The following is a 72,089-nucleotide window of genomic DNA, read 5'->3' on the forward strand; positions in this document are numbered from 1 at the left end:
TTTTTTTCTGCTCCAGGTCATGTTACGGTAAGATTCCTGAATGGGATCAAGTGAGCTGCGGTGCTCATTTGTGTTTTCAGTTTGTGCTTCTTCTCTCAGCTTTTGCTGAATTTCATCTTCTCATCTGTCTTAGATGATGACAGAATCCTGTATAATTGGAGACTTTTTTTGTTCTTTCTTGGAATGTTGGCGTCTTTGGCTAAACCAGATTGGAAAGTTACTAACTGATGCCAAGCAATAACCATCCAACAAGAAACAATTCAACCATATGCCCTTGACTTCAAGGCATTGCCATAATTGAATATGCCACTATCAACATCCTGAGAATTACTATTGACTAGAAAGCTAGACCACCCTTACAAATATGCTGGCCCTAAGATCCAGAAACTGGGTATTGTGCAGTAAGTAACTTACCTCAAGACTATGCAAAGCATGTCCAATATCTACAAAGCACTAGCCAGGTGTGTGATGAAATATTCTCACTTGCTTGGATGAGTATATCTCCAACAAAATGTGAAGCTCAACACCATCAACATCAAAGCAGCCTGTTTGATTGGAATGTCTCCACTACCTTGAATATTTACTTCCTGTACTACTTGTGCACACTGACAACAGTGTATTCCTTATAAAAGATAAAATTTTGCAACTCACCAAGGGTCCTTTAAAAATATCCATAAATCCATTACTTCTGTGGAAAATGAGTACATTGTACACAATCACCCAAATTCACTCTTGAACCTGCACACATCCCACAACTTCAACTTCCTTAGGAGAGAGAACAATCAGTCCAGAAAAAAATATTGTGAACCAACCAGTTAAGGGACAACCAGTAGAAGATTTCATTGAGGTTACTAGACTCTTATTGGAACCCAAAGAAAGGACAGCAGCTGGTGATAACTTAAAGGTAAATGACATGAGCAGAAACAAAACAAGGCTCAAAGCAATTCGACAAAAACAGAAGAATAGCCAGGACTGTGCTACCAAACACTAGCATTTGTTAATGGTTGGCCAGACCATAAAATCCAACAAGTTGGCCAAGAACATAAACTTTGGGCACCCTCATAATTTCACAGGCATGAACAAACTTAATAATGCATGAGAAAACATTTCAGTTTGATTTCAGGAAGATGTACTGGAAGGGATACACCTCTAACACTTAGGCATTGTCAGGTGTGCATCCAGGCTCAGTGTGCAGTTTGGGGCTAGGTATCTCAAAAGAAATTAAGGATCTCTTATTTCATGGGGCCCATAAGTTGCAAGTAATATTCACAATGGCTACACAATTGCCAGGCAATGCCATCTCTTACAAGAACGAATTTAACAAGCACCCTTAGGATTCATATGTATTACCATCACTTAATCCCCACTGTCAAAATCCAAGAGGTTACAATTGACCAGAAACTTAACTAGATATAGCTTATTAACATAGTAGCCAAAAGAACAATGTCTAAGAGACAGGCACTAAGAATTCTGTGCAAAGAAACTCACCTCCAGTCTCCCCAATGTTTGTAAACTATATACAAGGCACAAGTCAGGAATGTGATGGAACACTCTCCACTCCCCACTTTCCTGGATGAGTACAATTGCAAAAACATTTCAGTAGATTGACACCAGCCAGGATAAATCTGCCCTATGTATCACCTTTGACATTCAACATTCACTTTTTTCATCAATAACACAAAATGGCAGCAGAGTGTGTGATCTATAAGATCTAATGCAGTAGTTCACTGAAGCTCCTTCAACTCCTATCACCAAGAAGGCAAAGACAACATCACTTTAGAGTCATAGAGTCAAACACAGAAAAGGCCCTTTGACTGAACGAATTTATGCCAATCTATCTTCACTAATCCCACTTGCTAGTACTTGGCCCATAGCCTTGAATGCTATTTCAAGTATTTATCCCAGTACTTTTTAAAGGTTGACAGTTTTAAAGGTTTCCAACTTCTACTGACTGCCATGTATGGTATTTCAGAGCCCCATCAACTTCTGGGTGAAAACATTTTTCCTCAAATCCCTTCCAAGCCTCCTTTCTTTTACTTGAGCTTATCCAATCTCTCTTCCTAGCTAAAATGCTCCAACCGAGGCACCACCCTGGTTAATCTTGTCCGCACCATCTCCAGTGCAAACACATCCTTCTGAAAATGCAGTGACTGGAACTGCACACAATAAGCCAGCCATGGACTAACTAGAGTTTTGTACAGCTCCATCATAACCTCCCTGCTCTTAGAATCTATGCCACTACTGATCGCACAATCATAAGGCACAGAAGAGTTCCTTTGGTCCATTGTGATTGCACTGATGAAAAGTTACCCTAAATCTACACTTGGCCCACTTTCCAGTACATGACCCTAAGCATGAATATTATGAAATTTCAAGTGCTCTTGCAAGTACATATTAAAGGTTGTAGTTTCCTGCCTCAACTACCCTCCCAGAAGCGCATTCCAGACTCTTCCACTCTCTTGGTGAAAAGATGTTTCCTCAAATCGCATCTAATCTTCCTGTCTTTCATCTTAAAAATATGCTCCCTTGTTATTGACCCTTTAATCGTGGGAAATAGCTACTTTGCATCCACACTGTCAATGTCCCTCAACTAAGTCCACTCTCAGCCTTCTTCACTGCAAAGAAAACAACCCGATCTTTTTCAGCCTTGCTTCTTGTTAAACACAAATGTTCCATATGCTATCTTAACCACTTTGTTAACCTGTCCCACTGCCTCCAAGCACTGACAATCACTACAAGTTCCTTCTATTCCTCTGAGCTTCCTAGTGTCCTGCTAATTATTGAGCACTCCCATGTTTTGTTACTTCTTCCGAAGCACGTTACCTCACAATTACACTTAAACTTAACTGTTCTAATGAATTCCTGGCTAGAATCTCATCTTTCATAATCCAAGAACTCTACCTTCTATATCTTAATTTAAACCCATTCCAACTTACTTATTACACTTGTTCAAGACAACCAAAAGCTGAGCAATAGCTTAATTTTAAAATTTTCATTGTTTTTTCTAATCCTTTCCTGGTCTGACTCCTCCCTATTTTTGCACTCTCTTCCATCCCTACAACATTCAAACGTCATTCAAACTTTTCCAGTTCTAGTCTCTTGATTTTAATTGCTCCGAAAATGGCAGCTTTGCTATCAAACTGTATTTCTTTGTTCCCTCCTTAACCTGCTCTGCCTTTCTGCATTATTTTCCTCCTTTGACTTGCTATAAACTAGGTCTTTGACCAAAGTTTTGATTGTCTGGTCCAATTGTTGCAGAAATGTTCCAAAATCAGACTCTGTTAATGCTCTTGTAAAATGCATTGAGACTTTTTCACAACATCAAAGGTAGCGCTGAAACTTAAGTTGTTCGCAAGACAAATACAAACATCAGAAAATATTGCTTAAACCAGAGTCACATGATAAAACACTGTGTGATTGAATGTTCTAAATAAATATATAACTAATGCTCCAGGAATAAGACCAAACTTGACTACTCTAAGTTAACTCCAAATCCTATCCAGAATATTTGGGTCACAGTCACATGATATGATACATTTATTGGTTATTTCTAAAATGAAGAAGACAAGTTGGCCTCAGTATAAACTTATCGATACTTTTGAATTATCTTTGGGGTTGGTTAGTTCAGTTGTCTGAGTGGCTGGCTTGTAGTGTGGCGTTAATACTAACAGCATGGGTTTAATTTTCACACTGGCTGAGATTACCATGAAGGACTGTCCTTCTCAACATCTCTCCTTGCCTGAGGTGTGGTGTCCCTCAGGTTAAACCACCACCAGTTGTTTCTCTCTAATGAGACAGTGTCCTGATGGTGACTTTAATTTTTGAGATACCTAGAGCAAAGCCTTAACTTGTTGCCAGTCCTTGTGGTTATCACCAGTTGTTTCCAATTGAAAGTAAATTTTTTTGTAAAGATCTCATCAGTAAAAATCATTCAAGGTCTGAACTAGATGTTAGGACATACTGTAGAAAATGTTACAATAATGTATTGTTCTAGAAAATTAAAAGCATAATTACTCCAGTGCTTGGTCCAATTTACTGAGTTTAGGGACTACTGTTACAATTATAAGTGAGTTTTTGTTACTCCATTCTTTGCCATTTATGTTGCAGCTTACTACAATTGTCTTCATGTAGACATTTTGTTGGCAAGTACTCTTGCCAGAACTGCAAGATCTTAGAATGTAATGATCAAAGATTTGATTGATTTCCCATGGGACCACACAAAACAATCATAGCAACTTCTCAGTGTACAAGTACTAAATTATATCATCCACCATCAATTAAACTTTGCAATAATAGTTGTCCAAAATGTTTAGCCTGAAGGATATGGTGATCTTGCCAGGAGATTATTTGTTTTTGTGCGGTTGAGGTTTTATAGTAGGTAATTTCTGACAATGATGCAGTTTTGACTTGAAAATAGAGAAGAAATTATGTCTCATTGATCTTTAAGCGGGCAATGAGTATCAAATTTTCCAAGGAGACAGGTGTACTTTACAGAAATTGACTTATGATGATGGTTGGCACCATTGGTGAGATCTTAAAATGGTAGCTATAGAAAATGAACTTACAATGCAATTATGACTTTTAGGCATAGAATTTAACTTGAAACTGGTGGATCATGGGAAAGGAATGCAATTCTCTTATCTTTCACAATGTGCACCAGCCAGGAAATGAAACAATACACAAGCATTTTAGTCACTGGGTTTTATTAAACCATATCCATTGTGAGTTTAAATGTTCCCACTTCTCTTTAAGAGGCAGAAAGTTTGTAATAGGACTGTTGATATTTATATTATTTGCTTTAAATGAGTCTAGAATTAAAAAATAAAGATTTGTCAATGTCTCCCACCTCGTGTTTTCTTTAGAAATCCAGTAATGTTTCACAAATACAATTTATTTTACTTGTCATTTAACAATAGGAATTGTACAGTGTTCTCCTTAAATGTAAACTTGAGGTCATCCAAAACTCTGGTGTTTATGTTTTTACTCACACAAAGTCTTATTCCTTTTGTTCTCACTGACCTCCACCAACTCATGATTAAGCAGCAACTTAATATGATTTTAAACTCATATCCGTTTTTAAAATTCCTTTCACGTCCTTGTCTCTCCTTATCACTGTAACCTCCTTCAGTGCTCTGAGGTACTAGAATTCATCTAACTCTGGCTCTTGAGTGTCACTGATTTTAATTGCAGTGAGTGTGCTTTCAGACACTTGGGCCCTAAAGTTTTGATTCCCTCCCTAGAACTCTCTATATGACTGATTGTCCAAGGTTATTTTATATTTTTCCAATGAAACAGCTTGAGATATTTAATTATGTTGAAGGAGCTATATAAACACAAGCTATTATTGATATAGAGAGAATTGGAATGTGTATATTCCAAAACAAAAATCACCTAATTAGGAAGGGTGACTTTTAAATTCTCACTCTACAAGGGATCCCAAGAAAATCAAAAATGTTGATAGAAAGGTTCCATATACAATTTTTTTGTAGTTTTAATTAAAATGTTGTTGAAAACACAATGGAATCATAAAGGTTTACATCACAAGAGGAAGCCATTTGTTGTGTTGTATGTGTGTTGGCTCACGGGAGCACAGGATGATAGAATCAGGGATGGCACGGTGGCTCAGTGATTAGTACTGCTACCTCACAACAGCAGGGACTCAGGTTCGATTCCAGCCTCAGGCAACTGTCTGTGTGGAGTTTGCACATTCTCCCTGTGCCTGTGTGGGTTTCCTTTGGGTGCTCCAGTTTCCTCCCACAATCCAAAAGATGTGCAGGTCAGGTGAATTAGCCATGCTAAATTGCATATAGTGTTCAGGGATGTGTTGGTTAGGTGTATTAGTCAGGGCTGAAAATGTGTTGCTGGAAAAGCGCAGCACTTTCTCTTAGAATATTTTAACCTACTGCGAATCCTCTTACAAGGATGCCTTCCTTGAAGAAGCTCTCCCTCACTTTCTCCTGTATTAGTCAGGGGTAAATATAAGATAGTAGGGAATGGGTCTGGGAAGATTACTCTTTGGAAGGTCGATGTGGACTTGTTGGGCCAAAGAACCTGTTTCCACACTGTAGGGATTCTATGATTCTGACTATTAACTCAAACACTAATGAAATACAACCCACTTCTGAACCTCTTGGTACACTGACTTCTCTTTTTGTGCCTCTTTTGAACTTGGCTCCACTTGGCATGATATTTGGCTCCAAGGGAAACCTTATTGGTCTTATGCAGTAGGGCTAAAGTCAAAATTACAGTCAGGTCTCCATCATGCAGCATTGATGGGTAATACATCATCCATCTTGACTATATCTACCTTATTTTGCTCTGTTGCTCCTAGAATGAGAGGGGTCCCGGTATTACAGAAGATGAAAGTGAGTGGGATAGCTGTTATTGTTGGTGCAAGTGGGGAGGTGTCCCATGTAAATGAGTAGGCAACACAGAGGGCATGCAGGGTTATGGTGTGCAGATTGAATAGGGAAGATGTTGTCGGTATTTGTGAGAGTGATAGGGCATGAGCCTTGGGGGGAATCTCCAGCAACAGAGATAGAATGAGTGTGAGGTATCAGAGAGGAGATGGTGGCACTTACACTGACTAAGTGAAGAAGGACATTGACCTTCTTCTTACAGTGCTGTTGCATTCGGCCAGACAGCTGAAACCTCTCTAACCTGGATGGCAACAGACCCAGCTGTTGAGGCATCCATTGTTACTGACTGTACTATCCGACCTAGCAGGAGCTCCAGGACCCTGCCTACAAAGTAGGATACCATTATCTTCCTGCCTGTCATGTCTGGGGAAAAGGTCAGACAGTGCAAGGCAGCTCCAGGCTGACAGTGCTTGTCTGGGTGCATCACAGCATTTTAAATATAGTGTCATGCTGGGAATGCCGATCAATTCTGCTGAGTGGAGAATTGCATTGGGAAGAGAACATAATAAAATGGGATGGAAATCAGGTGTGATATCCAGCATAAGGGCTGAAACACCAATTAATACAGTGAGTTTGGTAAGATAGAAGAAGAAAATTCAATGAAACTCGCACTTAGCCAAAAAAAGTCACAATTTAGCCACGAGTTTATATGAGCAGATATATGGGATGACACGGTGGCTCAGTGGTTAGCACTGCTGCCTCACAGCACCAGGGACCCAGGTTCAGTTTCAGCCTTGGATGACTGTCTGTGTGGAGTTTGCACATTCTCCCTGTGTCTGCACGGGTTTCCTCTGGATGATCCAGTTTCCTCCCACAGTCCAAGGATGCGCAGGTTAGGTGAATTGGCCATGCTAAATTGCCTATAGTGTTAGGTGCATTAGTCAGAGGGAAGTGGATCTGGGTGGGTTGTTCTTTGGAGGATTGGTGTGGATTTGTTGGGAAGAAGGGCCTGTTTCCACACTGTAGAGAATCTAATCTAATCATAAAGTAGCACAATATGAAACAGCAATTCTAGGAATGAATGTAAATGAAGAATCACTCTTCAATATTGTTCATAATAAGTCAATTATATGGAAGTTCCAATGATTACAACTTCATAGTTTCACAAGATGACGGCCTATCCTTTTAACTATCTCTGTGTCTTGATATTTACATTCATTGTTAAGTTTGGTCACAATGCTAAATTAAGATTTAAACAAGAGACACAAGATATTTACTAAATTTTAAATAAAATCCTGCATACTTTTGTTTTGTTGAGAAAACGTTTGGACACTATCGCTGCTTTGTAGTTTGAAGGGGTTCAAACATATAATGAAAGCATTACGTTTGAAAAAGACCAGGGAGTTAGCATTCATTTCCTCTGCTTGAACAACAATATTTAGTTCACCTGAACAGTTCATTGGAGTAGTTCATTGGATAGGACATAAATGCTACCATCTACTGATTGATTGGAGATGTGTTCCATCAGTTCCATCTGTCATGAACACCATCATCAACCAAACTGAAATTTGAGGGATGACGAGGAACCACAAGGTATGGACTTCTGACGTATTAAGGAGCAACAATTGCAGCCTTCCTGTCAAAGACACAATGTTTGAGAGATAGTTAAAGGTTCCTCCAGAAAGGGTAAGAGAACTTCTCCAGTAGTTTCTTGTTTTTGAAAGAATTTTCTCATTTTCTGTTTCAGAAAAAAATACAACCATCTCTGCCTCTTTAGAATTCCAGGGCCAGACCTTATCCTGTACCCAGAATTGCGTCATATCTCTGCCATAGACTTTGTGTCACCAGGTATTGTGCGAGTCTTTACTCCAGTGAGTTATTGGTCAGACCCCAAACTCAGAAATTTAACCTTAAATGACAAGAAAATTTGAATCAACTGAGCTTAAAGTGAGAACCTGGTGGGACAACAGGAAAATCTGGCCTCTTTCTCCATCTCTGAATCAAAGACGTACAGGTATAGAGGTGGTGAGTTACAAAGTGCAAATTGCTGTGGGTGAAGGTGCCCACTTGCCTTACAACTAACACTTGGAACCTCCAAGTCATCCTTGTTTTGAAGGTAGTATCTTCTTGCTACACAATCAGTGAGATTTCGAAAACACTTTTGTGGTGTTGTTCAAAGCAATGCAATGTTCTGTTCCAATGCATTGTTTCTTCCAGGCAACAATTAGTGAACTTGGAATGTGAATATATTTGTTGCCATTAGAAGTGTCAATGCAGTCACTCAATGCATTATTAAAGAGGGCCAATAGTTCCATGTCTTTGAAAGTTGACCAGTAGAAGTAACATGTAGGGGAAACACAGTGTTATAACTTGTGGTCCGCAAATGTTCAAAATAATCACATTTTTATACACAAAATGCCACAGATTTCTTTTTTTAACTTATTGTTGCATATTGATGCATTATTGCTCTACATTGGACTACTGTTCAGCAATATATGTGTTATATATATATAATTCTTTTATGGGTTGGGAGCACTGCAGGTTAGGCCAGTTTTTGTTTCTCATCCCGAGTTGCCCTTGAGATGATAGTGGTGAACTGCCACCTTGAACGAATACAGGCCACATGGTGTATATGTACCAAAGTGATGTTAGATGGCAGGTTGCAGTATTTTGACCAAGTGACAGTGATTTGTTTCTCAATTAGGATGTTAGGTGGCTTGAAGAGCAGTTGGTGGTGTTCCATCTACTCATGTCCTTATAGATGGTTGTGCTTGTGCGTTCAAGAGATACTGTTGAAAGAGATTTGGTGAGTTTTTGCAGTGCAATTTATTGATTATATGTATTACCATTGCCCTGAATTGGTGTTGCCATTCATGGTGCGTTTGAGTTGGTGGATGTACTGCCAATCAAGTGGAATGCTTGTCCTTTGAATGTTGTTGGAGCTGCACCCATCCAGGCAAGTAGGGAACATTCCATAATAAATCTCACTTATCCCTTGTAGGTGGGAGCCAGGAGATGAGTTACTTGCTGTAGCATTTCTAGTCTCTAACCTGCTCTTGTAGCCACTGTATAGATGTGACTAGTCCAGTTGAGTTCCTGGTCAGTTGTAACCCTCACCATATTGATAGTGGGGGATTCAGTGATGGTAACGTCCTTGAATATCAAGTGGTGACAGTTATATTGCCTCTTATTGAAGGTGGTGTTGCTACCTTGTATGACATGAATGTTACTTGCCACTTATTAGCCCAAGTCTGGATGTTGCCAAGACCCTGTGACCTATGGACAAGGGCTACTTCAATAGGTAATGAGGTATGAATGCCACTCACCAGTGAACCTCTCAAGTTCTGACCTTATGCTGGAGAGACAGTCATTGATGAAACAACTGACCATCTCTGGACCTAGGAGACTTTCCTCAGGAACTCCTGCAGTTATACAATGGGATGATATTTTGCATAACAATATTCCCTAACACTTACTGAACAATGTGATACAGAAGTACAATTCTTCCACATTTCTCACAGTCAAAGGATTATCACTTGAACCTACGTTTGCATTTAGGTCCCTGCATTTATTCTTTAAGAATTGCAAGCACTGTCAATCCAGCAGCACAGACTCACATATTGTGTTTAATTCTCAGTTAACAGTTATAATAGATCATTTGAAGGCAGTTATTTGTGCCTACCTATTTGTACAAGAAATGTATATCACAAGAGTAATATCTACAACATAAAGGATGACATTGTTATGACAGTTATGATTACAAAGCTCACAAAGACAAAATATAGATCATTATCAATAGTCATTTAGCAGTACAGAACTTGAGCACTGTTGCAAAAAAGTCACATTTGTCAAAGCTTTTTGTCTTGAACTCATCAGGACAATTCACAACAAATAAAGTAAAGGGAGTATTCTGTTTGAGAAGAAAATGCTGATTGGTTGATAAGTGGTCTGTGATTGATAAAGGTGCTGTTATTGGAGAATTCCAGCATCTGCAGTGTTTTTGTCCCTTCCCAAGTTTATACCATTGCGAAGTCTCTTCAAAGGATGCCCACTTTGAAGCAGTTCGCTACCTCCGACCGGTAATGACGGACAGTGATTGCCCAGCTTTGTTTGAATTGGAAATCGAGCAGGTTGATTAAATCAGCCAAGACATTGCTCTAAGAACTGAACCAGAGTCCAAAGAATGGCTGTCACCAATTTTGTTGAGTTGGACAGGTGCAATGTATGCACATGTTCTTATTGTTTGCAAAACAATGCAGATGACGTGCATCAATATATGTAGTCTCCAGCACTCAAGCGCACCACACAGCAAGTTTAGCTGTCAGTATAATTCAGGATCATTTAGCAAATGTTGTCCAATCACAGAATCACATCTAATGTTGGACACTGTCATGAGCTTTGCAAGCATGGGCTGGTTGATCATGGTCACTACCTTGCTTGTAGAATCACCAGAGACATACTACGCACAAAATACTCATCTGATGAAGAATCACTGGACTTGAAACATTGACTCTGTTTTCTCCCCACAGATGCTGCCAGACTGCTGACTTTCTCCAGGAATTTCTGTTTTTGTGGAAAAGAGATACTGTTTGATACAACCTGTCTGTTTGGGATGTACTACACACATACCTAACAACATACTTGCACTGTAATTAACATTCCACTTGGCTTCTTTGTACAATGTGCAAACTGTATTTCTGTTTGCTTGCAGCATCCTGTTAGTTGCAAACACCACTTGTGACGTTACTGAATGTACAGTGTTAAACATCTGGATTCCATTGCTGTTCAAACATTCCCTTAGAGTTATGGAGTCAAAGAGCATAAAAGAGGCCTTTTGGTCTGCATTTGATCTTGCTACACTTATCACACTTACCAGTACTTGGCCCATTGCTTTTGAATGTTATGACATTTCAAGTGTTCACTGGAATACTTTTTAAGAATTGTAATATTTCCCGCCTCTACTAAAATGCCAGGAAATGCATTTTGGGCTCCCACCACCTGCTGAGTGAAAGAAATCCCCACTAAACCTCACACTTTTCATCTAAATATTATGCCCCCTTATGATTGAGCCTTCAACTGAGTAGACAGCTGCTTTCTATCTACCTTCTCTATGCTGTGCTTAATTGGATGGCACAATGGCGGAGTGGTTAGCATTGCAATTTCACAGTGCCAGGGACCTAAGATCAATTCCAGACTCGGGTGACTGTATGTGTGGAGTTCTACGCTTACCCCTGTCTATGCCGGTTTCTTCTGGATGCTCTGGTTTCCTCCCACAGTCCTAAGGTGTGGAGGTTAGGTTGATTGGCCACGTTAAATTGCTTCAGTGATGTGTGGATTAGCCATGGGAAATGCAGAGTTATTGTGACAGAGTAGGTAAGAGTGAATCTGTGTGTGATGCTATTTGGAGAGTTGGTGTGGACTTGTTGGGCTGAATGGCCTGTTTCTACACTGTAGGGATTCTGTGAATATACATCTCTACCAATCAGCACTCTCCTCTCATACAGTATAAATGTTGTTTTTTTTAACCTTGGAATTTAATACAAATTACAAGATGAAAATGTGCCTCTTAACAATGATACTCAAGATTGTCATCAAGCATATAAATGTTGTAAGGCATAATTTTGGGGTCTGTAAGGACATGCTATAGAACACTTCCTCCCGAAAATCACAAAAGTTATTACTCTCTGCTGCATACTCCTCAGCTCCTTAAGTAAGAGTCTGAAAATGGAACGGATGAGGAAAACTAAGGCCAACAACAGACAGAGCAAGAACATAAAATAACTCAATGTCCTGAATTGCCAATTTTCAAAATCAGGACTTTCAACTCTGTGCCTTACCTGTCCAGTGTGTAACAGCACCGTACAGCTGCACTAAATCCAGTGATATCATAATTATTTTTCAATACTGTCTTCTGCTCTGACAACTACCGTTGTCCTCATCCTCTGATGTGCTCAAACTAGCACCATTAGAACAAACATCGGTGGCCACAGATGAAACAGTGCAACCAACATGAAATCATTGGGTGCACTTTGTGTTGTTTATGCTGATATTTTCACATAGAATCATGAATTTAGCCCATCGAGTCCACATTAACCCTTTGAAGAGCATCCCATCCAGAACCACCCCTCTACCTTATCCCTATAACCATGTGGTTTAATTGGTTCCAACCCCAACGGACAAGAGTTAAACCGGTGAACAAGGGAGGCACTGCATTAGTATGGTGTACTGCCCTCTACATCGCTGAGGACAGATGCCATCTTGCTGATACCTCCTTCGACCACGACCCCACCTCCCATCACAAAACATCATCTGCAAGACGATCCACAACCTCATCATCTTGGGAGATCTCCCATCCACAGCTTCCAATCTTACAGTTCCCAACCCTTGCACTGCCTGTTTCTATCTCCTACCCAAAATCCATTAACCTGACTGCCCAATCGTCCTATTGTCTCCGCCTGCTCTTGCCCCACTGAACTCATTTTCTCATATTTCAACTCCATCCTTTCCCCCTTTGTCCAGGAACTCATCTCCTACGTTCGGGGCACTACCCATGCCCTCTGCCTTCTCCAGGGCTCTCAATTCCCTGGCCCCCAACACCTTGTCTTCACCATGGACATCCTAACTCTGTACACAAATACACCCCATGAGGAGGGCCTTAAAGCCTTCAGTTTGTTCCTCTCCCACTGACTCAACCAGCTCCCCCTCCACCGACATGCTTGGTCCAACTCATCCTCACCCTTAACAATCCCACTTGCCTTTGAATTCTCCCTCGTCCTACAAAGTAGAGGGGTGACTATGGGTACACACATGGTTCCGAGCTATGCCTGCCTCTTTATAGGAAACATGAGCTCAAACAGTTCATCAACTTCACCCACACCTTCACCCTGACCTCAAATTCACCTGAACCACCTCTGACACTTCCCTCCTCTTCCTGGACCTCTCCGTCTCTATCCCCAACAATCAACATTTATTTCAAACCCACTGCTACCTCAACTACACCTCCTTCCAAACCCCCTCCTGCAAAAATGCATTCTCATACTCCCAATTCTTCTGTTTCCACCACATCTGCACCCAGGATGAGCAATTCCATTGCAGGACAGCCCAGGAGTATAATTTCCCTTTCCCCATGATCAACGATGCCCTCATCCATATCTCCTCCATTTCCCACATCCTTGCCCTGAAACCCCAAGCCCCAACCACAACAAGAACAGAGTTCCCCGATCCTCACATTCCAACCTACTAATTTCCAAATCCAACACATCATCCTCCACCAATTTCACCACCTGCAGTCTGATCCCACCACCAAAAAGATATTTCCTTCCCCATTCCTGCCCACTTTCCACAGGGACAGTTCCCTCCGTAACTCCCTCATAAGTCCACACTCCCCACCAACCTCTCCTCCACACCTGGCACCTTTCCCTGTAGCCACAGGATGTGTAACACATGCCGCCACACCTTCTCTCTTACATCCATTCAAGGTCTCAAAGACCACTCCAAGTCCAGCAGAGATTCACCTGCATTTCCTCTAACCTGAATTATTGCATCCGTTGCTCCTGATGTTGTCTCCGTTACATTGCAGCGCAAACCCTCCAAGCAACCCCACCTCCTGGCTGCCCACTATGTCAACTCTCCCTCCCGCTCCCCCAATGACATGTCCATCCTGGGCCTCCTTGACTATCAAAATAAGACCACAAGCAAACTGGAGGAAGAACACCTCATCTTCCATCTGAGGAGCTTACAACATAGAGTCCACCAGCTTCCAAACCTCCCTTCCCACCTAATCCTCGTTCCAACCCTCCCTCTCTGCCCCACCCCTTGGCCTGACCTAACCTGTCCATCTTTATTCCTACCTATCTGCTCCACCCTTCCCACTGACCAATCACAATCACCTTGCACCTGCATCCACTTATCGCCATCCCACCTACCTTTCCACCAGCCCCATCCCCTCCCTCTGTTTATTTTTCAGTCCCCTTCCCTCTCCCCAGTCCTGATGAAGAATCCTTCCCCTGAAACATCAACTGTCCTGCTCTTCTGATGTTGCTTGACCTGCTGTGCTTTTTCTAGCTCCACACTGTATCAACTTTGACTTTCCAGCATCTACAGTCCTCACTATCCCTAATGACTAATCCAACTCACCTGCACATCCCTGGACATTATAGATGATATTGATATGTCCAATCACCAATCTAATGCTCCTTCCATGTATTACATGGTTAAAGGAAGTAAAGTAGTCATTTATTGGGTTTAATGTGAATCTCAGAAGAATGGGGCTTCAATACACCCATGAGCCAGGTTATGTGATGATTAGCAACCAGTAAATTCAATAGCACTTTCACAGTGCTTGAATGGTTCAGCCTACATTGTAACTCATCTTCATTTGAACAGGAGCACCAGGGTTTATTTGAATTTGTTTGTGAGATGTTGTATTGTTGGCAGGCAGGTATTAATTCCCAGTTCAGAGTGTGGTGCTGGAAAAGCACAGCAGATCAGGCAGCATCCGAGGAGCAGGAGAGTCAACATTTCAAGCATAAGCGCTTCCTCAACAGGAGTGTTGGAAGACAGACCCAAGGGGCTGAGAGATAAATGGGAGGAGGTGGGGCCGGGGGAAAGTTACTGAGAATGTGACAGGTAGATGAAGGTGGGGTTGATGGTGATAAGTCGGAGAGGACAGTGGAGTGGAGAAGATGGACAGCTAAGACAGTTCAAGAGGGTGGCGACAAGCTGGAGGGTTGGACCTGGGAATAAGGTGTGGGGAGGAAAGATGAGGAAATCAGTGAAATCCATATTGATTCCATGTGGTTAGAGGGTCCCAAGGCAGAAAATGAAGTATTCTACCTCTATGCATTGGGTGGCTAGAATTTGGCACTGGAGGAGGCCCAGGACTTGCATGTCCTTAGCAGAGTGGAAGGAGGAGTTGAAGTGATCAGCCACAGGGTGGTGGGGTTGTTTAGTGCATCTGTCCTAGAGATGTTCTCTGAAACGTTCCACAAGCTGTTATCCTGTATCCCCAATGTAGAGGAGACCACATGGTGAGCAACGGACACAGTAGATGAGGTGTTTGGAGGTGCTGGAAGTGGAAGGATCCTTTGGGGCCTTGGATGCAGGTGAGGCAGGAGGTGTAGGTGCAGGTTTTACACCTCTTGCGGTGGGAAGGCACCAGAAGTGGAGGGTAAATTGGTGGGGGATGTGAACCTAACAAGGGAGTCATGGAGCAAATGGTCTCTGCAGAATGCTGAAAGGGGTGGGGAGGGACATATACCTCTGGTGGTGGGGTATTACTGTAGGTGGCAGAAATGGCGGAAGATGATCTGTTGTATCTGGAGTTTGTGGGGTGGAGGGTGAGGACCAGGTGGGTTCTATCCCTGTTGCGTCTGGAGGGGTGGAGATCAAGGACGGAGGTGTGGGAAGTGGAGGAGATGCGTTGGAGGCATTGTTTACCATATGGGAGCGGAGATTGTGATCCTTGAAGTAGGAGGCCACCTGGGATGTTCTGGAGTAGAATTGGTCCTCCTGGGAGCAGATTTGGCAGACGCAAAGACATTGGGAGTAAGGAATAGCATTTATACAGGAGTGGGGGGAGGTGGGAGGAAGTGTAGTCCAGGAAACTGTGGGAGTCGGTGGGCTTAATCCAGAACCTCAAGCGATGTACTGGTTTCATAGATTCAAATCTGATGCTGAAATTTGGATTCAATAAAAAAAAGTCTGCAATGAAAAGCTGTATCCTGGCGGTGACTAGATAACCACTGCTAAGTGTTGTGAACCTTATGTTGACTCATGTCTTTTAGCGAAAGGCATTTTTACCTGGTCTGGCCTACATGTAACTCCAAACATACAGCAAGGTCGTTGACTCTTAACTACCCTCTGAGCAACTAGAGATGGGCAATAAATGCTGGCTTAACCAGCAACACTCACATCTTGAGAGCAAATAATAAAAGAAACATTCAGAGAAAATTAAGAGCCAACCATGTTGATGTGGGAATGTGATTATGTATCAAATAAATCAGATAAGGCTTCCATCCTTAAAGACATCAGTGAATGAGCTAGTTTTTTTTTTAAACAATCTAACAGTTTCATTTACTGGATCTGCATTTACTGCCCATCCTTAAATATCTTAGAAAAGGTGGTGATGAGCTGTCTTCCTGAACTACTGCAGTCCATTTGGTGTAGGTACAGCCACAATGTAATTAGGGAGAGAGAAGTAATGTTCAGATGTTGGAAGAAAACACAACGCACTGCTGGTGTATTCTATTCACTTGTATTTGTGGGAGGCTTGCCTGGTGGACTCACCTTCACAGCTGCAATTATGACAGTCCTGGTTTAAAACTGTAGTTGGAAAGTGTCACCTATTGCTGTTGAGGTCATGAAGGTGCATCTGTCCTTTGCTGAGATATAACAGAGGGAGAAGGCTGTAGAATTTGTAGATGAATTATTTCAGTGCCAGAAAATCACTCACTGCAGGAGATTGATGGGATCATAGCCCATTCTCAATTATCTTTTAACTACTTTATCAATTCACTTCCATACGACATAACATTCAGAAATGGGGATATCTGCTGATGATTACCACATTCAGTTCACTCTCAATTCCAAACACAGTGAAGCAGTCCATTCCCTCATATAATGAGATCTGGTTATATTAAAGCTCAGTCTGACAAGTGTTAATTAATATTTATTAGGAGAAAGTGAGGACTGCAGATGCTAGAGATCAGAGTCGAGAGTGTGATGCTGGAAAAGCACAGCAAGTCAGGCAGCATCCAAAGACGAGGAGAATTGACATTTTGGGCATACACCCTTCATTGATGAAGGGCTTATGCCCAAAAAGTTAATTCTTGTGCTCCTCGGATACTGCCTGATCTGCTGTGCTTTTCCAGCACCACACTCACGACTAATTAATATTTATGTCACATAAATAGACAATGACCAAGGAATGACTACATCCAACAAGAGAATCTAACCATCTCCCATTGACATTCAATGGTATTAGCACTGCTGAACCTTCCCACTGTCTATATTTTGGGGAAACCATGATCAAAAATTTAACTGGACCAGTTATATCAATACTGTGGGTATAGGAGAAGAGGTTGGGAATTCTGTAGTGTAAGTCTTAGCCTGACTCCATAAAGCTGCTCCATTACTTTCAAGAAATATGATAGAAAACTCTCCACTAATCTGAATGAATGCAGCTTCCTCAACATTGAATTACGACAATATTACCCAAAACAAAGCAAATCAGCAGTTGATCAACTTAAACATTCAGCATTCACACCATCTGTAATGGATGAACTATGTGTACCATTTTTGGAATGCAGCAACTTTTACATAGAAAGTAGAACATAGAACATAGAAAATAGAACATAGGGCAGTAAAATTTCATCAAAAGCACTTTTCAAACTTCTATAATTTTGAAAATTAAGGGCTGCAGGAACATGCAAACACCACCATCTGCAAGTTTCTCTCCAAGTCACACAATCCTGACTCGCACACAAGTCACCATTCCTTCGATATCCCTGAGTCAAAATCTTTGATGATTGCAGGCCAGTAGTTTAACCACATCACCCTCAGTTGTTCAATAAGAATTACAATCAATCTTTCAAGGATGACTAGTGCTAGAGAGACAATGCTGGCGTTGTCGATGACATTTATATCCTAAGAATGGATTTGAGAAAATGGGAACCAATGTAAGTAAAAGGATTTTTTTTTCTTAAGATGAGAAGTTGAGTAGGGTTGGATGTGCAGTCATTGGAGTTTAGAAGAATGAGAAGAGACCTGATTAAAGCAAACAAGATCCTGAGGGGAATCAACAGTCCAGAGTTTTAGAGGTTGTTTTCCCTTGTGGGAGAGTCTAGGACCAGAGTTGGGGATGGGGGATGAATAAGATCTCAGAATGAGGGGTTACCTATTTATGATAGAGATGTGGAGGAATGTTTTCACTCAGATGGTAGTCAGTCTGTGGAATGCTTTACTGCACTGGGCCATCAAAACTGGTTATTAAATATACTTAAGGCTCAGATAGACAGATTTCTAATCAGTAATGTTATGTATTATGGACAAAAGGTAGGAAAGGGTGGACGCTAGGAAATTGTTTCCATTAGGCGAGGAGACTAGGACCCGTGGACACAGCCTTAGAATTAGAGGGGGTAAATTCAGAACAGAAATGCGGAGACATTTCTTCAGCCAGAGAGTGGTGGACCTGTGGAATTCATTGTCACAGAGTGCAGTGGAGGCTGGGACGCTAAATGTCTTCAAGGCAGAAATTGATAAATTCTTGATGTCACAAGGAATTAAGGGCTACGGGGAGAATGCGGATAAGTGGAGTTGAAATGCCCATCAGCCATGATTGAATGGTGGAGTGGACTCGATGGGCCGAATGGCCTTACTTCCGCTCCTATGTCTTATGGTCTTATGGTCTTATGGAAAGTGGAATTGAGGATTATAAATTTTGCCATGATCTCATTGCATAGCAGTGCAGACTTGTGGGCCGAATGCCTTACTTCTGCTCCTATGTAATATTGTCCAAAAATAACAAGCCACTCAGATTTCAGATTATCTAAATCAAGTAGTGTACTTTCAGCATTCACCTGTATTATCCTAATTTATTTCAATTATTTTCTAATTGCAATCAATTAAAATTTCATAGCCAACCAAAATAGTTGCTCAATTCTATACCAAGTTGAACTTAGTATTTTTCCTGTTTGATCTCGACAGTTCTGGTACTCATTAGTTACTTTACTTTCTTCTAGTTTACCTTTAAAACAATTTACTTTTAAAACAATTCTGTTTAATTTTAGTTTCAAAAGGAATAAAAAATATCATATTTCTACTGACTGATACTGGAATAGTGTTTAAACTGGTCATGGTAAAATTCATGGCATAATTTGTCCAGTCCTCACAACTCTAAGGTAAGACTAGGAAGAACTAACCACAACCATAGAATAGCTCAGTGACTTAATGACAAATGCATTCTTTTAAACTGTGAAATCATTTAAAATTGCAAGTGAAAAAAGTGTAATGTTTCACTCTCTATGGTCCTATGTGGTTGTTGCTGTTGCAGAGGTGAAAGTACAATAGATCATGTAGGTGAAGCACTGGAAATGGTTGATTGAATGTCTAAAATCATATTATGTGTTCTGGTATAATGGCACATGAAGACTGCTCAGCAGTGTTTTGTATTCAGATATTGATCTGAAGGATTGCACATTTGATGAGGAACTCTATTTACTTTATAACTAAATAATGAAAGAAATAATAAGGAATTGAATCACACACAACATTACAGGTGGAGCAAAGCACTAATAGATATGTTTGTTTTCTTAGGAAATAGAAGTTACAACTCCTCAGATTCAATATTTATCATTGCAATGTTGATTGACTTTAAACAACACAAAAGCTTTCTTCCATCAGCCAATCTTTAGTGGGTGTTGATTTATGTAATCAATAATTTATCAGCTTGCTCTATGCCTTTCTACTGTCAGCCAGATGCTGTTGCCTTCGCACTGCCAGCAAACGTCAGCTGGAAACTGTAATGGCCCTTTCAGATTCTGAAATAAGGCATAAATATTTTAAAAATCATGCTGCAGGAAGTACAGGGTCTCCACCAGTTTGCTGTGACTGTGTCACAGCTTTGCTACAATATATTTACAGGACAGCTTTATCGAAAGAGGAGACAGACATAGCTCCTGCTCAATGATTGTTATCTCCAAACAAGTATGACAGGCTCAGGTTTTTTCAAAGAAAATTGTTGAAGACATCTGCTGGTGCTTTCTGAGAATGGGTTTGCGGCAGCGGGATCCTCTGGCTCTTGTTGACATGGCAACTGGCAGAGGGCCATTCAACATCAATGAGAATTGAAAGAGTTCAGGTCTAGTTTAAAATCTATTTGGGTTTCTACTACAGCATTTTTCATTTAGAACAAAATGTTCTGTATCTAATTTTTGCAGGATCTAACACTTCTCCATCTCTGCAATTCTAACCCCTGTAATCATGATTATTTTTATCCAAGAGTGGCTCTATTTCTTGAGAATTGGCCAACTTGCAACTGTAAGGTTGACGTGCTGCTCTATGTTTATATTTATCACAGTGCAACTGCTAGGATTTTAGTCAGTTACACTACACGGAATCTTCATAAAATGACTATTACACTCACTCCTGTCGCGTCAAACTAATTTCCACATTTAAGTTATGCACTTAGTTATGCGTATATATATGTATATTGCTCAGTTAGCTTAGCTGACTGGATTGCAATACAGAGTAACCACCAATAGTATGGGTATAATCCCTATACCAGCTGAGGTTACCATGCAGACACAAACCTCTGAACCTCATCTCTTGCCTGAGGCATGGCGACCCTCATGTTAAACCACATCTATTGTGATTATAATAGGATTATAATGACTATAGTGATTATATTATGAATCCTGATTTTATAGATCAGAATCTATAAATTCTTCAAAAGAAGCATTTCATAATAACCTGGAATAGTGACTTGTTAAAGGGATGGGGAGCAAATAGAAGAGAAGGTTAGCGTTAGGTCACATATCAATAAACAAGGTCATAGACTTGAAGAATCAAACTGCTGTTTGTATAGTACAACTTTTGCGGATTCTATTCATTTTTAAATAACAGAAATGCAATGCCTTATGAAATCTTAGTGAATTTAGAAATATGATGATTGATTTGTATTTTCTTTACTTGTCAGTCTGTAGCATGCTGTAAAATTGTTATGAATAATGAACATACCAATATTCACAAATGCAAGAATATGAAATTCTGGAAAATGTGAAAATAGATAAGCCCCCTGGGCTGGATGGGATTTATCCGAGGATATTCTGGGAGGCTAGGAAGGAGATTGCAGAGTCTTTGGCTGTGATCTTTATGTCTTCATAAAGAGTAGTACCAGGGGTAGTAGCAGAGGACTAGAAGATAGCCAATGTTGTTCCCTTGTTCAAGAAGGGGAGTAGAAACAATCCTGGTAATTATAGACCAGTGAGCCTTACTTTGGTTTGCTGGAAAAGGTTATAAGAGATAGAATTTGTAATCATCTATAAAGGAATAAGTTGATTAGGGATAGTCAACACAGTTTCGTGAAGAATAGGTTATGCCTCACAAACCTTATTGAGTTCTTTGAGAAGGTGACCAAACAGGTGGATGAGGATAAAGCTGTTGATGTGGTGTATATGGATTTCAGTAAGGAGTTTGATAAGGTTCCCCCTGGTAGGCTACTGCACAAAATATGGAAGCAGGGATTGAGGGTGATTTAACAGTTTGGATCAGAAATTGGCTAGCTGAAAGAAAACAGAAAGTAGTGGTTGATGGGAAATATTCATCCTGGAGTTCAGTTACTAGTGGTGTACCGCAAGGATCTGTTTTAGGTCCACTGCTGTTTGTCATTTTTATAAATGAGCTGGATGAGGTCATAGAATGATGGGATAGTAAATTTGCAGATGACACTAAGGTCGGTGGAGTTATGGATAGTACCGAAGGATGTTGCAGGTTACAGAGGGACATAGATAAGATGTAAAGCTGGGCTGAGAGGTGGCAAATGGAATTTAATGCAGAAAGGTGTGAGGGATTCACTTTGGAAAGAGTAATAGGAATGCAGAGTCCTGGGCAAATGGTAAGATTCTTCATAGTAGGATGAACAGAGAGATCTCAGTGTCCATGTACGTAGATCCCTCAAAGTTGCCACCCAGGCTGATAGGACTGTTAAGAAAGTATATGGTGTGTTTACTTTTATTTGTAGAGGGATCAAGTTTCAGAACCATGAGGTCATGTTGCAGCTGTACAAAACTCTGGTGCGGCTGCACTTGGAGTATTGTATGCAGTTCTGGTCACCGCATTATATGAAGGATATGGAAGCTTTGGAAAGGGTTCAGAGGAGGTTTGTCTGGTATGGAGGGTAGTTCTTATGAGGAAAGGTTGATAGACTTGAGGCTGTTGTCATTAGAGAGAAGAGGTTTGAGAGGTGACTTAACTGAGACATATTAGATAATCAGAGGGTTAGATAGGGTGGACAGTGAGAGCCTTTTTCCGAGGATGGTGATGGATAGCATGAGGGGGCATAGATTCAAACTGAGGGGAAATTGATTTCGGATAGATATCAGAGGTAGTTTCTTTACTCAGAGAGTAGTAAAGTGTGGAATGCCCTGCCTGCAACAGTTTTAGACTTCCCAACTTTACAGGCAATTAAATGGTCATTGGATAGGCATATGGACGAGAATGGAATAGTGTAGGTTGGGCTTCAGATTGGTTTCACAGGGCGGCACAACATTGAGGCCTGAAGGGCCCGTACTGCACTGTAATGTTCTATGAACTAAATAATATGCTGCATGAAGATCAAATTGAGATATTCATGATAAAAGGTGTGGATAAAAAAAGACATGGAGCGGATGCTTCCTCTTGTGGGGCATCCTAGAATGAGAGGTCATAGTCTTAGGATAAGAGGTAGCAAATTTAAAACAGAGTTAAGGAGAAACTACTTCTCCCAAAGTGCGGTGGATGCTGGGACTGTGAGTAAATTTAAGGAGGAGATAGACAGATTATTAATTGGTAATGGGTTGAAGGGGTATGGGAAAAAGGCAGAAAAGTGGGGGTGAGGAACATATCAGCCATGATCAAATGGTGGAGCAGACTCAATGGGCCTAATGGCCTAATTCTGCTCCTATACCTTGTGAAATACGTAAAATATATTTCAGTAAAAAAATTGCAATTATTATTTGAACAATGGAATAAGATTTCAGAGCAATTATTATCTGGGGAAAAAAGTATCCTATAAATTTCCTGGCTACGTATCCACAGTAATTGAAGAAACAATTGCACTAACTGAACTGTTTTATCATTGCAGGAAATGTATAATCAATGACTGACAAGATATAATATTTTTGTGGTGTGATCATCAAACCTGAGCTTATCATTCTAAGTGTATTCCCACCAAACTTATTGGGAAACCTTAGCATAACATGTTTAGACATGAGTTCCAGTGCTCTGGCTATGTATCCATGCATCTAGTTAGTATTTTTTAAATTGTTATTATAAAGTCTGAACATTGAAACTAATTCAGTTTCAATAGATCAAACTCCATTTTTGTGAGGAATTTTACAATAGCAAAATTCTGACAATGGGACCTTGTTTTTCAGTCCTGAGATCTTAAATACTGCTGCCAATTTAGCACCAGCAATTACATTCAAAAGTGGAACTCGTGCCTTAATATGCCCAGTACTTAAATAAGGACTAATGTTACTCAAGGGCCCTTAATGGAACTTTACTGTTTACATCAACTGTTGAAATTTATCAGGTGCCACCTTCCTGTCTTTTAAACATAAGCAGGCACTTAAAATGTTGGTGTTGGACATTTGTGAGGGACATCTTGGAGTAGGTGTGAACTACTGCTATACATTCAAACGCAAATATATTTTTAACTTAATTGATATCATCATACTTTCAGTTCTTGTAACAGCTTACGAAGATATAGCTACACACATGTTCTTACAAATCATAGCATTGAGGGCTTCACACCTAGAATAAATTATTTGTTTTATGGGGTGTGAATATAATGTTTCTGAGGTATTAGGGTTTCCATTACTTAAATGCAAATGAAATGTACCAAAGCCAATAATGATTCATTGAATGACCACCAGAGTTAGTCAATACAATATGATACCCTTTTATTGTGATGTGAAGGAGTACAGTGAAAAACTTTTCCAATGTTGCCTTCTTATGGCAACATCTTAGGTACAAATTCCTAGGTATAGTTCTTGGAAACACAGAAGAATAAAAGTAGTTGCATTACTTACAGAGTTGAAAAACAATTAAAAATAGAACAACATTAAAGAGTTAACATTACAGTAACGTAGGAAATTTCAAATAGACATTACGGTGGAGCAGCTCATCGCAGGGCCTCCACACATGGTCTGACTGCCCGTACCAGTCCCCGCTCTGCTCCAAGTCCCAGCCCTCTCCATACCGGCACTCAGCTACTCCAAGGTTAGTGTCAGGACTGCCTCCCCCACGCCAGTTAACACCCGGGACTCGCTGCCTGCACAATTCCCATCACATCTCTGCCAGTCAAAAACAACCTCTTTATTGCCAGCACTTGGCCCTTAGTCTTGTATACCTTGCTTTGTAAGTGCACATCTAATTACTTCTTAAATGTTGTGAGGATTTTTGCATCTACCATCCTTACAGACAGTGAGTTCCAGATTCCTACCCCTCTCTAGGAAAAAAAGGTTTTCCTTACTGACCCTTCTACCCATTGTGTTCAATCTCTGCATGTTGGTCAGTAATCTCTCCATCAAGAGGAAAGGCTTTCTCCTGTCTACTCTATTCCTGCCTCTCATAATCTTATACATCTCAATCACGGTTCCCTCGCAATGCGCTCTGCTCTCAGGAAAACAACCCAGTTTGTCCAATCTCTCTTCATAATTAAAACTCTCCACATCAGGCAGTATGTTCATAAGTCTCCTCTGCACCTCTTCAGTACAATCATATCCCTCTATAATGTGGATTTCAGAACTGCACGCAATAGTCTCGTTGTGGCCTAACCAATGTTTTATACAGTTCCAGGAGAAAGTGAGGTCTGCAGATGCTGGAGATCAAAGTTGAAACTTTATTGCTGGAACAGCACAGCAGGTCAGGCAGCATCCAGGGAACAGGAGATTCGACGTTTCGGGCACAGGCCGAAGAAGAAGGGCCTGTGCCCGAAACGTCGAATCTCCTGTTCCCTGGATGCTGCCTGACCTGCTGTGCTGTTCCAGCAATAAAGTTTCAACTTTATACAGTTCCAGCATAACCTCCATGTTCTGCACTCTACTTGCCTCGATTAATAAAGGGAAGTATGCCATATGGCTTCTTAACCACTTTATCCACCTGTCCTGATACTTTAAGAGACCAATATACATGCATCTCTGATCCTTGGTCCATCCTAGGGTCTATTGAATGGCTACTCATCATATATTCCTTTGTATTTACTATACAAAAAGATTTTATGTAATTTTTTATCCTGGTAAGCAAGCATCTTACTAAGAATCTCCAAGAAAGAAACATAAATGGAATCTTTGGAGATCTGGCTCATACTTGCACTTTATGTATGTGTAACAATGCTCTCACTTTAAAAGGTTATTTTGTCCTGGTATGTTTTTTGAAGAGAGGTTGTGAGGCAGAGGTACAAAACTGTTTACTGAAGATGACTTGAGTCAATAGGTTTTGAGGCCTTGCGTCTTTTTTAAGTTGGAGCAATGGAAGCAGCCTGGGTGTGGCCAGCTCTCACAGAGTAGGCTTCCTAGTTTTTTTTAAGATTTAAGCAACAGAAGCAGTTTGGGGTCTCAAAAGATTTGGTGGTCTCTGTAAATAATTCTTAGTTGCTATTCTCTCTGAACTTTCTCTTGACGTTTCTTCCTCCAGGGTTGGAGAACTGCCTGTAAGAATCTGTGACCGAATTTGTCTTGTTCTGTTATTATAAATTCCTCTTGCTTTTGTTTGTATTTTAACTGTAGTGTTTAAATAAACTGTTTTGCTTAACGTTGTGTAGTTTGACCAGTTGCATTGCATCTGGAACACAGCACTTCACATCTACCTTTAATATAAGAAAAAGTTAAGGTCGAGGCTACCTTCTTAAAATATTTCGAAGGGCAGTGGTCCATAACATATGCAACATCATATATTGCTACTCCAAGACCTCCTGCAATGTGATGATATACAGGATTGGCTATTGCACAAACTGTTTTCAAGTGCACCTGTATTCCAGGTTGCATGTGTAACAGTTGATTGAGTAGTTTCATATATGTAAAGCTTGAGATTTTCAGTCGTTATGTCACTTCTAATCACTTCTGTTATTAAATATGCACAAATGTGCCAGAAGCGCTGCACTTCCAATTTCAATGTCGCATTAGTCGATAACTTATAACTGATGTCTCGATGAGAGGCAGTAAGCTGCTCCTGAGCTGCTGTGTAAGTATTAGGTGCAAAGTCAAGTTGCAATGCTCCAATGAGACTTAGCACAAGCTGCAAGAATAGCATTGCATTGTCTGCTTAGGTTCACTGCAGCCCTCAGGACTCACTATCAAGTTCAATGATCTCAGAGTCTGAAAATCTCCTTCCATCCTTTACCCACTCCATCACCACAGGCCCAATCATAACAGCATAGCCAACCCATTTTCACCTATTCGTGGTCCCTGTTATCAGCTTTTAGAAGAATACAGCGCAGTACAGGCCCTTCGGCCCTCGATGAAAGAGAGGTTGTGAGGCAGAGGTACAAAACTGTTTACTGAAGATGACTTTTCTCCTCCCTCAGCTTACTATCAATGATTCCTTTGTCTACCTAATTTTCTTTCTCTCCCGCTGACTCTGTCTCCATCTATCTGTCATTTTCCACCATACTCCCACACCTGCCCCCAAACCCCTGTCATCAGCACATATACTAACTATCAGTTCCTCCCAGATGCTATCAGTTCTGAAGAAGGATCACTAGACCCAAAAACTTAACTCTGCATTCTCTCCACAGATGGTGCTAGACCTGCTGAGTTTCTCCAGGAATTTCTGCATTGGTTTTATGTTGGTTCTGGTGAAATGTCATAGACTAAAAGTTTTTTTTTCACTGCAAAAGCTGACAAATTGTTCAGTAATTCCATCATTTTTTGTTTTAATTTCAGAGGTCCTGCATCCGTAGTATTTTAACTTCTACATTTCATGTTGCATTATGTTCTGAATCTCTGACAAATGGCTGACTGAAAATTGTCTCCAAATTCACTACACTTTGCTAATGTGGCACTGTGGATTCGTTTCCTAATTATTAAGGAGCAAGAAATAGGGTAAAGAAATGTATTGTATTATGGGACAACTGTGCAGTCAACGTATCACTCATATTGTTTATAGCTGAACACATCAGTGTGGCATATGCAGTTCATGATTCGATAACGCTGATTTGATTTCAGTATTCAGTGCACAGTGCACAGACTGAAATTATTACTTTTCCCATTTCTATTCATACGATACCATGTTTTTGCAAATAAGATCCCCTAAGGTTCAAATCCTAAGATGTCTCTGTTCTGACAGTCACTATATTGTGTTCTCCACAATGAAACATGGCTTTTCCACAGATTCTGGCACTTATTATTCATCAACCATATATGACATGTTACTTTATCACCCTACTTCATGATGATCTTCTGCTGCCTCGAGTTATCAATCTCTGCATTTTGCTGCACGGTATTTTGCTGCACGGTATAGTCCCATCCCACAACTGGAAAATTTATATCGCTATCCTTGGTTAACTACACATCTTTGTTAAAAAAAACTGTATAGCATCAGTGAAGGAGAAAGAGAATGACAAAGTAATTACATTGATGTGACATCAGAGCTTTTTAAGTACTTATTAGCTGATTAAATGTAATGAAACAAACTGCAAGGAATACTCTGCAGGTCTGGTAGCATCCATAGTGGAGAGGGATATACACTTAATAATTTGAGACAAATATGAATCTTCTTCAGAGGAGCAGGTATGTTAAGGGCTCTTCAACAGGCAAGAAATGACACTGGTGAAGACATCAATTTATTTGAATAGAGTTGGGGTAGGGGAGCTTGAGTAGTATTAGAACATACTGCACAAAGAAATGAACATAGCTAGGGTCGATATGTGCACCTATTGCAAGATATTCAATTTGAATGAAGTGAGAAACATTGACAGAGAAATTCTCATAGTGTTATAGAGCATGAGTATTGCTGTAAAAGAGATGCATGTTGTTGAAGCTTTTCATCTTTCCGTCTTCAGGACAATTGCAAGAATACCAAATTTCAGGAGGAATAAATATTGTATAAGTAGAGGGAGCAGATTCTTTAGCAAGTGGACTCTGATTGGTTTAAGGCATTACCGTAGAGAATGCACCAATGAGTTGTTGCACTAGGAAAACGTAAGGACTACAGATGCTGGAGATCAGAGTCAAGAGTGGGGTGCTGGAAAAGCACAGCAGGTCAGGCAGCATTGGAGCAGAAGGAAAATCGATGCTTCGGGCCTAAGCCCTTCATCGATGAAGGACTTTTCCCAAAACATCGATTCTCCTGCTCCATCCGATATTGCCTGACCTGCTGTGCTTTTGAGGAAGGGCATGTGCCCGAAACGTCGAATCTCCTTTTCCCTAGATGCTGTCTGACCTGCTGAGCTGTTCCAGCAATAAAGTTTCAGCTTTGATCTCCAGCGTCTGCAGACCTCACTTTCTCCTCGTGCTTTTCCAGCACCCCATTCTCAACAATGAGCTGTTGTACCCCAAGTGTTTAGTTGATTAAAAAAAGTGAATGAGCAAAAATGTTCTTTTTTTTTGCAAAGGACAGATTCCAGCACATGAACATACAGATAATCTAGCAAGCCAGGCCGATCTTCTCAAATTGATTGTTAGTGCAGTTCTTACCACAACTGGTGTCATTTCATGTTGTATAATCATGAACTCACATCTGCAGATGGATATTGTGTTCGAGGTTTTGCAAGCACTGACTGATTGAGTACAGTGTAAGCTCTGCTGTTGTGTATTGCTGAAGAAGACAAGCTGTTTAATCCACCATTCAGTAGGACATGTGGCTTACATACCTGGCATTACACTGGCACTGTATTTTCTGTACCATTGAATTTGGGTGTCAGGCAAAATTTGTTGTTTTTGCTTGATGATAGTACCTTGTTACTGAAGAATACACTTGTGTTGTTGCTGCATACTGTGAAATGGCTAGCTTCTCCTATTGCTCAATTTTTTTCAGAGACCCGACACCTAGACATAAACTGATTCTGACCCAGCAACCTTGTGTCACATTTTCTAGGCTGGATTAAACGCTCTCCAAACTGGATAATTTTGTGATATGCAATAATAAAAATCCAGCCAGAGACGTGGCTGGCCAAACACATATTACTTAGAGTTATTATTTATTAAAATATTATTCTTTAGTTTATTATTTATTATTTAGTTATTATTTAGAGTTCAGTACTAGTGAAAGCAGGAATGGAAGGATACAACAGATGAATGCGTGGCTGAGGAGCTGATGCAGGGGACAGGGATTCAGATCCTTAGATCATTGGGATCTCTTCTGGGGAAGAAGTTATCTATACAAGAGGGATGGGTTGTACCTGAACTGGAGGGGGACCAATATCCTAGTGGAGAGATTTACTACAGCTACTCGGGAGGGTTTCAATTAGTCTGGCGTTGGCTGGGATTCTAAGCAGCAGTGAGACAAGAGAGAAGATGAAGGCTGGTACAGAACCTTAACAGAGCAAGTTAAATAGAGAAGACAGGTAAGAGCATGGCAGAGAATGAGGGAAGTCTAATGAATTAAACTGATGAATAAATACAAGAGGCCTGACAGGTAAAGCAGATGAGCATTGGGCATGGATGGGAATATGGGACTGGGATATCATAGCTATTACAGCTTTTACTTTTTTACATTTTTAAAATTTTTTTCTTCTTTCACTATTTTCTTTCCTTACTTAATCTGCTTTACTTACTTTCTGTGGAGAGCAGGTTTTGCAGCATGGAGGAAATCAGTGTGGAACAGAGCGGGCCCAGCATGTGGGAGATCGAGCTATCACGGGGACAACGAGCCCAACATTGAGAGAAGTGCCTCAGCATCTGTGGCAGGGACGGGAGCAGGCAGCACCAGGTCTCCCAACATATGCAGCAGCGGTGAGCCTTAGGGGGAGATCGATTTTACCTGCTGGAGAGAGCTCGGGTGTGAAGGCAGCGGCAGTACTCCATTGCGGTTTGTTGCAGTCTGGAGTGTGGTAGCAGCTGGGGCCCTGGATCGGGACTCTGATGGGCAGAGATCAAGCCCAATACAGGAAGAGTGAGCCTATGGCAGCAGTGAAGGAGGTTCCCTCAGCATGTGAGGCAGTGGTGGGAGCAGGCAGACAAAGGTCTTCTGGAGAGTCAGCCAAAGCGGAGGAGATTGAGCCTTTGTAGGGAGTGTGAGCTCAGCATAACTAAGCACTTAAAAAAGACTGTTTAAGTTTTAACTTTATTTCTTTTTTTCACTTAAGACTAAGAATGACTGTGATGCTTAACTTTTAATTTTAATTATTTATTTTTCTACTTTATACCAAGAGGCTCTGTAATGTTTAATTTTTAACTTTGTTTCTTTATTTTTCTACTTTGTACCTAAGATGGTGCCAGGAATGGTGACATTATACATTTTTCACTGTACTCATGTACTGGTGTACTTGAGTACACATGACAATAAAATCTAATTCTAAATATGGCTGAGGGAGGAACAGGACTGGCAGCTCAACATTCCGGGATACAGATGCTATCAGAAGGATAGGAGGGGAAGCAAGGTGGGGGGCATTTTAGGGAAAACGTCATGGCAGTAATTAAGATATTCGTGAGGGATTGTCCAGTGATGCTATATAGATGGAACTGAGAAATAAGAATGGGTGATCACTTTGATGCTGAAAATGTGTTGCTGGAGGGCAGGAATGAAGAAGGGCTTATGCCCGAAACGTCGATTCTCCTGTTCCCTAGATGCTGCCTGACCTGCTGCGCTTCTCCAGCAACACATTTTCAGCTCTGATCTCCAGCATCTGCAGCCCTCACTTTCTCCTCAATGATCACTTTGATGGGATTGTACTATAGGCCCCCAATAGTCAGCAGGAAATTGAGGCACACATATGTAGGGAGATTGCAGATAGCTTTAAGAATAATGGGGTTGTATTAGTAGAGGATTTTATTTTTCCAAACATAGACTGGAACTCATGGCTTTGATAGGAATGAATTTAAATGTGTTCAAGAAAACTTTCTCAATCAACATGTAAATGGCCCTACGAGAGAAGGGGTAAAACTCAACAAAGTTTTGCAGCGCAAAAGTGACTGAGGTGTTAGTGGGGGAACCCTTTAACCGATAACCATAATTCTAATTGTTTTAAAATAGTTATAGAAAAAGATTGATCTGGTGTAAAAGTTAAATTTCACCATTTGATGGTATTAGATACGAATTTTCAAAAGTTGTTTGGGGAGGCTGTTCGCAGGTGAAGAAACATCTGGCAAGTGGGAAGCTTTCAAAATAAGATAACAAGAGTTCAGGGCCATCATGTTCCTGTTAGTGTGAAAGGCAAGGCTCGTAGGGAAGTAGGGATAACTGAATAACTAGAGATATTGAGCCTCTGGTCAAGAACATAAAGGAGACATATCTCAGGTATACACAGCTGGGATCAAGTGAATCCCTTGAAGAGTATGGGGGTATAGGAATATTATTAAGACAGAAATCAAGATGGCAAAATGTAATAAGAGATAGCTTTGGCAGAGAGAGTAAAGGAGAATCCAAACAGATTCTATGAGTAATTAAGGGCAAAAGAGTAACTAGGGATATAATAAGGCCCCTTAAAGATCATGAGGTGATCTATGTATGGAATCATCGGAGATTGGGTGAGGTCCTAAAAGAATATTTTGAGTCAGTATTCACCATGGAGAAAGACATTGAAGCTAGGAACTCAGCAAAATCAATAGTGATGTCTTGGAAAGAGTCCACATTACAGAAAACAAGGTGCTGGAGATCTTAAAATGCATAAAGGTAGATAAATCCCTGGGACCTGACCATGTGTATCCAAGGAGACTAAGGAAGCTAGGAAAGAAATTGCAGGACAGAGACAATGTATCATTGATAGCCACAGGTGATAGCCAGAAGACTGACTAATGTTATGCCATTCTTTAAGATTAGATTACCTACAGTGTGGGAACAAGCTATTTGGCCTACCAAGCCCACACTGACCCTCCGAAGAGTAAACCACCCAAATCCATTCTCCTACATTTACCCCGACTAATACACCTAACACTCCGGGCAATTTAGCATGGCCAATTCACCTGAGCTGCACATCGTTAGGTTGTGAGACGAAGCTTACACAGACACGGGAAGAATGTGCAAACTCCACACAGACAGTGGCCCAAGGCTGGAATCGAATCCTGGTCCCTGGCACCATGAGGCAACAATGTTAACTACTGAGCCACTGTGCTGCTCATGCATTAAGAAAGGTTGCAATGAAAAACCAGGTAACTACAGGCTGATGAGCCTAAAATCAGTAGTAGGTAAGTTGTTGGATGGGCTTCTGAGAGACAGGATTGACATGCATTTGGAAAGGCAAGGACTGATTATGGAAAGTTGGCATGCTTTGTGCGTGCAAAATTGTGCTTTTTACAGAGGTGACCAAAAAGATAGATGAAGGCAAAGCAGTAGACGTTGGCTACATGGATTTTAGCGAGGCCTGCGACAACGTTTCGCATGGTAGACTGATTGGCAAGGTTAGATCACATGGGATCCAGGGAGAGCTAGCCAATTGGATACAAAACTATAGGAGCAGATGGTGGAATCTTTACTGAAAACAAAAAAAAAAGCTGGTGACCACAGCATGTCAAGGCAGTATCTGTGGAGAGAGAGCAAGCTAACATTTCATATCTAGATGATTCTTCACGAAGGCTGTGATGAAGAGTAATTTAGACTTGAAACATTAGCATGCTTTCTCTCTCTCCACAGATGCTGCCTGACCAGCATTTTTTGTTTTTAGTTAGATACAAAATTGCTTGACAGTAGGAAACAGAAGGTGATGGTTGAAATTGTCATTCAGACTGGAGGCCTGTGACCAGTGGTGTACCACAAGGATTGGTGATGGATCCACACGTCATTGGTCGTAATAAATTATATGGACGAGAATATAAGAGGCATGTTTTCATGATGGGCTAAGGTGTGTTCAGATAGAGTACTTGACGGCTTGGTGTAAAGACAACAGTGTCTCCATTAATATCAGCAAAATGAAGGAGCTGGTCATTGACTTCAGGAAGTGGAGTGGAGGACACGCCTCTGTCTGTATTAATGGGGCTGAGATGGAGTGGTTGAGAGTGTCATATTCTTGGGAATGACGATCACCTAACAACCTGTCCTGGTCCACTCACTTTGGCACGATGGTCAAGAAAGCACAACAGTGCCTGTAAATTTTCAAGAGCTAATGAGTTTTAGCAATGTCCACAAAGACTCTTACAATCTTTTTATAGAAAGCATCCTATTTGAATACATCCAAGCACGGTATGGCAACTACTCTTGCATCAGAGACATGGACAATGCACAGCAAATGTCTCAAATCAAAAAGAAATATCACCAGCAATGCTTTTGTAAATTCCTGCAAATCCAATGGTAGGATAAGTTTCCAATATCAATGTCCTCTCTCAGGCCACTGTCTTCAAAATACTGTTTAGATTAGATTCCCTACAGTGTGGAAACAGGCCCTTCGGCCCAACCATTCCACACTGACCCCCCGAAGAGTAACCCACCCAGACCCATTTTCCTCTGACTGATGCCCCTAACACTATGGGCAATTTAGAATGGTCAATTCACCTGACCTGCACATCTTTGGACTGTGGGCGGAAACCAGAACACCAGGAGGAAACCCACGCAGACATGGGGAGAATGTGCAAACTCCACACAGTAGTCATCCGAGGCTGGAATCGAACCTGGGACCCTGGTGCTGTGAGGCAGCAGTGCTAACCAGTGAGCCAAATATGGTCAATCAGCTGTGTTGGACAAAACATTTCATCCACAAGCTGTCACAAGCTTTCCAAAACTTGCTCTCGACTCCAAACAAGTAGTTATAAGAAGGGCAGAGAAGATGCTTCTAGGATATCCTTAAAATCTGCCTGAAAAACAGCAATACTCCACGGGATTCTCAAACCCAAGGCTGCTCAGTTCAGACATTTCTGATAGGTTCTGTTTGAGGCCAAGCTCAAACAACAGGTAATTTGAAAACCTGAACATTCCAATACCTAACTTATCAGATACCACCTTCCCACACTTGGCACAATAAAATCGTTTTGTCACTTTAGGATTCAAACTCATTCTCAAGGGATTATCTAAGAAGGAGATAGTTGCAAGAGTAACAACTGTCTTTCAGAAGTTTATTCCTCAGTGCTGTATTTGCCTGGAGTGTAGGATATTCGACCTTGAGAGAAGCACAACAATTGATTTTACACTTCAATAAATTACATTCAGGATTGGAAGAGACATTGATTTCATTTCTCCTGTTAAATGAGAAGCATTGAAGTTATCTGCAGCATTTTTATAGTCAACCCAGCTGAGACAAGTAAAACCAGACTGCAAAGCAGACATTGAACATGGAGCTTCAAGGTCCAACTGACATCACCCCATATTGGACAGTGTATCTCACAAATGGTCAATTGAGGAACTCGTGGATTGAGATGGATATCTATCACAAAAGGATTTTACAACACCAAAGAGAAAGAAATATGCTTAACAAGCTTGAAAAGCCACATGGCACATCAGAAATGTATGTGATTGTCATGTGGGGATTCTATTGAAAAAAAAACTATTTCAATCACAGAAAGGTCACAGCATAGAAGGAGACCATTCAAGCAATTGTGTTCATGCCAGCTTTCAGAAGAGGTAAAATCTGATGCTGTATTTTTCTAAATTGTGTGGTATAATGTCTGATACTGAAATGACTGCATGTATGATTCTGAAATCTTGTGGAATGGTTTGATGCATCCTTATGCTGGTGAATTGTCAAAGCATTGAATTCATCACAAAAAGCATGTAAACTATTTTTCCAATGTAAAAATCATCAAAATTGACTCGTTAAAGATTGGAGAGATAGCTTTCCTGCTACTTAACTGCAGCTCCACAAATACACATAGGACTATCCTGCTTTTCATTTTAATTTGTATATTCTTAATTCTTGCCCCTTTAACTTTGACAAAGGCTGTAGATGGTCTGTGGTGCCTTTTAAAACTCTTCAGAATGTTTCTAAATATTTGTCCTCCAGCACATCATTTTGAATTGCCCTTTTAATTATCCATAGCTCTTAAACTTTGATTTACACACAATTTGCCTATCTTACTGACAATGTCATCCCTAGACATGGTTGATTTGGTGTCTGGAGTTGTAAATATCTATGCAAATTAGTTTGACAATTGCTGTTGAGAATCAGGAATTATTTTTCTCCTTTCTCCTCTTCATTAAAACTTGTCATGTCAGTCACTGTTGATTTCATTCATTGCTCAGTTCATGTTTTCTCTATAAAAAAACCTGGGGGTGTATTCCATTGAGCAACTTGATACAAAGGTAGCTGGTTGCTGCATTACTCCTGAGTTTTCTTTTCATTTCAGAGATCCAGCATTTCTGTACTTTGTCTGTGCATTATAATTAATATTGTTATGTTGATTAAAAGCAAAAGGCAAATAAAATAAAAACAAATAACTTACTGACACAAATATGATTATGAGTTTTGGCGTTTCTTGCTGGTCTTAAAGTTACCAACCTTCCATAGAAACAAAATGCAGGAATGCTTCAGCATTTGAAACAAATGGTCTTGTAAGTTTAGATTATTAGATTACATTACAGTGTGGAAACAGGCCCTTCGGCCCAACAAGTCCATACCGACCCGCCGAAGCGCAACCCACCCATACCCCTACATTTACCCCTTACCTAACACTACGGGCAATTTAGCATGGCCAATTCACCGTACCTGCACATCTTTGGACTGTGGGAGGAAACCGGAGCACCCGGAGGAAACCCACGCAGACACGGGGAGAACGTGCAAACTCCACACAGTCAGTCGCCTGAGGCGGGAATTGAACCCGGGTCTCTGGCACTGTGAGGCAACAGTGTTAACCACTGTGCCACCGTGCCGCCCACATAGTTGTAACATGCCAGTTAATATTTAGACAAATGAATCTTGGTGAACTGAGCATATTCAATTTGTTTGAAGAATACGATGGTAAAAAGAAGCATCAAGTTGAGGGGCACTGTCATATCTATCAAAGCTGCAAATCTGATTATGAATGGGCTGCTGGATGGTTTCCAGAAGAATCCATCAGCTTAGATTTAAGGAGCAAAATGGATGGGCTTATGCTTTTGGACATATACTGTAGAACTCCAAATATTGGGAATGAGACAGTGGAGCAAATCTGACATCAAATTTCTGAAGTATGGAATGTCAACAGTGATAATTGGAATATTCAGTTATTTGAATATTGATTGGGTGGTGGGGGATACAGGGTAAGGGAAAAGGTGGGGAGGAATTCTTGATGTTTGTGAAAAAAAATAGTGTTGGATCCAGATCTAGGAAATGAAATGTGGCAATTTGATTATATTTCATCAGAAGAACATTTGGGAAAAAGGTGATCAGCATATTATGTCTGGGTAATAAAGGAAAGGACAAAGACTAATCAAAGTTGAAGACCTGCAACTGAAAAATGGACAATTTTCCTAAGTTGGAAGAGATCCAGCCAAGGTGGAATGGAAACAAAGACCCAAAAGTTTGAGGAATCATAGAGATTCTACAGAGGACAAGTGGCATAGATTATAAGAGCAATAAGGTAATGTTGGAGCAGTACAGAACTTTGGTTAGGTCACAGCTGGAGTACTGTACATAGTTCTGATCTCTATACTATAGGAAGTATGCAATTGCACAGGATGGGGTACGGGGCGATTTACCAGGAATGGAGCAATTCAGCCAAGAGAGAGGCTTGATAAGTTCAGGTTGCTTTCTTTGGAGCAGAGAAGGCTGAGTGACAACCTGATTGAGATGTATATGATTGTAAGGGGCATCGACAGGCTGGGTAGAAAGAAGATTTTCCTCTTTGGAAAACTGGAGCATGATTTTAAAATTAAAGGCAGGAGCTTTAGAGGGGGTTTCTGGAAGACCTTTCTCACCCAGACGGTGGCGGGGTCTACAATGCACTGTCTGGGAGGACAACCAGAGATACATGCAGTACTCTGGCTGTGACCTAAACTAGTTCTTTACAGCTCCAGTGTAACCTTCCTGCTCTGATCATCTTGCCTTTTTGGAGGTTGTGTGGAATCTCCATGAGTCCTCAAAACTCCATGTCTTTATTTACATTCCACTTTGCCTTGGATGGTCTTTTGAAGTGTCAAAACATTCAAGGCTATGAGCCTAGTGTGGGAAAGCGGGACTATAGTAGGTGATTGCATATTTTTGGCAATATAGACTTGATGGTTCGAAGGGCCTTATCTGAACTGTATGATTCTTTGATTCTGTGGAACTCACTACATCCTGGGCCCACTCTTCCATTGCTCCAGGCCACAGAAGTGGGCACTGTGAGCCTAGAGATTTTCTGACTCCCACTACCCAACTCAGAAGTCCAAATTTGCATAAACATTTTCAGGTTAAATGCTAATTAAGCCATGTTTAAGGCAGGGATAGCATCTGGCACCGACTTGATACATTTCTCCAATATGGAAAAGGAGGACATTCACTAGTAGAGCTTCCTGCAAAGAAGATTTGTGATTAAAATGAAACACAGAAAGAGTCTTTGATAAATGTTAGATTCGTAATACAGTCAAGAATCACACAGAATACTGAAAATACAAAGAACTATAAAATGAAGTAAAACCAACAAAGAGGAAATATGAGAAAAGATTAGTAGTGTCATAAAGGCAGCAAGAAAGTATATCAAAAATATAAATACTACAATGTCTACAAAACTAAATTGTGTTTGGGATTATGGACTGAAAAAGAATTTATCTCACAGAGACCAAGGGCATGACTGATGTACTAAATGTATACTTTGCATCCATCTGCACAAAGGAAGAAAATTCTGCCAATGTCACACTAAAGGTTGAGGTGGAGAAATTGGATATGATAAAATAGATAAAGAGGAGGTACATAAATAGTTAGCAGTGCTTCATGTGGAAACATCACCTGACCCAACTGGATCATGTTCTAGATTATTGAAGCCGGTAAGACTAAAAATAATGAAAGCTTTGGTGACGTTCCTTTGAACTCCTTGAAAATGAGGTGCAGGAAAAGTGGGACATGGGCAATGACATGGACAAATCCTCAAAGGGTGATGGGGCAAACTGATTTTTAAAGAGGTGTAATTAGACTTGTAGGGCCAATGAGGCAGGTGGCTCAAGTTGAGAAATGTCCCAACTCCATACAGCTGCCTTAGATTACCAGGTTCTGTTTGATTCAGTATTCTCTACAGGGAGACAAAGGAGATCCTCCAACATTACAAGAAGATTTAATGTGGCCATAGGGTAGGCAATTATTGAGGCACATTGTTCGGAAGACAGCTTCTTCTCTGAAAATCTGTCCTCAGTGTTTTGGAAATTATTAGGGCATCTAGTCCTTACACCTCACATTTCCTCATCCCTGATGGCCCCTCATATCCATGCATTGATTCATGCCAACTTGAACTACTCTCATCCCCATGGTTGGTCATATGCCCATGCCATTTCATACCCTCTACCCATGATGCATTGTCCTGTCATGTCTTGTGATGCCTCCAGCAAACCCCATGGCCCTTCATATGCACAATATGAATGAATGCGTGAATGATTTTTGAATGAAGGAATACTTTTATTGTCATATATATTTTACAGTTAAAACACAATAAAATACAGTGAAAGGTTTTCATTTATTGACCTGATTCAGCACCATTTTGAATAATTTAAGAATAAGGGAAAAGAAGATACAGCTTAAAGAGAGTCTATCAATCCTGAGTCAGCTTATCACTATCAACTATGCCTGTGTTGCCATCCCTCCTCCACCACTTTTGCCGTGGTCTACATCGAAGCCAACCAATGTTGAAGAGCCACCTCCTGCCATTCACGCAGCATTCACCCAGCATCCGTCATGGATAGGTTTCAGGAAGCATGTCGTGATGAAAATTGATATTAACAATGGAGTTCCTGTGAACAGGGCACGACAGAGGAGATATAACCTCTTCCCATTGGACCAGCAGAGGATGCCACACCACCAGACTCTCAGGTTGCCACCTGGGTCAGAGTTGTCTTCAGGGTGACGAGGAATTGCCAGCAATTCCCTATTTACCAGGTTAAGTGCCAGACTCGTCTCTCTGCCATGTCTATTCCACCTCTGCTGCTACACCGATCTCCCACCTTGACTGAACCTGTGCCACTCTCGTTAATGCCTGCAATACTTCCTTTCACTTCCTCTCTTGTCACCACAAACCTCTCACCTCATTAACCCTGCACAGTCTCTGTGTTGCTTTCTCAGCCCTTTGGGACACATGACCACCTATCTGTTACATTCGCCAGTACTAGCTTTCATGCCACCATGTCACTCAATCCCCTCTTTTCTCTTACTGCAGGATAATATAGCACTGGATGGGTGAAGTGGTGCCCAACATTCATGCACTCACCCACTATGAGAACAGAATCCTGGCTTTGCAAAACAAAAGGACTGGGATCATTCATGCAAACATACTAAAATATCCATGTTCGGCCAAATGATGATGTCCCACTGTTCATTCCCCAGCAGCTCTTCCCACTGTTATTTTCAGTCACTTCTATCCTCTTGCTGTGACCATTTCTCTCCCTTTTATCTTTCAGGATCCACAACCACTGCGGAGAAACAGTCAGCTCCCCAAAAGGTGCCTTTCTCAACCTCTAGTGATGAGAGTACCGAGGCCTCAGAGGAAGCATCAGCAAGGCTGCCTCCTTTACCAGCCCAGATGCTGACACTTTAGGAATGATCCTTAAGTTTAGAGATTATGGATACACAATCTGATGAACACCTCATTGCAATGACCAAAGCCGTTGGTGCTCTGAGGGCTGCCAAAGACTATGCCCCTGCTCAGGAGAAAATCCTGCGATATTGCAGTCAGGGATTTTCTCCAGTTTCCGGAGAAAAACAGGAACAGAAAAACAAGATATGTGGAACACAATGGCTTTATGGCATAGAAACTACAGCAGTGAAATGATTCATGTGATTGTCTAGCTGCCTTCATAGACAGATTGTGGTCATGAAGAGACAGGCCTGTACCCATAGGGTCTGCTGGAGATGAGAATATACGTGCACTCCACTGTCCCTCCCATTGGTGTCCAGGATTGAAGACATGGTAACAGAGAGGCACAGAACTTTCACCCTGCTTTAGGTGCCCCTCCTCACAAGGAGGAGAAAGTGAGGTCTGCAGATGCTGGAGATCAAAGTTGAAACTTTATTGCTGGAACAGCACAGCAGGTCAGGCAGCATCCAGGGAACAGGAGATTCGACGTTTCGGGCACAGGCCCTTCTTCAGGAATTCCTGAAGAAGGGCCTGTGCCCGAAACGTCGAATCTCCTGTTCCCTGGATGCTGCCTGACCTGCTGTGCTGTTCCAGCAATAAAACCTCCTCACAAGGAGACAGGGTCGTGCCAGAATGCATCCATCTGGAGGTGGAACCACACCCAGGACCCTCTAGCCTCTCCACTCTGAGCATTACAGTGGTGGCTCAACCCTCAACTCCACTCTGCTACATCCCTCTGACACTTGGAAGCTGAAGCTGAGGAAGGTCAACTTGCTTCTGAAAGAAGACCCTCAAACTGTCCAGCCTATTATTTGGAAAGATCAGCCACAGTGGACTCAATGGTTTCCATCTGTAGTTTATGATTTATGAAATTGTCTTCCAGATCATTTTCATCATGTTTAGTGTGTATAACAATAGTAAATGATAGACCAACTATGCAATAGTCTTAGAAATGTTTAGAAGTGAAAATCTGGAAAGAGTAAGGAGGCTTTCCTCGACCCTATCTTTCTCTTGTTAGTGCTTGATTTTTATTGCAGTGGTTAGGAGAGGCACAGTGTGACCTTTTTAATGCTAATTCATCATTGCAAAGTTATAAATTCAAATCTCTAATGATCCTTTAATGCTTAGATCAATACAAGAGTACTATCTGTGTTTTATCTAGTCAATATTTAATGTGATACACACTGGACTTGACGGAAATATAGCTCCTAAGCACTTTAATGTTTAAAGAAATTATTAAGTCTTTTGACTGTTGCAGAGGAAGTCTCTTAACGAAAATAAGACCACAATGAGCAAAGCATTCCTAAATCCTTGTCCCTTTCAAGAATACACAGTATTAGCATGCACATATATCTGCATTAGTAAAAACATCATGGAAATGGTGAGAGCATAAAAAAGTGACATATCTCTAAAATGAGGCAGCAAGATAACTAAAAAGGTGATAAAACAACATACTGAATATTTATTGAGTAGCACTTTTTATACATCCCTTTTTCACTTAATTAATGAAGAATGATGCAGCACCTAGAAACTGAATTTAGACACACTCCAGTTAGACATGAGGAGAGGAAACTCTTTAATAAGATTATCAAAATCTCAGGATCTAGAGTCCAAAACAAATTATTTTATAGTACCGGTAATTAATTATAGTGGAAATATCCAAAATGTGCCTGGTCCAGAGACAGGACAGGAATAGACCATTGAAGGAAATTACAGTGTGAATAAAATAAATGTGAGTGACACTGAGAGATAAAATTAATTGATGGAAAGGGAAGTAGAAAGGAACGATATTAACTATTCTGGTTAAATATCTCAAGGTAAAAGAATTGAAGGAAAATGATAGGGGCATGCTGTATGTAACAGATTATTACGACAAAAACTTTATGAAGTGATTGGAACAACATGCGAAAACAGGAAAGTTATTTTAAATTTAAAATAGATTTAAAATCAACCTAATATAAACCAAGTAAACCTAATTTGCTCAGAGTAGTATCAATTACAGCCGTGTTTACCAAAGATTCCAGGTGACATAGAACTCATACTGCTTTGCTATTCTATAAAGATCTAGAACATGTGCTTAGTATGGAAACCAAATCAGTTTTGAAGGATGGTCGACAGAAAATTATTATTTAGCATGAACTAAAAATCAGCAATAACTCAGACGAGAAGCCAAATGTATAAATGTAAAAGTTCAAAATTCAGTTAGGGAACAACTAAAACAAATTGATTGGTAATATTCTTGAATAGCTTCAGTAGAAGACAAGTCAAGCACTTTAAATGTATATGGGGACACCAGAGGGATCTAGGTTTCCTTGTACACAAAATAAAAATGTTAGCATGCAGACACAGTGAGTACCTAGGAAGGCAAATTCAGAATAAAGGCAACAGCATGGGTTCAATTCTTGTTATGACTGAGATAGACTAAGGACCTACCCCATGCTTTATGCTGTGTCTCCCCCTTATATGGTCCCTGAAGGACTAATAATTAATGACATGAATCTAAGATTCTGAAGGCAGTTGACAGGGTAGATTCTGAGAGGATGTTTTTCTCCATGAAGAATCATGAACCATGTTGCGTAGTTGCAGAACAAGGGATTGATCATTAACAATGAGATGAGGAGTATTTCTCCTCTCAAAGGAATAGATTTCTCCAGAATTCTTGACACCAGAGAGATGTGGAGGCTGGATCATTGACTACACTCAAGGTTGCAATATACTGATTCTTGACCAGGGAGTCAGTGTTATGGGGGAAAAAGATGATGAGATCAGCAATGATTGTATTGAAAGCAAAGGGAATTTGAGGGGCCAAATAGTCTTGTTTTGCTTTATTTCTCATATCCTTATGCACAATGCAAGCATATGGGATCAGCTCATTCTTACTTCAATTGAAAAAAAATGAGAGATTTGTAACACACTACTGATACACCATCATTTGTTTTATCTTTACTCAAAAAGTCAAAATGATTATATTGTATCTCAAGGCACACGAATACCATTAAAATCAATGCAGTCAATGCGAATCAAAAAACATAGACCATATTGTTACACCAAAATGATGTTCAAACAGCTATGTGACTGAAAGTTGTTAAAGGAAATCAGAGATGTTGTGGAGACTTTTACAGCGTAGGCAATGGCTGTATGGTCACTAGACGATTAATACAGCCATCCAGGTAATGTTCTGGGGACCTGGGTTTGAATCCTGCCATGGCAGATGGTGGAACTTGAATTCGATAATAACTTGGAAGTAAGAGACTAATGCTGACTATGAAACTATTGTCGAGTAAGATAAATGTGAGGTGCTGCATCTTGGAAAGGCAAATCAGGGACTTATACACTGAATGGTAAAGTCTTGGGGAGTGTTGCTGAACGAAGAGACCTTGAAGTGCAGGTTCATAGTTCCTTGAAGATGGAGTCACAGGTAGATAAGATAGTGAAGAAGGCGATTGGTATGCTTTCCTTTATTGGTCAGTGCATTGAGTATAGGAGTTATGATGTCATGTTGCGGCTGTACAGGACATTGGTTAGGCCACCTTTGCAATTCTGGTCTTCCTTCTATAGGGAGCATGTTGTGAAACTTGAAATGATTTACAAGGATGTTGCCAGGGTTAGAGTGTTTGCGCAATGGGGAGAGGCTGAATAGACTTTGGGCTATTTTCAATGAACATCAGAGGCTGACGTTTATAAAGTCATGAGGGGCATGAATAGGGTGAATAGCCAAGGGTCTTTTCCTCTGGGTTGGGGGAAACCAAAGCTAGAGGGCATAGTTTTAAGGTGAGAGGAGAACGATTTAAAAAGGACCTAACGGGCAACTTTTTCATACAGAGGCTGGTGTGTGTATGGAATGAGCTGTCAGTGGAAGTGGTGGAATCTGGTACAAGGACAACATTTAAAAGGCATTTGATTAGGTACCTGAATGGGAAAGGCTTAGAGGGATATGGGCCAAATTCTGGCAAATGGGACTAGATTAATTTAGAATATCTGTCTGGCATGAATGATTTGGACCGAAGAGTCTGTTTCAGTGCTGTACATCTCTATGACTCGATGATAAACCCATCCATCTCACTAACATCCTTTAGGGAAGGAAACTGCCATCCTTACCTGGTCTGACCGACATGTGACTCCAGATCCACAGCAATGTGGTTAACTCATAACTGTACTCTGGGAGTTTAGGATTGAGGCAATGAATCTTGGCCTAGTCATCTGATAAATGAGTACAAAAAAAGACTTGATATTATCAACATTGACCAGGAGGTTAGGAATCCCACAGTGAGTAACTCTCCTTCTCACTTCCCAAAGTTAATCCACCATCAATAAGGTGCACATCTTAGTTGGCTAAATGTGCTTCTAAAACATTTGAGAAGCATAATACCATCAGGACAAAGCAGCCTAACTTTATCCACTCTCCACACCACAAATTCACAATTCTAGCCATCTACTGGAATTTACCAAAGTTCGTTAGCCAGCACCTTCTAAACCCATGGCAACTACCATCCAGAGGAGGAAGAGGAGCAGATACATGGGAAAACCATAAACCCCAAGTTTCCCTCCAAGTCAATTACCGTTCTGACTTGGAATCATATCAGCTTTCCTTCAGTGTCATTGAGTAAAAAGCCTGGAACTTTCTCCCCATCAACATTTGTGTAACTGTATAAAATGGAAGACAGCTCACCACCATCTTCTCAAGGACATTATGGATAGGTAAAAATTGGTAGCCCACAGTCAGCACATCCCATGGAACCGTTTTTTAAAAAAATACATGTTCAACTATTACAATGCAGAAGGCAACAAAATCAAGTCGAAATAAAACTAAAAACAGAAAATGCGGGAGAAACTCAGCAACATCTGTGAAGTGAGAAATATTGTTAGTGTTTAAAATCAAATATTACTCTTCTTCAGACCTTTTATTTTTCTTGCGGGACTACATAGTCAGTGGAGCAAAGTCTGGATAAGACTCTTATTTTACTGATCTATTAAAAACTAAAGGAGATTAGCTTTTGCCTTGTTGTGAGCCTATCTCCACTATCATGCACTGGCTGGATTTTCCTCCCCATCAGGACAGACATGAACACAGCTCCTTTCCTCCTGTTATGTGCATATGTCAGCAGATATTGGAGGTGGGAGGGATGAACAGGTTCCATTCTATCATCTTTCCTGAATATATGCAAGCTCGAGAGTAATGGCTGGGAGGTCTGACCTCTCAGTTGTTTGAATAGGGGAAGAGGGCCTTTTTGAGATCTTCCTCCAACAGTTGCAACATACTTCTTCTTTGGAATAGTTTTGCCCTTATAACTGTCCTTGCCATCTCTATAGGCAGCAGTGACAGTCCTGTCATCCAGCTGGATGGGAGTCATAGCTATTTAAGGGCTCCTGATTATTCATTTGCAATGGCTTCTCTTCCTGCTTGTGCAACATGATCACTTGTACCTCCCAAGAACCTATTCTTTGTCTCTGCCGACTTTTCATTTGCTTGCAGTACCGTCTGTGACATTATATGAAAGCGTATTAGCTTTCATGTGTACACATTTAATGAGATAAGGTTAATTAATAACCTAATGCTAAAAGATCTGCTGGAAATTAATGATTATAATACAATTCGTCCTGTGCTAAGTTTTAAAATGACATACTCCAATTATAAACAAGAATCTTAAACTTAAAGAAAACCAATAACATTGGTATCAGGAGAAGGCTGACGAAAGTTGATTGCATTATAGACTGAAAGGTTTGACAGTTAATAAACACTGCTCCACAAAAATACATTTCATCAAAAAACTCAGCAAGAAAGATACATCTGTGGGTGAATAAAGAAATTAAGAATATTAGATTAAAAGAAGAGGCTTTTGATGTTGCAAAGAATAGTCATTAACATGAGGATTAGGAGAATCTTACAAACCTCAAAAGACCAAAAAAGTTGATTTTTTAAAAAGGGTACATTTCGACTGACAACAAACTAGCTATGAGTATTTTTAAAAAAAACACAGATTTTTGAGCTTTCTCAGGTATTAAAAGATGAAGAGTAGCTGAAGTAAATGTTGACCCTTTCGATACACAGACATGAGAAATTATAATCAATAAGGAAACAGCAGAGATATTGATCAATTATTTCTGTTTGGATCCATGAAACGTTTCTTGACACTATGGTACTGTCTCTTGTTTGATCATTCTACTTGCAAGTTGAGTGGTAGAATGGTGAGAGTTGGGTGTCAACTCCCAAAGCAGACCTGAAGCAGGAATGAAAGCAGACAGATGCCAAACAAGGCAGGCTAGAAGAACACTGTTCCAGACCTAAACACAGGTTAGTTACCTGACACTCGGTGCTCCAAATATATGGTGGCAGCAGATGGATCTGCTCCAAATTTCTGGGAATATTCATTTATTGAGAGAAAAGCCTCCCACATAAGTAGAATGGAAGAATACAGCAAGAAGCTGCTTCTCCAACCACAAATTTGGTCCTCTCATGTTCTTGTTACTGATAGATCAACTAGTAAACCCATCAGCAACAAACATGGAAGAGAAGCAAGCTGTGACTGAGGAAGAGTGAAGTAGAGTGAATAAGTGCTGGCAGTGAGGAATCCAGAAGGGTAGCATCTTCCAGAAGCTGGGAGCTGGCTGCTTGGAGCTTGCCACCTTTTTGCCAATATTGGGAAAAGAGAGGACCCTGAAATGGAGAATGGTAAAGGGCAAGACAGGAAAACCACATGAAAATATTGGAAGATAAGGAATATAGAAAGTTAGCATTCAGGTATATCAAGCAATTGGAAAGGCAAATGACAAGTTGGTCTTTATTGCAAAGGGATGGGAATTGAAGAAGAAATCTTCTGCAAACTGTGGTAAGATCATGCTTGAGTACCTGTACAGTTTTAACGTCCAAAATTAAGAATATATTTACATTAGAAACAGTACAGCAAAGATTGGTCACTGGGGTCAAAGAATTTCCACATGATAAGAGGCTGAGTAAATTAGGCTGACATTGGTGTCATTCAGAAGAATGAGATCTGATTGAACCATACAAGATTCTGTTGTGAATTAATAGGAAACATGAGAATATAAGAATATAAGAGATCAAAGCAGGAGTAGGCCCTTCAGTCTTTCAAGCTTGTCTGTCATTCAATATGATCATGGCTGATCTGCCAAAGAATTTGACTCCTCTTTCATGCCAGCTTCTCATAGCTCTCATTTCCCTGATTTTAAAAATCTGTCAACTTCCTCATGAAGTACTTTCAGTGATCTATCCTCAACGACTCTGTAAATTAGAGATTTCCAGATATTCACTGCACGCTGGGAGAACAAAATGATTTCTTCACATTTCAGTTTAAATGAGTGCCTTGTCTTTCTGTAACCATGTCCCCTAGTTCAAGATTTCATCGTGAATGGAAACATCTTTTTAATATGTACATCTTCAAACCCCCTCAGAATCTTTTATGTTACAAAGATTTCATAGTTTCATAGTATTAGAAGCAGGAGTAGGCCATTTGGCCCATCAAGCCTGCTCTGCCATTCATTAAGATCATGGCTGATCTATCCATCATCTCAGCTCCTCCTATCTGAGTTAATCCCATAACCCTTAATTCCTCTACCATGCAAAAACCCATCCAATTTTGCCTTGAATATATTTAATGAAACTGCCTCTACTGCTTCCTTGGACAGAGAATTCCATAGATTCACCAGTCTCTGGAAAAAGCAGTTCGTCCTCATCTTTGTCCTAAATCTACTAACCCTAATCTTGAGGCCATGTCCCCTAGCCCTGGTCTCATCCACCAGTGGAAACAACTTGCCTGTCTCTATCTTATCTATGAGGAAGAGAAAGTGAGGACTGCAGATGCTGGAGATCAGAGTCGAAAAGTGTGGCACTGGAAAAGCACAGCAGGTCAGGCAGCAACTGAGGAGCAGGAGAATCAATGTTTCGGGTATAAGCTCTTCACCTGATGAAGGGCTTATACCCGAAATGCCAACTCTCTGTTCCTCAGTTGCTGCCTGGCTGGCTGTGCTTTTCCAGTGCCATAATTTTTGACTCAATCTCATCTCTCACTTTCATAATTTTATATGTTTCTATAAAGTCCCCTCTCATTCTTCTAAATTCACGTGAGTAAAATCCCAGATGGCTCAACCTCTCCTCATAGGGTAACTCTCTTATCTCCAGAATCAACCAAGTAATCCTCCTCTGCACCACCTCCAAAGCCAGTATATCCTTTCTCAAGTAAGGAGACTAGAACTGCACACAATACTCCAGGTGCGGCCTCACCAACACCTTGTAGAATTGCACCAGAACCTCCCTGCTCTAAAATTCAATCCCTCTCGCAATGAAAGTCAATATTCCCTTTGCCTTCCTGATTACCTGCTGCACCTGTAAATCAATGTTTAGTGATTCATGTACAAGCACTCCTAAGTCCCTCTGCTCAGCAGCATGCTGCGACCTTTCACCATTTAAATAATATTCTGAGTTATGATTTTTACTTCCAAAGTGAATAACCCCACATTGTACTTCATCTTCCAAACCCTTGCCCACTCATTTAACCTATTTAAATCTCTCTGCAGACCTTCCATATCCTCAGCAAAGTTTGCCTTTCCACTCAATAAAACTGTCCTTCATTCTTCTAAACTCCTAATTAAAGTAGAAACTGTGAGGTTGTTTCCCCTGGCTGGGGAACGTAGAACATTCCCAGGTCAAGAAGGAGCCAATCATTTATGACTGAGATGAAGAGAATTATTTTTAATTAAATGGTTGTGAATCTTTGGAACTCATTGCTCTATGGGGTTGGGGATCCTCCATGTTTGATATATTAATGCTGACAAATAGAAATCCGTGATTTCTCAGGGGCACAGGTAGGGAGCAGGAAAATGGAATTGAAGCTGAAAGCCGACCACGATTGAACTGAATGGTGGAGCAGGTTCAATGGTATGGTGTTCTTCTGTTCCTTTTCCTTGTGTTCTTATGTCACTCAGCTTTATGTTATCACCACCTCTCTAGAATCATCTACCTTTGCTAAGGTATCAGACTGCTGGTCAGATATTAATACTGGATGAGCAATTAAACAATGGGAGGACTGAAGTCCTTGTTTTTAGCACTAGCTCCAAACTCAGCACGCCAGCTACTGAGTCGATCTCTTCCCCTTCTGAGATTAAACTAATCTTGTTTGCAACTTTGGTGTCACATGTGCCCCTGACATTAGTTTCCAACCTGATATTCATGCCATTAATTAACCTATGTATTTCCATCTTCTTTAATTTGCCCTGTTTCACCTCATGTGTAACTAAAACCCACATTCATGTCTTTCTTCCCTCTATAATTCACAATGTCAACATATGCCTGACTGCTCTCCCACATTCTGTCCTCGACAAACTTGAGGCCATTTGAAACTGTGCTGCCCATAACTTCACATTCACTATGTGCAAATTTTACAAGGTTCACAGGAATGGTTGCCAGAAAGGGATAATAGTGTTCAGGGTCTTGCCAACGTTTAGAAGCGGAGGCTGGTAGCCACTGCCCAAATAGCTCACTGGCCCCCACTGCAGTGCTGGAAGTCAAAAGCATGCAACGGGTTCTAACCACACTTGAAGTGAGAGGTTGTCAGTGATGAATCTACACAGGAAGTGGCTGCAGGATCCACTAATCTGAGGACATTACACACAGACCCACTGTACAGGAGTCAGGCCTACAGGGTCCCTAATCCGTGATCACACCAATACATTGACTTTGTGTTTGCCATGCATCTCACTCCCCATTCATGGGAGAAAGTGAGGACTGCAGATGCTGGAGATCAGAGTCGAGAGTGTGGTGCTAAAAAAGCACAGCGGGTCAGGCAGCATCCAAAGAGCAGGAGAATCAACATTTCGGACAAAACATTGAAGGGTTGGAACTGGGATGAGTTGGGAGTTGAAGTGGTTGGCCACTGGGCAGTGGGGTTGTTTGGTGAGTGTATTCCAGAGATGTTCCCTGAACCGCTCTGTGAGTTGGCACTCAGTCTCCCTGATATAAAGGAGGCTTTGCCACATGTCTGGTGAACCTCAAGTGCCAATTGCAATAGATTGTACACCACATCCTCAGAGAAAAACGTTCCATTTGGTCAATGTATAAATTATCTGTGATTATTGGTACCATGTCTTAGAAGTCTGCATCACATACTCTGCAAGCTGCTATAATGACCACATACTTGGGAATTCTCCATGTCCTACATCATTTCAAGTACAAGATGCTTTACAAGGATGGCTGTTGCCCTTTGCAACCATTTGCTTTGCAATCCTTGTCTGATACTGATTCAAGGAGGAGAAAGTGAGGTCTGCAGATGCTGGAGATCAGAGCTGGAAATGTGTTGCTGGAAAAGCGCAGCAGGTCAGGCAGCATCCAGGGAACAGGAGAATCGACGTTTCGGGCATAAGCCCGAAGAAGGGCTTATGCCCGAAACGTCGATTCTCCTGTTCCCTGGATGCTGCCTGACCTGCTGCGCTTTTCCAGCAACACATTTCCAGCTCTGATACTGATTCAATGCAACCTATTCCTCAGTTGATCAGTCAAATGATGATGTGAAGTATGTCTGTAAAGGGCTATTCCTAGCTGTCAGGGTTTAACCTGGTGCACAGCCACATTTTAAATATGGTGTCAATAGCATGGATCCCAGGCAGCGCCCATTGAGTTGAGTATTTCTGCTGCTGGAGAATACGCGGTAGTGTGAGTGTGGTGCCATGAATATGTAGGGCATGCATAATAAGGTAAGCAGTAGAGAATGACTTGAGAAAGCTTGCTGGAAATCCAGAGAGAACGTTTTATGAAATTATCCAAAACTGAAACTTAACTGATTTTTGATAAAATTCACTAGGATGAACAAAAACATCTGCCCATAATAATTGTCTTAATAGAGTTTATCATCGATTACAAAATCACAGTAAATTGACACAAAGACTAACTAGCTTTTATCTTTAAATACGTAAGTCTGTGTGATCTAATAATAAATCAACTTCAGGACTGACTTGGAATCGTTCATTTTTTCAAACAAGAAGTCTGATATGAACTCATAGATTTTCCATTGAAATGTATATGGAAGAAATTGTTTCAAAAAGAAATGACTTTTTTTTTTCAACTTCCAGCTATAAAAGTGAATTTTTAAAAAAATGAAATTATTTGAGTTAAGATCTTTAATAAAGTCTGTAAAACAAGTTTAAATTTAAATTTCATCCTTGCAATTTGTGGGCCTTACCAGAGCTGGAGATTTGTGTTATTTGGAGAGTAAGCCAGGAAACACATTACTAAAGCTTTTTGGTTCACCTTTTGATAAAAGCTACAAAATTAAGTGTAATGTTTGAAAGTTGTTTCCCTGAATGATTACAGTTCTGAGAATAAGCTATCTTTGTACATAACGTATCAATGCCTACATAACTTGGAGGTGCCAGTTTTGGACTGGGGTGGACAAAGTTAAAAATTGCACACCAGGTTATAGTCCAACAGGTTTATTTGGAAGCACTAGCTTTCAAAGCGCTGCACCTACCTAATGAAAGAGCGGCACTCAAAAAGCAAATGCCAACATACTCATTTTTAACACTCCTATTTACTCACTTACAGATAAAATTTAAATAAAATTTAGCAGGTTAGCAATAAATACAAACAATTATCTTTATCAATTAGAATATACAAAAAATGCAACATTTTTGATGTGTGTACATGTAGACATGCTTTTGGTTTGCCTTTCCATCATTTTGCCTGTCAATTGCAATCACTTTAACTTTTGCTTGGTCAATTTTTGTTTCATATCATTTACCTTGGGAATTTTGCTTCAGAAGAAAAGGTCTACTTAGTCCATTAGCTGATCCACTTTTATGATGATAAATCCCTTGGTGTGCACTCATGACAGGAATTACTTCACTCTAATGACTAATAAACGTGGATAAGTCATATGTCTCTATGGATTACATTGCCAGAAATTACATTTAGAAGATGGCTAATTATCTAAAATTTATCCAAATTCAATACAAATTTCATTGTGTTAATTGCTTTTCCATGTTTCACTGCATTAAAGATATTTAGATGCATTTGTCATAGCACTCCAGTGTATATGTAATGCTTGATATTAACAGTCGTTGCCATCTTATATAAGTGCCTGAGCTATTATAAAAAGAACACAAACATTAAATCATAGTGACTTCATACAATATACTTGACATGAAATTGTGTTTTACAAATTACAGTGGTATCTACACAGTCTGTTTTCTTGTAATACAAATTTTTACATTTATATCTTTAACTGCATCAATCTCAAAGTAAATCAAAGGATACATTGCGAACTGAGGGTAAAATTATTATTTGCCAGTGTGAAAACAAGCTTGCTGTGAATTGGCAGCACATTTTTCACTGTTACCAATGTACTTTGCACTGAGATTTACAGAATGATATGTCAAACTTATTGTGGATATGAGTTCCTAGTTTCTCTAATGCTGCTTTTGGTTGGGTCCTTTTATTCATTTCTGGGATGTGGGTATTTCAGGATAAGCCAGTATTTATTGACTAGCCCCAACTGCCTTTGAGAGAGTGATGGCAAGTTGCTTCCTTAAACCACAGGAGTTTTTGGGATGGATTTCCAGGATTTTGACCCAGAAATAGTCAAGGAGTGGTAAAACAGTTTAAAGTCAAGTGGGTTTGTGGCTTGGAGGAAAACTTGTGGTTGATAGTATTCCCAAGGATTTACTCATCTTGTCCTTCTAGGAGATGTAGTTCCATATTTGGTAGGTGTTGTTGTTCAACAAATCTTGGTAAATAAGTTGTTTTGAAATTAAAAATCTCGGCAATATTTTCTTAGTCAATGGAACATGAAAACTACACAATGTCCTCAATATTGCGGTAGGATCAGGAGTCAGCTATTTGGTCTGTCAAGCCTGCTCTGTAATTCAATAAACTATGGTTCATCTGATTATGGCCTCAACTCTATCATCTTGACGTGTGTGATTTTATATATCTAACAGGCTGCCAATCCATTACAAGACCATTTCACTCTGCAGTTGTAAACCAATATCACCTCCTAAAGTCTGATTATGGTTCTATTTTTTCATTGAATTTGTCACTAAATGCAAGCTTGCAAAGGCTGGAAGTTTATTTTAGCATCCTATTAAAATTGTAAAATACTAAAAATACAAAATTATCTCATAAGAAATTATTTGTTTGGAAAGCTCTGAATTAGAGTTTTCAAGAAAGTGAGCTGCTGGCTTTGTTGTGATATATACAAAGGATCTTTTCTTTGTCTGATTAAAGGCGTTGGTCTCAAGGCCCACATATTCAGCTGAGTTGTATAGTTCTCTTTTGGAATCAGCCGAGCCAGTGGAGAAAATTACAGAAATTTGAAAACAAGTTACATTCTTCCAAATAGAGTTTCCCTGATCTTTGCAATACATATGTTAGAATTTGGCCTGCCCACAAAATCACTTAAATGAGCTACCATACCAAGTTCCTACTGACTTAAAAAAAAGAACTGCAGATGCTGTAAATCAGAGACAAAAATACAAATTGCTGGAAAAGCTCAGCAGGTCTGGCAGCATCAGTGGAGAGAAATCAGAGTTAACGTTTCGGATCCAGTGACCCTTCCTCAGAAGTGGACCTTTCTATCCTCAGAGGAGTCACCAGACCCAAAACATTATATTTGGACTATATAGTTATGTGATAAACTCATTTTCAGCTGTATTAATAAAATTGTACCAAATTATAACTTTTAAATATAACTTAATATTAACTGTTAAGCAATTTAATTTAAAAAACAACATAAACTAAAAAGCATTACATTCAACATAATAAGTTTGGGATTACTACCTAAACTATGGGCAAACTGGCATAGAGTAAATAAGCCAATGAGTTAAATGCATGAGTTAAAGACTGGTGTGGGTGGAATAGGTTTCAGTTCATGTGGACTGGAACCAATAGGGGGAAGCTGTTCTGATGAAATGGGCTTCACTTGGTCTTTGCTGAAATCTATATCCTTGCAGTCAAATAAAAGTTTTAAACTAAATAGAAAGAGCTACGTCCAGGATAGGGAAAACATTGGCTTGTATGGCATTGTAGAGCAGCTAATTAAATAAAGGCACGCAGTGTAGGACCGGAAAGGGCAAGTATTTTAAAAAGGAGCAAATATGGTCTAAGGGGAAACAAATTGTAAAAAGACAACCTTAATGGCTCTTTACTTAAACAAACACAGTATTTAGAACAAAATAAATTAATTAATGGCACAAATAGAGTTAATGGGCATGATCTTATCACCATTGTAGAGAAATGAATACAAGAAGATCATAGCTGGGAACCAAATATGAAGACAGATAGCTTCTGGAGAGAGGTCAGGAGGGAGAGATTATATCCAGAGTGAGACATAGACTGATTTACTGGATAGTTCAGGAAATTGAGGCAATGTGGAACAAAACTGATAAATATTTCTTCTCTTTCTCCATTTTAAAAGTTTCAATTTCAGTACTCTAGTGAAAAGGTAGCTGACTCAGCTGAGTAAGGGACAGTTATCAGTCAATCATCTGAAGCCTGAATCAGGGCTCAATAAGCGTTAATTACTATTGAGCACAAAAAGCCAAAGAACTAAGGATGTGGAAAATCAGAAACAGAAACAGAAACTGCTGGAAAAATTCAGCAGATTTGGCAGCGAACGCAGCGTTAATGTTTTGGATCCATTGATCCTTCTTTAGAACTTGCAGTTAACAAGTGCTAAAGGTTCTGAAGATGGGTCACTAGACTGAAATATTAACTCTGCTTTCTCTCCAAAGATACTGCTAGAAATGTTGAGTTTCTCCAGCAATTTCTGTTTTAATTACTATTGAATCTTAACTAGTGTGAGTAAGCTCAGCTCACCTAAGCTCTATTTAAAAAGTGCAAGATTACAATCTGCTTTGCACGGCTAGGAAGGATGAAGTTCAGAGAATTTAGAGGCAATGTGGGATTTTGATGAAGAGAGGAAGAGGTGTTTTTTTCTTGTATTGTTTTTGGCTCATACTTTGTGAGTGTTTTTTTAATGACATAAATTGAACCCTAAGATCAGGTGCCCATCACAGAAGAGTAACATCACAGGTCAACTGTCAGCTCACTAGATGGTGATAGCTACTAATTTGACCATCTATTATAGGTTACTTTCAGATTAAAGGCAAATAGGGGAATTTTTTACAGGCTACAAACTAAAAGACCAGTGTGACATTTTTAAAAATCAAATTAAAAGCTTAAGTAATTAAAATAGAGATGCCGAGTCAGGCGATACATTCAACCTACATGGTGTGGGAATTGGTGACCCCATTGTGGTTTGGAGTGACTGCTCTGTCGCAAATGTTGGTTGCTTGATGAACTCCGGCTCAGCGGTTTTAGATTAGATTACTTACAGTGTGGAAACAGGCCCTTCGGCCCAACAAGTCCACACCGACCCTCCGATGCGCACCCACTCAGACCCATTCCCCTAAATTTACCCCTGCACCTAACACTACGGGCAATTTAGCATGGCCAAGACACCTAACCTGCACATTTTTCTTGGGTTGTGGGAGGAAACCAGAGCACCCGGAGGAAACCCACGCAGACACGGGGAGAATGTGCAAACTCCACACAGTCAGTCGCCTGAGGCGTGAATTGAACCCGGGTCTCTGGCGCTGTGAGGCAGCAGTGCTAATCACTGTGCCACCATGCCGCCCACTAATGATGAGCTGGAGTCTGAGCTTCAAACACTGCGAAGCTGTAGAAAGAGGAAGAATTACCCAGATGCTGTGTTTCCAGAGGCAATTTTCACTAGGAGGTGAGACCAGGATCTGAAAACACAGCCTCAGATTGAATGGACGATCCTTTAGAACTGAAATGAGGAGGGATTTCTTCAACCAGAGGGTAATTAATCTGTTGAATTCATTTCAGCAGAGGCCTGTGGAGGCCAAGTCATTGAGTGTATTTAAGACAGAGGTTGATTGGTAAGGATATCAAAGGCTATGGGGAAAAGGCAAGAGAATAAGATTGAGAAATATATGAGTCAAAAGTATGGTGCTGGAAAAGCACAGCAGGTCAGGTAGCATCTGAGGAGCATGAGAATCGATGTTCCTGATGAAGGGCTTATGCCCGAAACTTCGATTCTCCTGCTCCTCGGATGCTGCCTGATCTTCAGCATCTGCAGTCCTCACTTTCTACTACCTGAGAAATATATGAGCCATGATCGAATGGCAGAGAAAACTGCTGCTCTGTCTTATTGTCTAAAGGAAAGGGTGGTAAGGTAGTTTGATTAGTATAAGATGGAATAATTGTGATAGCGAAAAATGAGAGAAATAAAGTTGAATCCATATGAGAGGACCTGAGACATAACTATGGGAAAAAGACACTGGTGGGAGTAGTATAAAAGACCACTAAGAGTATTTGTACTAAACAGTAAAGATATATATCCCAGTGAGGAATATGATTACTGGGAAGGTGATAAACCAACCATGATTAACCAAGTTTAGTATTAAGTTGCAAATATTGGCAGTAAACCAAATAATTGGGCAAGTTATAAAATCCAACAAAAGATGAAAAAGAAAAGTAAAGAGAGAGAAAATAACCTGACCGTACATGAGCAAATAACATAAAATGGATAGGAAGAACTTTCTTTAAATAAATGAAATGGAACACAGAGGCCAAAGTGAACATAGGCACCTCAGAGAATGATGCTGGGGAACTAATAATGAGGAACCAGGAATTGGCAGAGGAATAGAATAGCAGAGGCTCTCCTAAGAAATTGTTTGGGAAATCTGTAGTTCCCAACAATATTTCATTATGGCTATAAGGTGAATGTGCCAGTGTTGGACTGAATTGGACAAGGTCAGAAATCACATGACACCAAGTTATAGTCCAAAAGCTTTATTAGAATGCGCAAGCTTTCAGAGTGCTGCTCATTCGTCACATGAAGTGGAGAGTTTGCGATTTCAAATTTAGTCCCTGTTGGACTATAACCTGGTGTTGTGTCACTTCTGATCTTATTATAGCTACAATCGAAGGTTTAAAGAGAACTTCGGCATAAATTTCAGGTGTGGGGGTTTAGCTAGGTCATTAGAAACTGCACTTACTCCTGTGTGATGGGAAAGCTGAACAAATACATTTTTAAAATAAATTACCTAGCATATCCACATTGTAATTAAAGCACTGTGGAGCAAATCTGAAATAAAAGCCGGAAATGCTAGAGAAACTCAGCAGCACCTACAGAAAAGGCAATAGAGTTAAGTTGAGTCAAGGCTTCCCTAACCCCCAGCTTTGATAGTATCATTGGTAGGGTTTCCTTCTAACTGCTGAGGCACTTCCTGACCCAGTGTCAGATATTTCACCTTCCATTTGAATGTTCTTTTATTGTTTTGCCAGCATCCTCTGCAGTGACTACCTCCCTTGATTGCATTGGTGCTGACGGTTTGTTGCTGTCTTTGTTGGTCTGAGACTCCTGTATGGTCCCAACACTGACACTTACTCTCTGCCAGGAAAGTCCCAGCCATAGTTATTCCATAGCTGTACACCAGCAGTAAAGCCTTACATTTTATGCATTATATGCTAGACTATCATTCTACTTGCAATACAGTATTTCACCTGCTAAAATGAATGCTAAGTTTCTGGTTGATTCTTAAAAATCTCCAATAAATTTTTCATGTTTCAAATTTTGTTAGACTTTGTATAATGGAATGAAACTCCAATTTTGGCAGAAAAGATACCAGTCTAAGAATTGTCAGCCCTTATAGCTGACAAAAAAACATTATCATAACATTGTAGTTATGTGGAGAGCATATGTTGCACCAGTTTTATAAGTATATTACTGATTGGGTAACAATTAGAAATACAAGAACAACCTGGTAGGAAGTGGTGAATATATGTCCAACATAATGTTTAGCTCAATGTCAGCATGGTGGTGATTTCATCATTGAGCAAGTGATTGCGAGTTCAATCCCCACTCCACAAAGTCAGCACATAATCTAAGCTGACATTTTGGTGAAGGACTGCAAGGTCAGAGGTGCTTCCTTTGAATGCAACATTAAACCAAGTGTTTCAAAGTATAAAGAAGACACTGTGTATAAATAGAAATCCTCTGACCTTTTGAGCTCTGATTGACTTTGCAAATTGCTTTCAGTTTTAGAAGGTCCTATGCAATCATCAAATTTTGAATAAATGTTGCCAATACAGTGTTTAATTAATTGTCTTACTGGAGCAAGTTGGAACATATGTTACTTAACAAATGTTGAAATACCACAGAATGTAGCACATAATGTACTATATTTCAGTTGAGGCGAAGCTTTGTGCATTACGGTAATGCACAGAAGCTGTGGCCTTTTTATCAATTTTTTAGTTGATAGTAGGGTAATCAGCCACCTCCTGAAATTCCTTAAATGGCATTTGGTGCTGCATTGAACAGTCCGCATATGTATAAGGATGGAAAACTTTGAACTGTCACAAGTAAGATAAACATAATCACCAGCAAAACCTGCTGTTCTGTAGTTTTCAAAAACAAATAGATTTTTCAAGAATCAGCAATTGAAAATAAAGCATTGGAAAAAATATAACCCATTTTGCTTCATAGAGAAAAAAGTAGGTAAACAAGTAAAGTCATGTTTTTATAGTGCATCGGTGTCATTGGACAGTTTAGTCTGAGTTAATAATAGCAATAGTGGATCTTATGCTACTTAAGATTTCTTATGCCTGCTGTAAATGTATGATACATTTAAATATAAGTTTTCATGTTATGATACGTTAACATATATAAATATGAAATTTAACTGTTCAACTGAGGTGTCCCATTTGTCTGTTCCAACAAGCAATGTAATGGCTGTGAAAGCCTTACTATTTCCTGTTTCTGAATGTAATACATTCTTCCATTGACTCGATAAAGCAGAGAAGCCGCCAGGGATAGTAAATAAAGCCCATATCTACTTTCGTTGCTCCTTTGTATCTGAAAACATTAATTTTCAATAGTGAAATGGAAAAGAAGCAGTGAATGATCAGACACGGTTACATCACACAACTGTCAGACAAAATTAATGTAATCAGTAACAATACAGTAATATGAGTCTAGCTTTAGAACATATGTCTTCATATTAAACTGTTGAAAGATCTTTTTGTGGAATTTTCTGAAAGCAAAAACATTTTTAGCTTTGTCCTGCTACAGGAAATTCTGGCACCACCCCACTATGGCTAATACACTCATGCAAATATCATTTGATAATGTTGTTGACTCATTCCCAGTCGTGGGATTCGCTCTTCAGTCCCATGTAAAAAGCACCATACTTAATCATGTGATGTATGCTGAAAGTCAATGTTGCTTACCTACTTATTTATACTTTTCTCATGGGTGAACAACTGAGATTACCGTCATCACATATTGCCTCTGGCTCTGTCTTCTGTGATAGTACTAACTAGTTTCCATCTGGTGTTGACATTCAGCAGCCACTGATCAAGTTCATTTTTCTATTTTTGGCTCAGCTGGCTTTGTCTTCAAGGGCAATTTGGTTGCTATTGTAGCTATATTTTTGTTCATTAATTCTATTCATTCACTACATATGGTCTATTCATCTCAGGCACAATTTCATCTGATTCACTGATATTTCACAATTTTTAACTATGATACAAATTGCTTTATTTTAGAGAAATAATTCAAAATTTTAGTGCTTTAGTATCAGATGTGGTATTTCACCCATGTCAAAGTAGACTTAATACATATAGTTGACAGGAATAGCAGGTACTACTGACTGAAGATTAACAATACACCTGAAGGGTTCTGCTTCTATATGTATCGAAAAATGGTATCAAATTGTTAAACAGCGCTTGTGTGTTCCAGTCATTTTCCACTGTTATGATTACCAATTTAAAGTTCTTTTGCATAGTGCTCAAATAATATCAATGCATCCTGAATTGCTGCTTAATATAGTAAACCCATATTGATGTAAAAGCATTGGATGCTTCTGTTGACCTAGAAACCTTCAAGGTGGCAGGAACTTATTTTAGAAAATCCATGGTATTTCCTAAACAACTGGTGATTTCATGATTTTATAGAGCTTACAAAAACAGTGGTCTACTAATTAGGTAGTTTACTAATATACTTCAACATTGATCACTTAGTGGCACTAACTGTTCCTAAAAAAAAATCTTTCAGCAGGAAGCAGTTGTTAGTTAAGGTCTTTCTTTAACCAAGTCTTCAAGTCTTTGCATTCATATGTAACAGAATGTAGGGATAGAATTTTTTATGCGTTATGACTTGTTTAGGTATAAAACCAATGCAAAGGAAACCATCAATTAGCAGAGGAACAGTATAAACCCAACTCTGAACACATTGCTTCAAGTGCTAAACTCATGGAGGTTATTTGTTAAAAGTATCAGCCACATTTAACTGGACCAATCATACTCTACAAGAGAAGGGCAGAGACTGGACAGTCTGCAGTGAATAACTTCTTGACTTCCATATCCCATGCACTATCTACAATGGCCATGATAGGAGTCTAATGGCAATATCTCCACTTTCCTGGATAAGTGCATCTCCAACAACATTCAAGAAGCCCAACACTATCCAGGATAAATAAGCCTGTTTGAGTGGCATCCCATCACTGCCTTAAGTGGAACACCTCTGCTAAGTCTAGAAATATGACCCTAATCTTCTAGTCGATTGCCATTTTAATCCTACACTTCAGTCTCATGCTGACATCTTTCCTCAGCCTAGTGCTGTCTCTAATAAAGCTCAATGTACACTTGAAGAATGGCATTTACCTTTCTATTAGGCACTTTAGAGATTTCCAGACTCAACAGTGAGTTCAATAATTTCAGACTGTTAAATCTGTCCTTCTCTGTTGTTTCAGTTTTTATTTTGCCATGTCCTGGACTTAATCCTGTTTTTCATATATTTGCTTTTCAACACAACTTCTGCTATTTACCCCCACTATAGAAAAATTCTTCATCATGTCAAGTGACATGAAAAAGATCAAAAATAACTGTTGAAATCAAACTTGCCGATTTAAACATAAACAATGCTGGCCACAAAGGTAGCCACAACCATTCTCATCATGACAGTTGGCTATAATTTGGGAAACTTCAATTGTAAGGACGAGCTTAGATACACCTTGTATGGACATGTGATCAATAAACACATATAATCACAGAATTGTTTCCGTGCAGAAGGATGCTATTCATCCCATAGTTCGACACCGGCTCTTTGAATGGGCACCATAACTTAGTGCCCTTCTTCAGCTCTATCCCACAACCCTACATACTTCTCTATTTATATATTCATCCAATGCTGTCATGAATGTCTCAACAGGATCTGCTTCTACCACACTTGCAGGCAGTGCATTACAGACCCAAACCACTCGCTGTATGAAAATGTTCTTCTCTCACTTCAAATTGAGTTTTATTTTGCAAATAACTTCAAATTTGTGCCCTCTCATTTTTGATTCAAAACTGCAACAGTTTGTCTATGTCTACTCTGTCCAGGCCTCTCATGAATTCAAAAATGTCAATTGATCTTCAAAGAAAATCATCTCACCTTCTTGAAGCTATCTCCACAACTGAAACTTCTCATCTCAGGAACTATTCTTGTTAAACTCTTCTGAACTCTCTGAAATATGTCCACAACCTTCCTAAGATGTGATGCCATGAACTGTACACAATATGCCTGAGGTTTTAGTAGTGTCTTTTACAGGTTTAGTGTAACCTCTCTGCTGTTGCACTTACAGCACCCATTGATTATGCCAAGTATAGTGTACGTTTTATTAACCTCCATCTCTACCTGTCATGCCACAGTTAACAACCTGTACATATCTACACCCAGATCTCTCTGTTACTGCACACCATTTAGCGTAATACCCTTTATCATTTTATCATCTCTTCATATTCTTTCTACTGAAATGTGTAACTCACACTTCTCCTCCTTAAATTTCAGCTGTCACCACCCACCCAGTTGACCAACATGAAAGAAAAGTGGGTGGTGTGCCTGCCCAGCACTGGCTGATAACAAAGTTTATTACAAACGCAAAGGAGATAATTTCTCAACCTCAGCTGAATAACGAATCCTTGACCAATGAGATTGTTAACTTGAAACTAACTTTTTCATGGGCAAGTCACATGACATCTGGCCTTTGGAAAGTTTTAATGTTACAGTTTTCCCGATCCCAGTCAGTCTGCTTTTAACACCGAAACAAAAAAACAGCATTCCAATCTGATAGCACAGTCTGCCTCATCTCCAAGTCTCTCAACCAGTTCCAGAAGATGCTTGCAATCGCTTGCTGTTTGAACCAATTCCCCTTTATATCAAGTTTATCATGCTGCTGCATTACTAATAGTGAAGACATTCTGCAACTGCTGCTCCTTAGTCCAATGGATTTTGCTGCCGAAAGAAAAAAAATCATCATTGGGTTGATTTTACTCTTTCTTTTGAGCTTGGTTGTGTGTATGTGTGAAATCTCAAAGACAACACTGACTTAAATAAATTATTAAATAATACCATTGATCTAAACTTTTAAGAGTTTCCTGAAAGTCATTTTTAAAATTGATTTCACAAAAAATTGAGATAACAGCCGATTTTAAAATAAAATCACTCTGTTTATAAACAGAATGTAAAAGTTCAGTGTCTCTTTTGCATGTCGATAGCTGTTTCTTCACTATAACCATTACCACTCCCTTTTGCTTTTGTTCCACAAAATCTTTTGCGACTTAAGCTCTCTGCCCTCCACCTGATCATTCCTTTTGTTCTTCCTCCCATCTCTTCCTGTTCAGTTGCACAAAGCTTCAGTTCTGAATAAAGGTTCTTGACCTGAAATTTTAACTCTGTTCATGTTAACTCTCCACAGATGCTGCCAGACATATTGTCTATTTCCATTAATTTTGATTTTTATACCTGCTCATTGATGTTTAGTTTAGATTCTGACATGGCCACTTAGTTCCTGATCTCATTACAACCTTGGTCCAAACATAAATGAACTGAATTCAAGAGATGAAGTAGACCTCCTGTAGTCGGTCACTTTAGCATAGTTTAAAAATGTGTTGCTGGAAATGTCGATTCTCCTGTTCCTTTGATGCTGCCTGACCTGCTGCGCTTTTCCAGCAACACATTTTTAAGCTCTGATCTCCAGCATCTGCAGTCCTCACTTTCTCCCACTTTAGCATAGTGTCCTGCTCACATATCTTCTTGTCTGTTCTCCGCATATTGCAATGCTCCAGCAAGTCACAGCAGCAAACTGGAAGAAAAACATCTTCAAACTAGGCACTTTACAGCCTTCTGGACATAATATTAAGTTTAACAACTTCAGAATGTGAATTAATTCCCATTTCTTCCCTTTCTTTTTGCTTTACTAGTTGCATTCTCTGTCACTATGTCCTCTATCCCCAACTCCAATAGGACATTGTGCTCTTTCCAGTTTGGCAGCTGGATACACTGTTGTTCTGCCATTCTCACATTATGATCACTTAATTTGCATAACCTACACCTTTTCTCCACAAGCACTCCACTCCACTCCCCCACAGGTATTCCCAACTGTTGTCCCCTCCATACTTCATGTCAGCTCTGATGAAGAATGTTCTAGACTCGAAACATTAGCTTGCTTTCTCTCCATGGATGCTACTTGGCCCATTGTATCTACAGCACTTTTTGTTTTCAGTACAGATTCCAGCACCTAAGAATGTTCAGGAATCTTGCATTCTGTTGCACATAGAGTTATAACTTAAATGGGAGGAAGACCCAGTGCAAGAATGATTAATGTATTCTATGTATTTTCTGACCATTAGCCGATCATTAATCCATGCCTATACATTACCTCCTATAATGTGCTTTATTTTTCACTCACTGAGGAATCCAGAACTGGGGTCATAATTTCAGTATAAGAGCATAAAGCAAAGAACTTAAGAAATCGGAGTATGAGCAGGCAATTCAGCTCAGCAAACCTGCTCTGCCCTCCAATAAGGTCATGGCTGATTTAGTAGTGACCTCAACTCCACTTTCCCACCTGCTATGCGTAATTGACTCCCTTGTCAATCAAAGATCAGTATAATTCAGCTTTGAATGTACCCAGCCTCTATTGCTCACTGGGAAAAGATTTTAAGACACTAACAATCTTCTGAGAGAAAAAAGTCCTCATTGTCTCTGTCTTAGGTGAACATCCGCTTATCTTCAAACTGTTCCACTAGTTCTATATTTTCCCACAAGAGGAGAAAAATCCTTTCAGCATCTACCTACCAAGTCCCCTCAGAATCTTATATCTTTTAAAGACAACTTCACATCCTTCTTAATGCCATTGAGTGTAAGGCCAATCTGTTCAATTGTTTTTCAAAAGTTGAGGTCAGTCAATTAGAAACATGATGAAAAGACTTTTGTTCAATCGAATAGTTGTATACCTTTGAAATTCTCTATGTTAGTGGGCTAGGGATGCTCAATCATTGACGATATTTAAAACTGATATCCATATGTATTTGTCCAGGAAAGCAATAAAGAAATGCAAGGATAGGGCAGGAAAGTGGAGGGGACATAGAGTTCAGCCATGGCCTTATGTCAAATAGTGGAGCAAATTCAATGATCCACAGGACCTAAATCTACTCTGATTTCTCAAGGCTTTTTGAAAGCTATCCCATTGACCAAGCTTTCTGTTTTCAATCAACCTATTTGTGTATGTCTGATATATTTCTGAGACCATTGCAACCTGAGATGGGACTTAAACACAAAGCTTTTGGCCCAGGGACATACCATGCACTACAAGACCCTTTGACCAAGCATTTGGTCATCTATTCAAACCACTTCTTGGCTTTGTGTCTAATTTTACCTGGCAGCTCTCCTGTGAATCAACTTGGTATGTTTTATAACTTTAAAAACTAAATATAGGTTGTTGTTATTCTCTTTCTTCTTATCCCAGTAATTGGTAGGTTGTGACATATAACTTAAAAATATCAACTCAAAGCACATTGGTACGAGTTCAATGACAGCAAACAGAGAAAACAAATAGAGATAGATTGTGTGATGTGAAAGAAAATCTTGCCTGCATCTTAGTGATAAATAATCATCTGAAAAAGAATGGCCAAAACCCTTTTCACTCCTTGGATGTTACCTTACCAATTCAGAACTTCTGAACATTTTCAGATTTCCAGCCTCCACAGTGTTTTTTTTCCAAAGGAAATGAGTATTGATATCTTTTAGATACCCTCCTAACCAACTTATTCAGAGGTGCTTTTCCACAACTCTGGAGTAGGTGAGGCTTGAATCTGGGCCTCCTGGATCAGAAGTAGGAATGCTACAACAGCATCACAAAAGCCACCCTTGACATTTTTAAATATTGTTTTAGCTATTAATTTCAAAAACAGTCCAAATTTAATTGCATTTATATACAGCCTTATCACTGAATGTGTTACTTTAACTTCAACCTTTTGGGTTACAATGAGAATCAGGTAACTCTTGAAGATCCAACTAATGATATGACTGACAACACATCGAGAGAAGGCACCAGTCAGTTTAGAATGAGTACATGAAAACAAATGTCTAAAACAGTTTAGTATGTGTATATGAAAAGAAATGCCTAAAACAATGCACTAGAGAGATGTATTTACAACCTGCTGTATAGAGGAATGTTAAAGTACAAAAAGAGTTGAGCAGCCTTACTCAGTGATAAGAAGCAAGCAGCCTCAGGGACAGTGAATGCACAGATACACAACCAGAGATACTCCTGACCGGTGTCTTAAAATGCAGGCAGTACCATTGACTTCCAGCACAAGACATAACAACCTCCACCCTGAAGGATTAGTAACAGGAGCATTTACTGTCCAGTGAATACTACAATACTTTCACCACTTACTAAATGCAAAATTATAATTCTTATTGTACAAAGGGAAAATTGAACTCTATCAACGTACATAGAAGTGCTGAATGAGAATATTTTACTGCACTGTTTCCAATTAATTCAAGGATCAAATAGAGTGTTTTAATCTAAAGTTCAAAGCTATTTACTTCATTGATTAGTTGAATGACTAGAATGTTGGGCAATGCACAAATATGTCTTGAGCAGGTGATCTAGAAAGTCCTGGAAGCCTACTTTGCTCAGTAACAGAATCACATACACTCTGTTTTCCAAACTGGCTGTGCTTAAATTATTGGATTCTCTCAATGGTAATGAAGTTCAAGGTTCTTGGAAGCTCAAAATCTATACTGATGATAATGGTTTGGCCTAATCAAATGATTCTCATTGCTCTAGGCAAAGAAACAATATGTGCATTTTTAATTCCCTATGCTGGTTTTTCACAATGTATTTTCTTAGAATGTGTTTTGAATTATTTTGAAAGTGATTATTTAGATAGAAATATTTAACTATATTCTTTAATGGGATGTGGACAACATTGCTAGACCACAGGTCATTTACTGGAGAAGCACTCATCATGCTGTTAGAGAATGTCTTCCAGGACAGTGATGGAATGGTGACATGTTTCCAAGTCAAGCTGTTGTGTGGCTTAGTGAGGAACTTGCATTATGTCTGTTGCCCTTATCTTCCTAGGTATAAAATTTAGTCACCCCAACCATCAATTTTACAATCATTGTGGCCCCTGTCCTGCTCTGAGTTGCAGTTATGACTGCAGCTGATGGGAAATTTCACAGGGTATCTGCGATGAATCATTGACAACACACATACTTCTTTTTATGAAGTTCCAGAAGGAGAAATGTTCCTTCAATGCACTGATTATGAGTGGTCTTGTATTAAGAGACTTTCTCTACCATACGCTCCTTTTCTCCCCGCAAGTAACTTTCCCTGCTCTACATGATCTCCTCCTATTCTCACAGCAATAGGCTTTTCCAATGGGATTACATAATTTAAGCATACTGTGGCACAGTGGTTAGCACTGCTGCCTCACAGCGCCAGAGACCCAGGTTCAATTCCCGCCTCAGGCGACTGATTGTGTGGAGTTTGCACATTCTCCCCGTGTCTACGTGGGTTTCCTCCGGGTGCTCCGGTTTCCTCCCACAGTCCAAAAATGTGCAGGTCAGATGAATTGGCCATGCTAAATTGCCCGTAGTGTGAGGTGCAGGGGTAAATGTAGGGGAATGGGTCTGGGTGGGTTGCGCTTCGGCGGTTCGGTGTGGACTTGTTGGGCCGAAGGGCCTGTTTCCACACTGTAAATTAATCTAATCTAATCTAATTGGTTTGTACAAAAGTTTTGAAGTCAATACCAATAACACCACTCACTGTAAATATTTGCAAATTGAAAAATCTATACATACACAAAATACTTGCAGAACGTGGAACATAGAACATAGCCCAGCACAGCACAGGAATAGGCTCATCAGTCTACCATGTCTGTGCTGACCTTGATGCTATTCTAAACTAATCCAATCTGCTTGCACATAACCCATATCCCTCTATTCCCTGCCTGCTCATGTGTCTGTCTAAATGCCCTTAAATATTGCTATCATATTTGCTTTACCTTCCCGAGCAGTGAATTCCGGCACCTTCCGGCCTCTGTGTAAAAACTTTGCTTTGCACATCACCTTTAAACATTTCCTCTGTCTCTCACTTTAACCTATGCCCCCTTGTATTTAGCATTCCATCCTCGGAAAAAAGACTCTGACAATCCACTGTATCCACTCCTCTGAATTTTATCTCCTTCTATAAGGTTACCCCTTAGCCTCCGATGCTCAAGTGAAAATAATTGAAGTTTGTCTAATCTCTCATTACAGCTAATACACTCCAATCCAGGTAATATTCTGGGAAACCTCTTTTGCACCCTCTCCAAAGCCTCCACATCCTTCATTTAATGTGTCAAGTAGAACTGCACACTGTATTCCAAATGTGACCTAACTAAAGTTTTATACAGTTGAAACATGACTTGCCAACTTTTATAGACAAAATCCCTGACTGATGAAGGCAAGCATGCTCTCCTGTTCCCTGGATGCTGCCTGACCTGCTGCGCTTTTCCAGCAACACATTTTCAGCTCTAATCTCCAGCATCTACAGACCTCACTTTCTCCTCCTTTATCATTTTATTGTCTTTTAATGCCACTTTCAGGAAGCTATGGATTTGCAACCAAAGATCTCTCTGTTTATCAAAGCTCTTAAGAGTCCTGTCATTCATTGTATACTTTCCTCTTGCATTTGACCTCCCACAATGCATCAGCTCACACTTGTCCAGATTAAACACTATCTGCCATTTCTCTGTCCAACATTCCAACTAATCTATATCTTACTCTATTCTTTAACAAGCCTTCTCACTATCCACAACTCTACCAATATTTGTGTTGTCTGCAAACTTACTAATTAGATCTCCTACATTCTCATCCAAATCATTCATAAATATTACAAACAACACAAGTCACAACACTGTTCCTTAGAGAGCACTACTGGCCACAGATCCCCAGTCAGAAAAACATCCCTCCACAACTACTCTCTATTTTCCATGACCAGGCCAATTTTGTCTCCAACTTACCAACTCGCTATGGATGCCATGTGACTTAATCTTCTGGATCAGTCTACAATGAGGGACCTTGTCAAATGCTTTAATAAAGTCCGTGTAGACAACATCCAATGCTCTACTTCATCAATCATCTTCATCACTTCCTCAAAAATTTCAATTAAAGTTGTGAGATGAAACCTCCCCCCATACAAAGCCATGCTGACTATCGCTAACAAGTTTGCAAATGGAGTACCTCCTACCCTTAAGAATCTTCACCATTGATGTAAGGTTCTCCGGCCTATACTTTACTGGATTATCCCTGTTACCACTATAAAAGAAACATCATTGACTATTCTCTAATCTTCACAGACTGTGCTTGTGACGAGAGGATCCAAAGATCTCTGTCAAAGCCCCAGCAATCTCCTCCATTGCCTGCCTCAGTATCTTGGGATAGATCCCATCAGGGCCCTGGACTTATCTACCTTAAAGATACTCAACATCTTAATATCGGCATACCCTAAAATATCAACATACCCTCCCTAACCTTACCATGTCCTTCTCCTTGGTAAACACCAATATGAGGTACTCATTGAGGACCTCACCCACTTCCTCTGGCTCCATGAATAAATTCCTTCTTTTGTCCTTAAATAAACCTACCCTATCCCTAGCTATCCACTTGCTGCTAATACTTACATAAAATGCCTTGGGATTCCCTTTAATCCTACTTGCTAAAGACATTTCATGGCCCCCTATAACTCTCCTAATTCTTTGCTTAAAGTGTTTTGTTGTATTTAATTTGTCTCTGTTATATTCCTCAAGGACCTTATCTGATTTGTTTCCTAAACCTTATGTAGTTTTCCTTTATCATTTTTACTAAACGTACAAAATCTCGTCATCCAGAGTTCCCAAATCTCACCAACCTTATTTTTGATCCTCGCAGGAACATGCTGGTCCTGAATTCTGATCAAGTTCCCATATGTCAGACTGCCCTCAGACAGTCACCCCCAATCCTGCCTCATACTGTGGTAATTAGCCATCCCCCCAATTTTGAACTTTCACCCGAGGACCAGTCTTATCCTTATCCATAACTATCTTAAAACTTATGGAATTATGATCACCATTCCCAAAAGTTCCTCACTGAAATTTCAATCACCTGGCCAAGCTCATTTCCCAGTACAAGCTTTAGTATGTCCCCTTCCCTAGATGGACTATCTACAGATTGTTTCCAAAAACCCTCCTGGATACATCTAACACATTCGATTCCATTTAAACTCCTGGAACTAAAGGAAAATCCTGTCAATAATGAGCAAGTTAAAATCATCTTTGACAACAGCCCTGTTGTTTTTATGTTTTTCCATGATCTGCCTATCTACCTGTTCCTCTACCTCCCATTGTCTATTGGCAAGCATGTAGTATAACCCCATTATAGTGTTTGTACTTTTCTTATTCCCGAGTTCCACCCATATGGCCTTGTTGGATGAGCACTCTAAGAAGTCCCTGCTTAATACAGCTGTGACATTCTTTTTATAATGTAATGTAACTCCCCCATCCCTTTTACATCTCTCTCTATCGCACCTGAAACATCTAAACGCTGGAATATTGAGCTGCCAGTCCTGCCCTTTTCTCAACCAAGCTTCTGTAATGGGGACAACATCATAGTTCCATGTAATAATCCAGATTCATCTGATTTACCTATTATGCTCCTTGCATTAAAATAAGTCACTTCAGACTGCCAGTCCTGCCGTGTTCAATAACCTGGTCCTATTAGACTTACTCGGCTTAACCTTTACTTTCTCCTCAATCATGCCACATGCTGACCTACTGCTTTGGTTTCCACGTCCCTACCACACTAGTTTAAATCCTCCTAAGTGACATTAGCAAACCTCCCTGAAAGGATATTGGTGTCCCTCCACTTTAGGTGAAATCTGTCCTTCTTGTACAGGTCCTTTCTGCCCTGGAAGCAATCCCAAAGATTCAGATATCTGAAGCCCTCCCTTTTACACTTGCTCTTTTGCAATACATTAAACTATTTTATCTTCCTATTTCAGGCCTCGCTAGCACATGGTATGGGAAATAATCCTGAGATTACAACCCTGCTTTTCAGCTTTCTACCTAACTTCTCAAAATTCTCTTTGCAGAACCTCTCTTCTTGCCTCTGTCATTCGCACCAATGTGGACCACAACCTCTGCTCACCTTCACCTTCAAGAATCTCCTGTGCCCATTCAGACACAACTTTGACCCTGTCACCAGGAAGCCAACACACCATCCTTAAATGTCACTCATCGTCACAGAAATGCCTATCTGTGACCCTGAATATACTGCCGCCTATCTTTAGCACTGTAGAACTGAAGCAAAACTATAGATGAAATTAACCAGCCTTCAATGTGTAAGTAGCTATTTGTTTTTCAAAATGATGCCTAGTTTCTAAGGTATTAAAGGGTGGAGGGAGGACCTCCAGTTACATTTACTCAGCAAAACCTGCTCATTAACACTCAGGTTCCATCAGGGCCACTCTGTTCCAACCTTATTGCAACTTTGGTCCAAACATTGACAAAAGAGGTGAATTCCAGAGGTTAGGTGAGAGAGGCTGTCTTTGACATCAAGGTAGCATTTGATAAAGTATGACATTGAAAAGCCCGAACAAAACTGGAGTCAATGGAATCATACCTGTCACAAAAGAAGATGGCTGTGGTTGTTGATGGCAAAAGTCTCAATCCTAAGATATCTCTGCATGAGTTCCTTAGCATAGTGTCCTCGGCCCAACCATCATCAATGCTTCATCAATGACCTTCCCTCCATTATAAAGTCAAAAGTGTGTAGTAGTATGTAGAATCTTTAAGATGGACTGCAGTAACACAGCAAAGTTCCTCAGAAATCACTTCCAGGCCCACAAGTTCTATCAACTAGAAGTCCAAGGACAGCAGATATACGTGAACACATGCAAGTTCCCCTCCAATCCTCACATCATCCTGGCTTGCAATTATATTACCATTATTATATTGTTATTTGATCAAAATCCTGGAGCTCCCATCCTAACAGGACTTTGAGTGTACTTACACCAATGGACTGTGGAGTTTCAAGAAGGAGGCTTAACACCAACTTCTCAAGTGCAAATAATGATGGGGAATAAATGCTGCCCTAGTCAATGATGCCCATATTCTGTGAAAGAAGAAAATAGAACACTTGCTCAGCTGGGTGAGCTTAAGAGTATATGTAGCCTGGAGTACTGAGTTCCCGAATGGCATCACTGATGGCAACTCAGCATTGTGCACTGATCTGACCATTCAGCATTCTTTTTGTGAACATTACCTGTGCACGTACGTAAGCGCTTACCACGCTGGTGCCTGATAAGATGAGAGAGAAAATGTGCACACTCAAATTGGAGACAATTTTTGACCTCTAAATGGCACCCAAACAATGGGCCCTACCAATATCAATGTCTCACTGTGATTCTATGCTATTCACACTGTCCTGCATAGATTAAGCAGTTCCATAAACTAAAGAACAGAGTAGGATTGATTGTTTTGTTTTGATATTAGATTAAAATATCAGGTGACTTCAAGTGATAGGATTAGGGAACAATATTGTTGAATTGTGATAGCTATAAATTCCAATTACACTTCATGAACATAGCCTTCTGTTGTAAGAAGTGAACAGTTCTGCAAATACATTTTGGAGCCACAACTCAAGGTCAGAAAGGAAATTCAGATGAATTGGATAATTAGAGAAATTTTAAAGTACATCGGGAGAAGACTTCAGTAATATAGCTCTGAAAAATCTGGAAACGTATAGCTGTTACCAAGGACTAGTGACTCTGAAGCTGCCAAGTTACTGTCATTGCCAACTAGATCACTGATAATCTCTCAGGAATT

Source organism: Chiloscyllium plagiosum, unplaced genomic scaffold, assembly GCF_037043375.1.
Source record: "Chiloscyllium plagiosum isolate Xiang-an unplaced genomic scaffold, Cpla_swu_hap1 HiC_scaffold_1, whole genome shotgun sequence".
Taxonomy (NCBI): domain Eukaryota; kingdom Metazoa; phylum Chordata; class Chondrichthyes; order Orectolobiformes; family Hemiscylliidae; genus Chiloscyllium; species Chiloscyllium plagiosum.